The following is a 66,621-nucleotide window of genomic DNA, read 5'->3' on the forward strand; positions in this document are numbered from 1 at the left end:
CCATAGCCTACTGACTAAAGTCCTCGCCTAGCATGTGCCGGGATCCCATATGGGCACTGGTTCATATCCTGGCTGCTCTGCTTCCCATTCAGCTTCCCTGCTTGTGGTCTGGGAAACCAGTCGAAGATAGCCCAAGTGCTTGGATTCCTGCAACCCACGTGGAAGACTCCAATAAGTCTCCTGGCTCCAGCTTCTGCCTGCCACAGCCCTAGTCAATATAGCCATCTGGGGAATGAGCCAGTGGGTGAAAGATCTCTCTGCCTCTCCCTCCTCTTTGGTAACTCTACCTTTCAAATAAACAACTTAAACACACACACAGACACCTAATGCCAAGTCCGAGCTGCACCTAATGCCATCATACTCTTTATCTCCACAAGACCTGGAGCTTCAAAAGGAATGGAGGTGGGAAAACTGTTAGAGGTGCTTCCAGAGTTCTAGGTCAGAGATCCTAACCCTGAACACCTGCACCGCCTGCCTGCATCGGGCCATCCCCACCCCTACCCAGGCAGCAAGGGGATGGAGCTGAGTGCAGCACTGGCCGCTGCATGCCATATGAGGGATCTGTTGAGGAATGAGCTCATGGGGAGGGTTGCTTGTGCCATCCACGTGCCCTCCTGCTAAGCCCAGACATCCCAGATATCCCTGGGGCTTCCTGCGGCACCCAGCAGAATCCCCGCTGATTGGAAGGCGTCCTCTGCCCTGAGCCCATCCACCACATGCTCCGCCTCAGCCCCACCTGCCCAGGGACCATCAGGCCAAGCAGCCACGGTGCCCTGAGTCCCATGCCAGCTTGCTCCAGGCCCACTGCTTCTCCCCCCACCCCGGCACCTGTGCACTCCCGCACTCCCTCTGTTCACACCCAGGCCTCCTCCAGCTCCCCATTGCCTGCTGACTCCACATGGCACCTCAGGGTTCCCAGAGCCCCTCTTACCAGGAGAAACACTCATGCCAGGGCCCCATGGTGGGCATGGAGTGGGGGTGGGAGACACTGTCCGGAATTTACTGCCATCCAGAAACTTGTAGTTGGACTCAACTCAGTGAGAGGGTCTCACTGAGGCAATTCATTAGGATGAGGTTCTCCTGAACTGGGGTGGACCCCAAACCCAGCAATGGAGGTGGCCCATCTCCTAGGAGGGAGAGGCAGGGACCCATGGCGTCACACACGCAAGAGACAGACAGAACTGCAAGCCAAGGATGACAGGGAGGGGGCACAGACTGTTGTTGGTGGGGGGGGCCTCTCCTAGAGCCTGGCCCAGGGGAGTTCCCACTTACAGACACCAGAAGGGCACAGAAATGAATTCCTCTTATTTTAATGAGAAGCGCCCCGGCCCGATTCTGCCCTCATGTCCCTCAGGCTAACGGCACTCCAGGGTCCTGGGACAGCTGTGACACATGTGTTCTCGGTTCCCCATGCCCGGCACGCTGCCCACTCCCCACCCCTTGCTGTCGCACGCGGCCTCAGCCTCCTGGGTTGTAGTCCCCAGCCTTTCCAGGTTCTGCCCCTCTGGTCTTGTCCCTGCACACTCAGCCTAGAATTGTCACTGCCGGGGGTCTTGGTGGCCATGGGAGGGACTGAGGGTGGAGTCCCGGAAAAGGCTCAGTTCCCCATGGTTCGCAGCGGAGCAGACCCAGCACTGAGAGGGTGAAACCCAAGTGGGAACTTGGCTGGCACACTCACTGACTTTTCCAGAACTTGCTATGTGTTTTCAGTTTCTGAGTATCCAGCCAGGTACCCTTCACTTCAAACCCTGTACCTGAAATGCTGGCCATATATGGATGTTTGCAGAGCGTGTCTGTTCCAGTTCCAGCTCTCAACACGACCCGTTGGGCGTCCTCCACCTGGCACCTGCACAACCGCTTTCTGTGGCTTGCAGGCCAGCCCCGCATCTCCTGGCTCCACTTCCTCACTCTGAAAGGCTCTTTGTGGCCCTCGGGAAGTGTCACACAAACAATGCACAGTGAATCGCACCGCTCTCCCGGGCTGGGATCCAAGCAGGAGAAAGAGGAGACCTGGTGGCCAGCCTCTGTGCCTGCCCAGGGAGGGAAGGAGGACGCGTGGGCCGTGAGGGTGAGGGTCTTCCCTTCCAAGGGGCAGCCGCTGCCCAAGGCTGAGAGCCAGCGTTCTCTGGACTGGGGCCCTGCTGGGCATTTAGTAACACGACCAGGGTGGATGTCTCTGGCTCCATGCTCAGTGCCACTCGGCCTTCTGTGGCTCCTTGGTCCTTAATTAGCTGCCTCACCCCCTCCCAACTAGGCTCATCTTGTTCCTTGGTTTCTCCTGCTCAGAGACTGAGCCATCCAGACCACTCTGTCCCGAGTTCAGAGACAAACACGTGACCAGAGCAAAGGGTGATTCACCAGGAGCCTGTCCCCAGGACCCTGGAAAGTGCTCGGTGTTCCGTGTTATGGAATCTGGAAGTCCATGCCATTGTGCGGGACAGAAAAAAAGGGACTAATAAGGCATAAAGACATTGGCCACTTTCATGCCGCTGGAAACCTAGGTCCAGTTTGCTCTCAGAACAAACTGGCTTCATTCTCCCAGGCTATTACACGCTGCATCACAGGTAGTCATTGTGTTTTCCTTAAACTAGGTTTTGGGACACATGCAGCCAAAAGAGTCCTGTACAATAGTATATGGATGAATGAATAGCTAAGCCCCCAGTTCAAGTCAATGGAAGTTTTTAGCACCTGCACACATACCCAATTCCCAGAGCTTTGTGTGGAGATGGGGGAAGTGGGAGTCTGCTTCCAAAAAAGAGCTGAGTCCACCTCCCTCGACCACCCCAATTCTTCCAGCTCCCCCTTCGACCACCCCATGGAGCTCCAAGGTGCCTCCTGAGGTCTCTGTGAATTCTGACACAGTTGGCCTTTTACAAGTCACCTCAACCTGAGTTCCTCTTCCTGGAATCCCTGCAGTGGATTGCAAGCCTTCTTCCTTCCAGGCACAAGGACCCAGAAGCAGAAGGCAGCGCCCTCTGCCACCCCCACATGCCATCTCCTCCCTAGACATTTCTGGGAGAGCTTGGGAGCAGCTTTCTCCAGCTCAGCCCACAAAGAGGTTCTGTTCTACCTTCAGACAGCCTTGTTCTAGAAGCACCTTCAGGTACTGCAGTCCCCGGGGTGTCACTGACCATGCCCCCTTCAGGTTCTTGGCCTGACGCTGATTCTCTGCCTACTCCCGGCCCAGCTCCTGCGCAGGTGCCTACTCCTCCCATACAGGTGCCAACAGCTTGTGTCTCAGAGTACACCTCGCCCTGACAGCTTAGCATGACCTTTTCACAAATGATGGCCATCAGCTCCCAAGTTTATTGGAAAGACAGATTCACAGAGAGAGGAGAGACAGAGAGAAAGATCAATCACCCACTGGTTCACTCCCCAAACAGCCACAATGGCCAGAGCTGAGCTGATCTGCACTCATGCGAGGGCAGGGTCCCAAGGCTTTGGCCATCCTCGACTGCTTCCCCAGGCCACAGACAGGGAGCTGGATGGGACGCAGAGCATCCGGGACATGAACCAGCAGCCATATGGGATGCTGCACTTGGAAGTGGAGCTGTTGTGCCGCTTGAGCCATCGCACTGCTCCAAGTGTCTGATGCTTTAGTCATTCTAGCACAGGGTAAGATGTGTTTCACACTGCCACACAGGGAGAATCTTAAAGGTGCCAAATGGTTTTTGAGCCTGTATTATGAGGGGGCAAAACTGAGGCTCCAAGATGTTAGTTCACAGAATTTGTGATCTTGGGGAACTTTCTCGCTTCTTCAGCTGAGGGGCAAAGACAGACATGCCTGGTGGCTTCTGGGTGGAGGGCCAGGGGCTCAGCCCAGTTTCCTGTCGCATCCTCGGGGGCTTCAACCGTTGCCACTGGAAACTGGCTATGTGGCCGCTGAGCTGCCATCTGGACCTTGCGCATTCCCACTGAGCTACCTGATGTTTAGCCGGAAATGACCACCAGGGCTGCCAACTGGGCAAGTGCGCTTTGGAAGCACCTGTGTGCTGATCGGTTCTGAGGCCTTGTGTGAGGGCGAGGGGTTCATGCTGGGCTCCCCACCACCAGAAGCTCATCACTCCTGCCACCTTGCAGACCCCTAGCCGCTCCAGGAAGGAACCACACCCTATTTGGAGGAATCTCCACCCTCCCGTCCCCAGCTTGTCCACCCGGCTGACTCCTCAGCCTCACCATGGCAGCTGGTCTGTTGCTCCCACTGGGAAGCCGCCAACCCTGAGCCCTGGGTTGGGTCTAGTGGACGCATCACTCTCTCCTTTGTAACCCTCAACACAACAGAATCTGCTGTGTGTGAACCCTGTGCAGGGGTCACCCTGCTGCTTCCCTCAGCCACATCCATCGCTGTATCCTTAGCAGCAACACAGACTCAGCTGTATCCAAGACAGGGACTTGCATCAAGGTGTGAATAGATTGGTCCATCTAGCTGAACGGTGAAAATGCAGCAAGTTCTCATAGCGCCCCCTAGAACTCAAACCTGGAAGGGTAACATTTTCTTTCTTTCTTTTTTTTTTTTTTTTTAAGATTTATTTATTTTTTATTACAAAGTCAGATATACAGAAAGGAGGAGAGACAGAGAGGAAGATCTTTCGTCCGATGATTCACTCCCCCAAGTGAGCCGCAATGGCCGGTGCTGCGCCGATCCGAAGCCAAGAACCAGGAACCTCTTCCGGGTCTCCCATGTGGGTGCAGGGTCCCAAAGCTTCGGGCTGTCCTCGACTGCTTTCCCAGGCCACAAGCAGGGAGCTGGATGGGAAGTGGAGCTGCCGGGACCAGAACCAGCGCCCATATGGGATCCCAGGGAGTTCAAGGCAAGGACTTTAGCCGCTAGGCCACCCCGCCGGGCCCGTTGGGTAACATTTTCTTAAAAAGGCAGGTAGGAAATCTTTGAGGCCTTGAGAATCACGTGATCTTTTTTGTTGATAATCACCATGCTGTTTCTTACTGTGTGTAAAAGCATCCCTAAGCGGTATACACATACAGGGGTGGTTGGGTTCCAATACATTCTATTTAGGAAAATGGGCCCCAGGGACCAGTCAGTTTATCTCTGCCCTAGATGTGGACGAGAACCCTCTGGTGGAGGCACAGAGGTGAGGACAGCAGCACCAACTCGAGGGCCAAGTGTCCACTGGGAGGACAGCTGGCCGCTGCTCCGGCTCTGTCCTGGCCACCCCTCCGCTGACGTGGCTGGGGAACATTCTGCAGGGCCACTGACTCTGGGGTAGGGAGCACTTGAGCCCAGGGCCCCCCAGTTGGCGGCTCTGGCCAAGGCACAGGACCAACTCCTGGAGCCAGGGAATTCACGCCTACAATGGAGCTCATTGATGGAGAACAAGAGCTGTGTTGAAAGCTGGTGCGTTTCTTGTCACCATTCGCCAAGGGGATGTGGTGAGCCAGGCATCCTCCACATCCTGATGTTGCTGAGATCTGGACACCAAAGGGCCTTCCTGCCCTCCCAGGGAGCCCCCCGACCCCGAGCCCGGACCACAGAGCCCCCCTGTGGGAACTCGCACCAGCCCACATCCAGAAGAGCAAGCCATAAGCCGGGGCATGTTCCCACTCTATAAGAAATGTCCAGGTACCTCTGGCTGGGAGGGGGGCTGCTGGGGGTCCTTCCTCTGCACGGCCTCCCTGGGGTGAAGCTGTCCAGGGGAGAGATAGATGTGGATTTTTTTTAAATGATTCTCTGAAATGAATGTGCTTTGCAGCTGCGTGCTTAACTGGCGTGTTTGGTCCCGGGTTGGGAAAGGGACTTTGTCCCATGAAGGCAGCCTTTGTCCCTTCACAGGTACTCACTAGAAGACCTGTCCCTGCAGCCCCAAATACACCTGCCCCGAGGGAAGACGCAGGAGGAGCAGGCTCCAACCACCTGGGCACCCAGTTCCCGTTCATTCCTCGTCCAACCAGGCGTGTGCCAGACTTGCCGCAGTGATAACAGATGGATGGAGGATGCCCTCCCATCTCCTGGGGCAAGACCAAAGTCAAAGGCAAGGGACTCCCCAAGAGCTGTGGCAGGCCACATCCCAAGGGCCAAGGCCCAGCTGCATGGTGGAAGGCAGCCCTGGCCGTGGCAGGAACCTGGTGCTATGCTGAAATTGTAGGCAAGCACTGTAATTGCCAGAGCTTCCTGACCCCTGCTTAAACAGGGGAAGAAACTAATGCCAGGGTTGGGGGAGGAAATTCTGGACAAATCTGAGAAAGCACCTACCACCTGTGGGATGTTCAGAGCATGAGGGTCTCCAGCATTCCAAGGCCTTTGGTGCTCTGTTTGTCTTGGTCTTGAGTCCCCCCACCCTAAGTCTGAGACATGGCCACCTTGGGTCAAGCTCCCATGGCATCATGACCAGAGTGGATAAATCCCAGGGACAGACTCTCATTGGCTCCAACCTGGCTGCTATATGTGGAGTAAAATAGGGGGAAGCTCTCCCTCTCACTCTTTCTCCGTGTCATTCTGCCTTTCAAAAGAATCAGTCTACAGGTGCGCTGCCTTCTCATTCGGTTTCAGCAACCTCCTCCTATGTTAAAGGTCTCAAAGCTGTGCAGGCCACATTGCACCAGACCCCACACACCTGTTCCCAGCCTTAGTGGAGAGAGGGAGGCAAGCACAGAAGGCCGTAGGAGCAGAGCTGAGGGGGCCCTGGGCTGTTTGGAGAACCTAGGGGCAAGGGTGACACAGCACTGGAGGAAGGGGAGGAAGAGGATGTGCCAGCAGAGTGGATTCCATCCGTGCAGTCATGGCTGGAAGCAGTATGGTGCTGGCAGAGGCTGCTGGAGTGGGTAAGATCTGCTTTCTGTAGGCTCCAGGGAGTGGTGTGGTGGTGACAGGCATGCTGGCTGGTGCCGGCTCATGGTGGAGTCGCCAGCAGAAAACTGGGCAAGGGACTTGGAGCAAATGGCTGGTGGGCAGACTCATGTGTGCAGGGACCGCAGGGGGAGACTCGGCTTAAGAAGGAAGTCAACAGGGACATAGGGGCAGCCAGGTGCAGGAATGACGTGGGCACTCCAAAACTGTGTTGGGAAGCGAGGGGGCAGGCTTGGCACCATGGTGAGCAGGTAGGTGACTCAAGTGCCTGTGTGGGCAGCAGGATGTTGGGCTTTGGTGGGGATGGGAAGAGGTGGGAATGAGTAAGGGGCAGGTCAGTAATGGGTATTTCAGATTCATGACTTTGGGGAGGGGGCGTCATGTCTTTTGGGTAATCGGACCACACTCAACTGCCTTATCTGAGACCTTTAAAGAAAGATTTATTCATTTTTATTGGAAAGGCAGATTTACAGAAAGGACAGAAAGATTTTCCAGCCATTGGTTCACTCCCCAAATGGCCACAGTGGCCAGAGCTGAGCCAATCCAAAGCCAGGAGCTTCTTCTAGGTCATCTATGTGGGTGCAGGGTCCCATGGACTGGGCTATCATGCGCCATTTTCCCAGGTATCAGCAGGAAACTGGATGGAAAGTGGAGCAGCTGGGACACAAACCAATGTCCCTATGGCGTGACGGCACTTGCAGGTGGAGGATTAGCCATTTTAGCCATTTTTTTCCACAGGCATGGGCTTCTACTGCCGGGTGATCCTGCTTCTCCATGGCTACCTGCATCCAGTGCCTGCCCTTGAACCCAGGAGAGTCCAACCAGAGCCTTTCCAGGAAAGGAAATGAGGAACCTGAATGTGGAGACACTAGGCAGTCATCGACAGAGTTGGGCTTCACCTGACTTGTCCTGTGGACTCCGCAGTGGCCGTGTCTGAGCCACAGGCCACCAGAGCAAGAGAAGCAGAGAAGTGAAATGCCTGGACAGAGCAAGCTGGGCCTCTGAGGCACATGACAGATGACAGTCCACATAGTGGTCACGTCTAACAAGGCAGGAAGTAGGAAGGAGAAAATCCACCAAGGCAAAAAACTGGAGGGAGACATCATGTGACACCCATGCTCAGGAGCAGGATGGTGCATTCCGCAGCATTCTGTGAGTGAAGTCTGTAGGGAGGGTGCAGGCCACACATCCACACTGGCCAACTCCAGGAATGGAAGGAATCGTTTCAAGTCCTTGCCAGGACAGCTGTGTGCCCAGTTCCTCCCCAGCACCTTCGGCAGGCAGCCTGGCATCCTCCCTGCACATCCCAGGGAAAGGCCAGCCGAGGTTTCTCCTGGAAGTTGGAACCAGAGGAATTTGCATTCAAGGATTCCAGCTGGACTGGTACGGCAGGTCCCACCCTGAAAGCTGGGACTTGCAGAACATGCCCATATGCCCATGGCCCTGCCAACCCTGCTCCCGGGATGCTGGAATACTTTTCCCTAGCAGGATAGCCAGATAAAATCGGGGAGTTACAAGCATACCCCAAATGTTGTCAGACCCTAAATATTGTTCAGGAGAAGCCAAGAGGCCCAAGGGAACGGTGCTAGAGATATCGGGACTGGTCCTTCTCCAGTGGAATGTTCTGGAAGGGCCCTGACCCGAAAGCATCTGATGGCGTTTACATCTCACCCAGCCAGCCTGGATCACATGGCAGTAAAGGGAGCTGGACAGAGGTAATGCAGAGAAGCGCTTCCTAGAGAGGAGAGGCCAGTGCCCAGTGCCCATCTGGCCTCCTGCTGGCACCCAGCTTTCCCTTCAGACTGGATGCCCTGCTACATCCATCCCTAATACCCTGATGCCTGGGACATAGCCCTCTACCCGCCCATGGGACATGGGGGTGGTGAACTGTCATCCCTTGCAGCCTGCCCTGCCAGCCCCGAGTAGGGGGAGGGGGAGGCTTCCCCTGGGGCAGCCAAGAGGTTCTGCCAAGCAACCTGGCAACTGCAGCCTCCTCCTGCCTCCAGGAGCCAGGCCCTGTCCAAAGCCTGCATCCCAGCTGGCCTGAGACTCGGCTGCCCCCTCAGCAGGCTGTGGACAGAGCCAGCCAGCTCGGGTTCACAGGCAGACACGGAGCCCAAGCTATGCATACTCCTCGCTGATGCTGCTTCCTCTCGGCTTTACTGAGCCAGCCAGGCTCACCCTCCACGCACCTTGTCTTCTGGGCTCACTCGCAGCAGTTCTGAGAGGAGCAGCAACTTTGATGAATGAACCGCTCTTCCAACACGCGCGGAGCCGTCCTGGGCAGTCCCTCGGCCAGCTCTCCACTTGCACAGCCAAGGACTTCTCTTCCTTTTTCCTTTCTTTTTTGTCGTTAGCACAGGGTTCTTTCTCAAGTTCTAGTTGTTCCTATTGCTCAATCCACTCATGGATCCCAACGATGAGATCCTTTTGGCAGCACAAACATCTGAGGCAGAGGCTTGCACAAGCTAATCAATGCATCCGTCATGAATGTGGGATGTATTTGAGGTCAAAGTGGGCACTGCTACCAGTGCTGGGTACACAGGCCTGCTCAGGCCCACACCCTCAGGGTCCCCCGGCCTCACAGGTCTGCACCCACACCCTCAGGGTCCCCCGGCCTCACAGGTCTGCATCCACACCCTCAGGGTCCCCTGGCCTCACAGGTCTGTACCCACACCCTCAGGGTCCCCCCGCCTCACAGGTCTGCACCCACACCCTCAGGGTCCCCCGGCCTCACAGATCTGCACCCACACCCTCAGGGTCCCCTGGCCTCACAGGTCTGCACTCACAGGCTCGCAGGGTCCCCCGGCCTCACAGGTCTGCACCCACACCCTCAGGGTCCCCTGGCCTCACAGGTCTGCACCCACAGGCTCAGACACTGTTCTGAATATGCTTGGAGGGTGGGAGCAGAGGTGCCCATCTGAGTCCCACAGGCAGTAGCTGCACCTAGGGGAGGTGTTTTTTAAACTTGTCCTAAAACAGCAGGTCTCCATCTTTTTTCTAAGATTTATTTATTTGAAAGGCAGAGAGACAGAGAGAAATCTTCCATCCATTAGTTCACTCCTCAAACAGCTACAACAACAGCCAGGACGGTGCCAGGCCAAAGCCAGCAGGCCAGACCTCTGTGGAGCTCTCCCACATGGTGGAGGGATCCAGGCACAGGGGGCGTCATCCGCTACCGCCCCGCCCCAGTGCATGAGCAGGAAGCTGGATGGGAAGTGGAGCAGTCAGGACACGAACCAGAGCCCATATGGGATCCCAGCACTTGGGGGTGGAAGATTAGCTAATTGAGCCATTGTAACAGGCACTGGAGATTTGCTTTAAAATTGAACTTTGTAGGGTGGAAGGCGTGGTGTTATAGTGCAGTGGGTTGACACCGCTTGCAAAGCTGGCAACATCCCAAATGGACAATGATTCTGGTTCCGGGTGTTCTCCTTCCGATTTACTTCCACGCTGGTGCACCTGGGAAAACACCAGAACACAGCCCAGGGACACGGGTCCCTACAATACAGGCGGGAGACCTGAATGGAGATCCGGGTTCCTGGCTTCTGCTAGCCCAGGGCTGTTCACTGCTGCCATCTGGGAAGAGAACCAGCAAATGGAAAATCTCTGTCTAACTTTGCCTGTCAAATAAATACAGCTTCTTAAAAATAAATAACTTAAAATGGCACTTGAATGCAGATGAATGCAGGCATTCGACACAGCACCTAGGAGTCTGCGCGGACACGGGCAAGCCCCTCAGAATGCCTCGGTTGGAGTCCAGCCTTGGCCACTGGTCTGGCTTCCTAACAACGGGTGCCCCGAGAGGCAGCAGGTGATGCTGCAAACCCTTGGGTTCCTGCCACCCAGTAGGAGATCAGGGCAAGGTTCCGGGCTCCTGGCTTCAGCCTAACTCAGTGCTTGCTATTGCAGGCAATTGAGGAGTGACCCAGTGGATAAAAATCTCTCTCCTTCAAAAAAGAAAAAAAAAAGGAGGAGGAGGAAGAGAGAAAAGCAAGCAAGCGTCTTGACTCAAGGACTTTGAGCAGGAGTCCTTCCTGGAGGAGCCAGCCTCCCAGTGAGCAAGCAGGCAGGCAGAGGCCCCGGGAGGCGGAGGCTCAGGCTCCGGGTTCCCAAGACCTTGATGGGCCCCGTCTGACTCCAAAGTCACCCTGGATTTCTGGGGAGACAGGACTTCCCCTCCATCATCTTCCTTTCCATAAAGAGCCCCGACAGGTACGGAAGGTCAGCAAGGACAATGTTAGCAGTGGCCGGTGAAAGGGCAGGGCTCAGAGGGCACCCTCTGGCTGCTACGCCAGGCCCGAGGCTGCTACAGCAAGCCAGGCCCTGCCTTAGCCAAGCCGCCCGAGGAAAGACAGGGCAGCGAGTCAAGGAGCTACGGCAAGGAGAGGCCTGGGGGTGTCAGGAAGGTCGCCTCGAGATGGGGCAGGGCGTCTGCACTGAGACCCCAAGGTCAAGTGCAAGGAAGAGAATTCCAGGCAGAAGAAAATCCCTCATAAGGACTGGCACAAAAGGCCCCCTGCTGTTTGCAGGCACCCACAGAAGACCAGGGAGGGGCTTGAGGCACAGCTGGCAAGGGCAGAGAGGGGCAGGTGGGCAGGGCTTTAAATTAGTCTGGTGAGTCAGGATTCCAGGAAAGTCAGTGGCTCTGCTGCCAGAATATCAGGCAGCCCTGAGTCCCAGGGCGGCCCGCAGCTTCCTCCAACCACCAGGCTGTCTCCACGGAGCAGGAGATGGAGCAGCCCCAGCTGGCTGCTGTAGGTGAGAGGTTAGACCTCAGGTGGGCACAGGATGCGGGCAAGGCCCAGCACACTGTAACCTGCAGCCAGCCCCTGCTATCTGGCTGTAACCAGCTCCCTGGGGTGGGTCGGTGGGGGAAATCTTTGAATCCAAGATGTATATGCACGAAGTTTAGTAGGGGTGCCCCTGGGAGCCTTACCTGCACTTGGGCCCAGAAGAGGACGAAGAAGCTGGGCTGCCTGCTGAGGGCACTCCGCAGGGGCGCTCAGGGCAAAAACTATGCCTGCTGGTCAGCAGGTGCAAGTTGCCCTCCAACCCTGAAGGGGACACAGGATCATATAAGATGACTCCCTGAGGCTGACGGTGATCCCCAGGGCGGAGCCTGATGGAGCCAGCAGTACCCTTAGCAGCTGGGAAAACAGAAACCACAGCATCCACCATAGATTCCACCATGGATGCTGGGAGACCTTGAGCCCCCTGCACAACCTCTCTGAGTTCCTTTTGCCCAAGGTGGAGCTAGCAGGCTACTGGGAAGTATGTGGAGCACCTGGCTGCAGGAAGCACAGCCCACGTTCCTTGGTTGAAAGGATGGGTGAGTGCGTGCTGCAACGCCCAGGCGAGCCTGGGAAGCCCTTCGCAGGAAGGCAGATCACAGGCTAGGAGGAAGAAAACAGGACTGCCCAGCAGTGGCCGTGATGTGGCCTCAGCTGAGCTCTCTGGACCTTCACGTCTTTATCTAGCAGACAAGGATCCCAACACTCATGCTGCCTCCTCTCTGGCCACGTCCTCCCGGGGAGTTGGGAAACCATGGAGATCACAAGACAGGGAGGCAACCGCTTTGCAAGGGAAGATGTCCCCAGCCTCCGCAGGTGGGGTGGGTGTGGCTGCAGGTGGCCAGGCAGGAAGCCTGTGGGGCGGGAGCGCAGCCCTGCAGCCACGTCAGCACACACGCTTACACACGCTTCCTCACGCATGCATGCCCCTGCTTGTGTTCATGCTCACGCATGCAGCCCCAAGCAACGCGCACACGGCCGCCCACTACCCCGCCCCCCAGCAAAACACAGGCAAGGAGCCTAGTCATCTGCAGTGCACCTGAGCCCCAGCTGCCTTCCCAGCCAGTGACCCCATTGTGGAGAGCTGGGGAACAAGCTTACCAAGAAGCAGCTCAGGCTGAGGCCATGTGCGTGGGGCAGGCTGGCGAGGCCCTGGGCCAGCCTTTGGGCAAGGGCCCCGTGCTAAGCTGGGTCCTGGCCAGTGTAAACGGGCTGCTCTGGAAGCAGGGCTTGTCTGGAAAGCAGAGGAGCAAGAAACCAAACAGGCTCAGCCTCCCCCACAGCGCATGGCTGGAGGAGACACTGAGATGCCTTGGAGACCTGTGGTGCTGGGGGTGGCAGCACTGAGGGTGCACCCGTGCCCTCCCTCGGACCCTGCTCTCGCCTGCCTGCAAGTGTCCACTCTGGGCAGCATCGGGGTCAGAAACGGGGGTCAGTTGGAGACATTTGCACATAATGGTTTGTCTAGTGTCCTGTCTATCCCTCTGCCCCAAGCCCCTGCTAGGCGCCCCCTGTTCGCCCGGGGACGATAAGTCTCTTGAGGCTGTTAGCTCTGGAAGTTTGGGCCTGGGTTCTTGAGTCGGGTCCAGCCAACAAGAACACGGTGAGGGTCACATGACCTGGCTGGGGGTATCAGAAGCTTCCTTGTCATTCTGCTCATAGATGGGCTGGCATAGATGGGCTGGCATAGATGGGCTGGCATGCTGGGGCTGCCCAAGGCTGCACCCCTGTCCGCCGCCGTGGGAAGGGCTGACAGCAGGAAGAAGTGGGAAGAGAGGAAGGGAAACAGCTATGGAAACAAATCCCTTTGTAAGACAAACAATTCATTTCCATTTCATTTGTGAAACAGACACAGGGAAAGCTCCCGTCCACTGACTCACTCCTCTGCAGCAGCTGAGAAGACAAAACTGGGAGCTGGGGGCTGGGAGCTGGGAGCTGGGGGCTGAGGGGCTGAGGGGCTGGGAGCTGGGGGCTGGGGACTGAGGGGCTGAGGGGCTGAGGGGCTGGGAGCTGGGAGTTGGGGGCTAAGGGGCTGAGGGGCTGAGGGCTGGGGGCTGGGGACTGAGGGGTTGAGGGGCTGAGGGGATGAGGGGATGAGGGCTGAGGGGCTGGGGGCTAGGGGCTGGGGGCTGGGAGCTGGGGGTTGGGGGGCTGGGAGCTGGGGGCTGAGGGCTGGGGGGCTGAGGGCTGGGGGGCTGAGGGCTGGGGGGCTGAGGGGCTGAGGTCTGAGGGCTGAGGGGCTGGGGGCTGAGAAGCTGAGGAGCTGAGGGGCTGAGGGGCTGAGGGGCTGAGGGCTGGGGGCTGAGGGGCTGGAAGCTAGGGGTTGGGGGGCTGGGGGCTGGGGGCCCCTTCCAGGGTGGCAGGAGCTCATGGCTTAGATCGCCACCTGCTGCCTCTCAAGGCCTAAGGGAGCAGGAAGCTGGCACCAAACCCAGGCCCTCCAACATGGGCTCTGGGTGTCTCAACCAAAGTTCGAACCACCAGGCCCAATGCCAGCCCCAGTTCACAGTTTTGTGCACTTTCCTCAGTGAGCTAAGGGATGCCGAGGTAGCTGGAAGAGCATGATTCCTAGATATGTGTAAGATGAAGTTTCTGGAAAAGAGAGCTTTAGGATCAGCAAACTAGGTGAAAAAAAAATCAGCTCAGTCTAGTCCATCGTGAGCCCAAAGAGAACAACTTGGAGCCCAGCGGCTCCGAGCCTAGTGGCTAAATCCTCACCTTGTAAGCACCAGGATCCCAAATGGGCACTAGTTCATGTCCTGGCAGCTCCACTTCCCATCCAGCTCCCTGCTTGTGGCCTGGGAAAGCAGTCAGGGACGGCCCAAAGCCTTGGGATCCTGCACCTGCATGGGAGACTCGGAAGAGGCTCCTGGCTCCTGGCTTCGGATCGACACAGCTCCGGCCACTGCGGCCATTTGGAAAGTTGACTAGTGGATGGAAGATGTTTCTGTCTCTCTGTAAATCTGCCTTTGCAGTAAAAATCAATAAATCTTAAAAAAAAAAATAGGGGAGAGAGAGAACAAACTTGTGGAGGGGAATGAGTGCTCGCTCGCTCTCTCTCTCTCTCTCTCTCTCTCTCTCACTAAGCAGAACAAGACCCTCCTCTACCCCCTGCTCTGGTGTTCCTGGGTCTCAGGCCTGCGGGCTTGGCACGAGCGCTGCCATGGTCACCGCTGGGCCTCAGCGTGCCGGTGGCCTGCTGCCGTGCCCCCAGCCTCCAGAAGGCTCCTCCTCCAGGCGCCACGCTTCCTGCGGCCTGGCTCCGACCGACATAGCAACCCAGGGAGAGAAGAGGAACGGCAGCCCACTCAGCTCCGAGTCCCACTGTGGTCCCGGGAACGCCGATGGAGGACGAGCGTGTGCTTGGCATGCAGTGAAACGCTGTGTGACTGTGGGTGTGCACCCATGAGCAGAGGCATTGGCCAGGGCGAGCGGAGGAGGGCTGGAGGAAGGAAAGGATCCTAAAAGAGCGCTCTTGAGCAGTGAATTCAGCCACTCCTGATGCTGAACTTGTTATATGAGCCTATGAAGAACCATTTTAGTCTCCATTAGTTACTGTACGTTCCCCTAAATGAAGAGCCACAAAACAAAATCAGTAACAGGGAGAAAAATAGAAACTTAGGCCATGAAGTTAAACAACATGCTGCTACATATGACAGTCTCCATTACACAGTTACTGTACATCTCCTTAAATGAAGAGCCACACAACAAAATCAACAACAGGAAGAAAAAGTTAAATTACATGCTACTGAATGACCAGTATGTAGCTGAACAAAGGAAAAAGGAGAGTCTGGTACGACAGCCTAGTGGCTGAATCCTCGCCTTGCGTCCACCAGCATCCCACACGGGCGCCGGTTCATGACCCGGCTACTCCACTTTCCATCCAGCTCCCTGTTTAAAATATACATAAATGATGAAAAAAACTAAAATAAAAAATATTTAAAAAAAGAAAAGAAATGAAAAAGGAAATCAAGAACCTTCTTGAAGAAAATGATGCTATTGTATGATCTATGAGTCACTGAAGAATTTAATGAGAAAAAAGTATTTTGAGAAATGAAACTAAAACCAAAAACATCAAATACCGTGAGATACAGTTTCCGCTGCTCATTGTTGGTGACATGTGTCTCCTGCAGGCAACAAATGGATGGCACTTGTTTCTAATCCAGTCTACTAGTCGACGACGTTTGATTGAGGAGTTTAAGCCGTTTACATTCAGGATTGATATAAATGGGTGGTGATTTGGTCCTGTCATTTAGCAATGGGTTGTTCATTGATTAGTCTTCTGTTATTTCACCGGGATGTTCTTCACATTTGCCTTTGGTTTTGGTGGGCGCTATTCCTCTTCTCTGTCAAAACAACATCTTTAAGTATCATTTGTAGGGTAGGTTTGGAAGAGCTGTATTCATTTCCAGTGGCATGTTGTTTAACTTCATGGCATTGTAAATTTCTGTTTTTCATCCTGTTATTGATGTTGTCTCGTGGCTTTTCACTTGGGGGGATGCCAAGTGACTGTAGTGGAGACTGGCATGTCCGGGTGTGAGGACACAGTGTGAGGACACAGTGCAGTGTGCATCTCTACTTTCGGATCCCGTGAAACTGTTGGATGTGTCGACAGTGGGATGCTGCCACTGTCCATACCACAATGATGGACTTATGACTGTCTATGAAGAACAATACTGTTGTAATGATACAGGTGAATTCAGTGGGGGATGGGGCATTAAGGGAGGAGGTATGGCAAATCCAAGAGCCTATGGAACTGTATCATAAAATGGTAATAAAAAATGAAAAAAAAAAAAAAGAACTATTTTAAATACTCATTTGCTAAGCAAAAGATCTCTCCGCCCATGGCTCCCACCCCGCATAACTGCAATGGCTGGAGCTGGCCTGATCCAGCTGACAGTCTGGGTCTCGGTCCAAGTCTCCCACTTGGGTGGCAGGAACCAAACTCCCAAGCCCGACCTGCTGCCTCCTAGGGTGCACATTAGCAGGAAGCTAGAACTGGGAGTAGAGCTGGGCTAGAGACCAGGTCTTAGCCATCAGGCCAAATGCTTACCTCCGCGGGTCTTCAGCTGGTCTTCCCGCCATCTCCACCCCAAGAGGCTAGGCGGCTGAGCCCACTCAGTGTCCGCAGGCCGAGAAGCAGCCCTGTCCAGCTTCTGCTTCACCTTAGGGCCACCACCCTAACAGGAGCTGAGCCTAGCAGGCAGACGTCCACAGACCTTCAAACCCCCGTGGGAGCCCTGGAGGAAGCTCCTCCTGTGGTCTGGCACAACCCTTGTCATCACAGCCAGTTGGGAACGAACAAGCAGATGAAAGACCTCTGTATCTCCCTCACCTCTCTGTAACTCTGCCTTTCAAACAAACGAATCAAATCTTTTAAAATTTGGTTTGCATGTAAGAAAAGCCCAAGCTTCAGGCCCGACGGCTCCAGAGGGCCACACCACGGATTTAGGACACGGCGCCCACGTCCCACAGGCTGCATTCCCTGGTGTCTTCCCTCCCGGACTGCTGCCCTTTGAGGGTACCCCGGGTCAGATGTCGACGCCCCAAGTCAGCAATCCCAGGAGGAAGGGACTTTCTTCCTCCAAGAAATTCTACCCAAGGCTCTAGGCCTGAGCATTACTGGGCTGGTATGGGCAGGTGTCAGTATATGAGCCAATCACCGTAGGGATGCCCGCCCCGAGACAGGGTTTGCTGTTGGGCTGTGGGCCATGGCAAGGCCCCTGGTGAGGGCTGACGGTGATGGAGAGCCAGTTCTCCAAAAGCAAACATGGGTGATGTTGCCCCAAGGGAGCGTGTGAGCCCATCAGCTATCCCCAATCTTCTCCTCTCTCCTGAGGGGAAGCCATCCCAGAGAAGGCCCCCAAATCCCCTCCGAACTTGGTGCTCAGGGCTCAGCCCACTCCAGAGAAGTTTTCCTACCGGGGAGTCTCTGGGCTGTGGGCCATGTTGGGGCCTATCCTACTGGAACAAGAGAAGTAGGAAAAGGCTTCCTTTGGGGGTGAAGCCAGGAGCCCCGCTTTCTGGGCACAGGCAGACTGCCATCTTCCACACTGTGCTTGATGATGAACACGGAATCAAAGGACAGCCTAAGTCCATCGCCCTGCAAGCGAGTGGTCTGTGCCCACCTTCCCCATTACCTCAGCAAAGACAGAGCAAGCGCCAGAGTCGGCGGAGTCCCCGTGCGGAGCGCTGCCCAGCCACCACGCTTAGGTGGAAACTGGCTCTGATCCACAAACTGCCACTGAGGACAGTTCACTCCCACGGTATGCACTGGGCGCCCGCGAGGCACCAGGTTCTGATCCAGCCACGGCACAGTCAGCCCTGTGGGTGCTTGGAGCTTCTGGCCTGGTTTGCTGGCAGGGAGCTCACTCTCCTGGGTTTGCCCTGTGTGGTCCCCTGCGAGCAGGCAGCAAGGCTCCTCCCCTTCCTCCTCAGCTTCCTCCTTCCTCTCCTCCCCCTCCAGGCAGGAAGTGCATCTTGCCCTCCCAGTGGTCAGGCTGGAGACAGCCCCTGTCCTCAGGATACCTGACGTGCCTTCGAGTCCCACTCATCAGGAAACCTGAAAGGGGACATTTTCAGTGTTCAGCCAGATCGGTGACCATTTTTGGAAGTCTGTGATAATCCCAGGAAACCAGCCAGGCTTGCAGCTCCAATCAATCCGTTGGTCATCAGCCAATTCTGCCTTCACGAAGTACCTCCTGTGATGCTGGGGTGAAGCCAGCCCCCCCAGGCCAGCTCCTGGCTCTCTCCGGGGTAAGAAGGAGAAGAAGCAGCCCCGAAGCCCCCAGGCCCAGCGTTCCAGAAGGAGCAGGCAGGGTGGGTGAGCCAGGGAGCACAGGCAAGGAGACCACAACCCCTCTTGTTCCTCCCCCACCTTCCCTGTCTTCCCCCACTCCTGCTTCTCCCTCCCCACCTCCTCTTCTCTCCTCCCCCACCTTCCCCTTCTCCGCAAACTTCCCCTCCCCTTTCTCCTACCTTCCTCCCACTCCCCCAGCCCCACCTCCCCCTCGTCTTCCTTCTCCTCCACTTCAGCCCCAGGGCTGAGCCACCCTGCACATGCCACGCACAGTGACCCCACGCACCACACACCTTCTTGGCTGCCTACTGAATCCACTGGGATGCGAGAAGCAAGGAACTACAAGAGGGCCACCTGTGATGCTGGCATCAAAGTGCCCATTCAAGTCCCCGCCAATCCACTTCCATTGCTCCTTGCTAATGCGCTTGGGAAAAGCACAAAAGATCCCTCAAGTCCCTGCGTCCTGAACCCACAGGGGAGACGCTGCCAGCGCCTGGCCCAGCCCTGGCTGCTTAGGGGCACTTGGGGGGTGAACTAGCTGGTGACAGATCTTTCTCTTAGTCTGCCTTGAAAATAAATAAAAGTTAACTAAAATAAACAAATAAATATGTTTTCCCACAGTTTGAGGGCTTCTCAACATTTGAAATCTAAAACTTAAAAGTTTTATTTTATTTATTTGAAACATAGCATTAGCAGGGTTGGGAAGAGGTCTTCCATCAACTGGTTTACTCCCCAAATGGTGGCAACAGCTGGAACTGGGCCATTTCAAAGCCAGAATCTTCCTCCAGGTTTCTCATATGGGTACAGGGAGCCAAGCACTTGGGCCATCCTCTGCTGCTTTCCAAAATGCATTAGCAGAGAGACAGATTGGAAATGAAAAACATCCAGGACTCAAAGCAGCGTCTACATGGAATGCTGGCACCGCACGCAGTATGTGAGCATGCCTGACCACCACAGGCCTATCCTGGCCCTGTGTCCGGCTCTGTTCCTGCTTTCCTTCTAAGGCTAGCTGTCATCCCTGGGCCCAGGAGGCGCTGCAGAGCCCCTTCTGTGTCCCTCTTAGCTGCTGCCCCCCACTGTTATCCCCACAGACCCCCACTCACCAGGACCCTCACTTGTAATCTCTTCTTTGCCTCTCCAAACTCAAGCACATGGGTTCTGCCTCAGGCCTTCCACCTCCTCGCCAGGACCAGGACCTGCTCCCCGCGCAGCCCCTGGGCGTGTGCCGTTCCCTCTGGCCTCCCCACACCCTTCCAGCCAGTCCTGCTCATCCTCCGAGTGTCTACTCACAGGCACCTTCTGCAGACCAAGGTGGCCTGGGCCACAGCAGTCCCTCCCTGACCAATGTTCTCACCTATCCTGGAGGAAAGCCTGGGTCGGGGAGTGGTCAGTCTGTCAACAGCAAAGATTTTCATCGTTCATGCAAATACATCCATCCTGCCTTAGTGGCTGGAGGACACCCCTAGCTCAATGGGCGGAGCTCTGGGTGGGCCCAGGCACCGCCCGTCAGCATTCACTGCCAGGATCCCCGCTCCCACCCCCCACACTAGAGAGCCTCTCTGAGGAATGGGTCCTGGATGATACCCTCCCCCACCTGCAGAGAATAAGTGCAATGATTCCATGGCCAATGGGGGCAAAGGGCGAAGGGTGTCTGAGGTCAGTGCACGGCTAGCGGTGCCATCGCTGTGGCAGGGAGCAGGCCTGTCTGATGCTCCAAGGGTGCAGGGGACTATGAGCACCCTGGAAACCACAGGAGATGTGACAGCGGGTGAGGCCAGAATCCCAGGATCAGTCCAGGCAGCTGCCCTCGCCCTGCCCCAGTGCAAGAAGTGGGACAGGGGCCCCCGGAACTGGAAAGAGTGGGACCACAATGGGCGGGGAGTGAGCATGCCCACTGCACTCCAAACCCTGGGAGGCAGAGCAGTGGGTCTGGTTGCCCCGAACCCTGGGAGTGACAGGCAGGAGGGGAGGAGAGAGGGAGCTATTTAGAGGACTGCCCACTTCTGTATGGGAAATAGCCAAGCTTCAGTGCGGGCGGAACCTCTGGGTTGGCTCTGGAAACCTAGGTTTCACCCTGATTGACCAGAAGGCAGGCCCGTAGTTAAGGTCTTCCCACCTCTTCTTGGGGACCCCGCCCTGAACCGGTCCTTCCCTGGAAACCACCGCTGAGCCGCAGGTGCCCAGTGCCCCTCACACAGGTCTTAGGGCCCTGATGTGATCAGCAGAAGCCAGCAGGGCACCCACGGGCCCATTCAGGGGCGGGTAGCGTGCGTTTTTCTTTCTTTCTCTTTCTTTCTTTCTTTCTTTCCTTCTTTCTTTCTTTCAAAAATAGTTTATTTATTTTATTGGAAAGACAGATTTAGAGCGAGAAAGATCTTCCATCTGCTGGTTCATTCCCCAGGTGACCACAATGGCCAGAGCTGAGCCGTGCTGGGCTCTCGTCTTTCTCCTAAGAGAACTTTCTTCCTGTGTTATGGAGCAGTGTTTGGCAGGCAACACTAACATCCCAGATTGAAGCCCAGTTCCAGTCGGGCTACTCGGCTTCTAACCCACCAGCAGGTGCTCCTGGGAGGCAGCAAAGACGGTCCAAGAACTTGACTCTCTGGCACCCATGCAGGAGACCTGAAGGGAGCTCCTGGTTCCTGGCTTTGGCGAGGTTCAGCCCTGGTTATTTTAGCCAATTGGGGAGAGAATCAGCAGATAGAAGATCTCCCTCTCTTCCTTCCTCTCTGTTGCTCCACCTTTCAAATAAACACATGTTCAAAAACAAACACAACAGGGGCCTGGTGCAATAGCCAACTGGTTAATCCTTGCCTTGCATCCTTTGGGGTCCCATATGGGTGCCGGTTCTAATCCCGGCAGCTCCACTTCCCTTCCAGCTCCCTGCTTGTGGCCTGGGAAAGCAGTCGAGGACGGCCCAAAGCCTTGGGACCCTGCACCCGTGTGGGAGACCTGGAGGAAGTTCCTGGTTCCTGGCTTCAGATCGGTGCAGCACTGGCCTTAGTGGTCATCTGGGGAGAGAATGGTCGGACAGAAGATCTTCCTCTCTGTCTTTCCTCCTCTCTGTATATCAGACTTTGCAATAAAAATAAATAAATCCTTTTAAAAGAAAAAACAAAAAGAAAAATACCAAAATTAAGAAAATTCATCCTATTTGGCAGCAGCCTACTGCTGAGTGGCGCCGTGGGACTGCGTCTTGGGTCACTCCTGGGGGCTGTGGGGGGTCTGAAGTCTTGGAGCTGGGCACAGCCTCTGAGGGGCTGCCAGTCGGACGCCTAAGCGCTCCAGCAGGGTTCTTGCCTTCTCAACTAAGGCGGCAGAGGAGATGGCATGACGGACGCATGCTGCCCTCAACCACACCTGAGAACGCAGCTCATCCAGATGGCTGGGTCCCAGCGCAGAGCCGTCCAGGACAGGGTGTCAGCCACGCTGATTGCCACGGAAGCAGGCAGCCCGACACCCTGCGCCAGCGTCTCTGGCCCGCCATACTCGTGCCTGCACAGGTGTGTGGGTGCCCCAGTGCCAGCCTCCTGGGACCTCTGCCCGCCTTTCATCTTCATGCACATTGCCCTGTGTGTTTCCTTCTCCCTCCCCTTGGCTCTCCTGGAGAAGGTTTCTAGAAAGAGGGCGCTAAAGCCTCTCCCAGACTCTTCGCCTAGTCTTCCTGGCACAGCAGGGATTCCTCATCAGGGAGGCCGTGGGACCCATCCCAGGCTTCCCACCAAGAGGCGTCCTGGGCAGCCTGACTGTGGAAGACATCTGGTCTGGACCTGGCGCATAACAAGTGCTCAGTAAACAAGAGCTGTTATTGTAATTCTTTTCTGTAACTATTTGCATGACATAAAGCAGCTTGTCAGTTCATCAATGGCGTGGCCAAGTGACCTTCAAGGCCCCTCCTAGGGTGGAACACGTCAGTAAATTCCTCAGGGGCCCTTCCCTGGGGCTTGACCCCTCCCCCACCCTGCCCTACTTCCACCACCATGGAAGCCTGGAAATTTTCCGCTCCATTCTGAGCGAGACCCTGCCCTTTCACTCACGTGTCCAGGGCACCAGGAGGACCCAGGCTTCAGGTCCAGGGCGGAGTCCACCCTTGGCCTTGGATGAGCACGGTCAAGCCTGGCTTCCTTGGGCTTTTCTCTGACCGACACACAGTGGCTACTCCGGGCCCTCTCTCACCATGAACCGAGACCAGACCAGAGGCCACATCTCAGCCCACACTCCATCCAGCTCTCACCAAGCTCATCAGCGCCTTCCCTGCTGACCCAGCCCTCTAGCACTGGCCAGCCTCTGTCCTCTCACCTCTGCACCTGTGGGCGGTGACTGTCAAAATGAAGATCCAATCATGTCGCTCCTTGCTAGTAACTCCTGCAAGTCCCCGCCTCACAGCGCCTTGGGAGACAGCGGGGAGCTTGTCTAGCCACGAGCTTGTCTGTCGCAGCCCAGGACCCGGGCTGACTGTAGGGACACTACGGGTCCCATCGTATCTCCCTTAACCATCCTTGCTCCCCACCCGCATCCCTGAAGCTCTCACCTATTTCATGTTTGTTTTGTTTTGTTTTCTTATTGGAACGGCAAAGAAGAGGACCAGAGAGCTTCCAACTGCTGTTTCATTCCCCAAATGGTCACAACAGCCAAGGTTGGGCTGGGTCAAAGTCTGGGGCCAGGGACTCTGTCTCCTACAGAGGCAGCAGGGGCCCAGGACCTGGGGCTGGATCAGAGGCTGAGCACCTGGACTCCTTGCTGTATTCTAACATGGGGTACCGTGCCACAGCATCAGCCCAAGGTTCTGAAGTCAACAGGAAGGTAGTTGGACAGGAACTAGCCCTGGGCCAGCCTGCGAGAGATGATGGAAGTGGGGCCTGGCAGCTAAGCTTGTCTAAGTCGAAGCCACGCCCGGGAAACCCAGGCCCTAAGCCTGAGGTGGGTCCCTGCAGGACCAGGACAAAGGGACACCGCATGACACAGCTGGCCTTGAGTGTGGAGAGAGGGGCGAGACAAGGGTCGAAGACAAAGCTTGGGAAGACCTCCAGCCCAGGAGATAACAGCTGAGGCCACCCCAGGAGTAGCAGCAACAACTGGAGCCCCAAGGCTGTATCGGGCACCCAGATGTCCATCCCCCCCAGCCATCCTGATGTCCCTGGGGAAGCAGAGGAGGACAACCCAAACGTCCAGCCCAGACTGCTGCTCCTGAGCAGAGTTCCAAGCCTCTAGCGTTGACCTGACACAGCCTGAGCCTTTGTGACTTTCTGTGGCCAATTGAGGAGTGAACCAGCAGACGGAACATCTCCACCTCTCTCTCTCTCTAACTCTGCTTTCAAATAAATGACTAATTAAAAAAAAAAAAAAACCCTGTTAGCCCATATAGAAACAAATGAGTCAGAATGAGATCATTGGCTACCACACAGAAGTGAATTCCAGCTGCAGTAGTCATGTCGCGGTCACACTGCCGCAGCCCCTTTTCCATTTCCCACGGTGCTCCTCCACTCTGGCATCCCAGGGATCGGGGTGGAAGACTCAAGTTCACAGTGACAGCCAAGGTCAGGTCATTCAGGACTGTGGCTTGCCACTCTACGGGCCCCGTCAATAAACACAACTGTCCTGTTCACAGAATGTGTCGCTTCTCCCGTCTCTGGGGTCCTTGTCTTCTCCCCTCCCTCTTCCCTTCTTATCATGATTTTACTTTCTGTGAAACTTGGCTAGGTGCGAGCCATCTGTGAAAGTGGAAAACACAAACATGAGGGCAGGCATCCGGCCCAGCAGGCGAGATGCCCTTAGAACATTGCCCCCATCAGAGGACTTGAGGGAGTCCAGGTACCAGCCAGTGTGTGCCAGAACATTAGGTGCTGACCCAGTGGGTCCCTGCCACCCATGTCAGGGACCCTGAGCGAGTTCTGGGCTCCTGGGTTCAGGCTGGCACAGACACAGCTTCCCCAGGCATCAGTGAACAAAAATCTCTTTGTGTTATCTGTCTCTGCTTTTCCCACACGAGGTTTTTTTTAGATTTATTTTTATTGGAAAGGCAGATTTACAGAGAAAGATCTTCCATCTACTGGTTCACTCCCCAAGTAGCCATAACAGTCGGAGCTGAGCCGATTCGAAGCCAGGAGCTTCAGAGTTTCTTCTGGGTCTCCCACGTGGGTGCAGGGTCCGAGGGCTTTGGGCCGTCCTCCACTGCTTTCCCAGGCCACAGCAGGGAAGGGAAGTGGAACAGCCAGGATATGAACTGGCACCCATATGGGATCCCGGCACATGTAATGCGAGGACGTTAACCGCTAGACTACTGTGCTGGGCTATTTATTTATTTTCTAAATAGCAAGTGGGATGGGGCAGCTGGGTGAGTTCCAGGATTTGCTCCATGTCATAGCACAGCTTAGTGACAGGAGCAAGACTCATGCCCAAGCTGGGGGCAGGGGGATCTGACTGCTCAGCCTGGCTGGGGGTGGGACCAGGAAGAACATGGAAGAGGCAGATGCCAGGATTCAAAGGGTAGATGAAGATGAGCAGGCAAAGTTCAGACCCCAAGAAAGGTGTGCTGTAACCCAGCCACTGCCCTTCTCCCTCCCTGAGCCCACACTCCGAAGGCCAAGCACAAGACCCCTGACTGTTCCCAAAGCCGGGAAGTCACACGTCCGCGGGACATGTGTCCACCAACACTCAGCCACTGTCGGTAAAGGCAGGAACTGGAAACTGCCCAGCTTTCTACCAACTGGGGATTCGGTGAACAAACTGTGGCAGAGCCCTAAACACTGGCAATGGTGTGGACGGGAAGGGAATGAGACGGGGTCCCCACGCCCACCCCAGGCCCACACTGGATGCTTCTATTTGTGTAGACCGTATAGAACCCAGAGTGGGGCCAGCACCGTGAGCACGTCAAGCATCACTTTCGATGCCCGCATCTCCGACTGCACGCAGTTTGAGTCCCAGCTACCCCATTTCCCATCTGTCTAGCTCCCTGCCCATGCACCTAAGAAGGCAGCAGAGAGCAGCCCAGTCACATGAGAGCCTGTCACCCACATGGCCGTCCTAGATGGAGTTCTGGGACCCCAGGGCAGCGATTTGGGGAGTGAACAGTGGGCGAACAATCTAAATCTCTGAAAACGCATCTACACGGGCAGACAGCGGTGGCCACGGCAGAGGGTGGGGAGGGACCATCAAACCCAAGGAACTGCTGTGGGACTGATGGACTTGTTCAGCGCTTTGATTGTGACAGCAGTTTCATAAAACTTGAAGTCGTGCAGTTTAGCGTAGTTTGGTACAGATAAGTTACGCTTCGACAAGCTGAGTTTTTAAGAAAGGGAAAAGTAAAGCATGGTGAGGATATTTTCTTTCCAAAATGCAGGTGCAGCGTGAGCGGCTGGGCACTGGCCCAGCTTCCGGCGGAGGATGGGTGAGCAGGCTGTGCTTGCGAGGAAATTGTACACATCAAGCTGTGAGCACCTCGCACCCCACAATGGGGCACGTGCATTTCTGCAGCCCCAGAGTTGGTTCCTTCAGGGACACTTGGCCTAACACAGTTTAGCACACTGCACATACATGAAATAGTAAATGTGGGGGCCGGTGTAATGACTCAATGGGCTAATCCTCCGCCTCCAAGCACTGACATCCCATATGGGCCCTGGTTCGTGCCTTGGCTGCTCCACTTCCCATCCAGCTTCCTGCTTCTGGCCTGGGAAAGCAGAGGATGGTCCAAATCTTTGGGACCAAGCACCCACATGGGAGACCTGGCCCCTTATTTTGCATCAGCTCGGCTCCAGGCATTGTGGCTACTTGAGGAGTGAACCAGAGGATAGAGGCTCTCTTAATCTCTCGGCCTTTCAATTATTTTATTTGAAGATTTATTTATTCTTGACCCAGCGCAGTAGACTAGTGGTTAAAGTCTTCACCTTGCACAGGCACCGGTTCATGTCCCAGTTGCTCCACGTCCCATCCAGCTCCCTGCTGTGGCCTGGGAAAGCAGTTGAGGACAGTCCAAAGCCTTGGGACCCTGCATCCACCATGGGAGACCTGGGAGAAGCTCCTAGCTTCAGATCAGCTCAGCTCTGGCCATTGAAGCCACCTGGGGAGTGAACCAGCGGACAGAAGATGTTCCTCTCTGTCTCTCCCTCTATATACATACATGCCTTTCCAAGAAGAATAAATACATCTTTTTTTTTTAATCTGCCTTTATTGGAAAGGCAGATATACAGAGAGGAGGCGAGAGAAAGAGAAGATCTTCCGTCCGATGATTCACTGCCCAAGTGGCAAAATGGCAGGAGTTTAACCAATCTGATGCCAGGAGTCAGGAACTTCTGGGTCTCCCACATGGGTGCAGGGCCAGGCTCTGGGTTGTCTTCTACTGCTTTCCCAGGCCACAAGCAGGAAGTGCATGGGAAGCGGGGCTGCCGGGATGCAAACCTATGCCCATATGGGATCCCAGGACTCGCAAGATGAAGATTTAGCTATTGAGCCATCGCACCAGACCCAAATAAAACAAATCTTTAAAAAGAAAAAAAGCACAGTGCAAAATACATACAATACCCCATTGTTCGCATCTTTCAAAGCCCGAGGAACAACAAAAGTCACCTAGGTACTTTTTAGATTGGCCTCAACAGGAGACAGTAACTGGAAGTGGGGGCTGAGAGGGGCTGTGGGTGGAAAGACTCCCCACAGTTCCTTACTGAATCCAGGGCCAGGAGAATACAGCACCATTCCAACACCCAGACTCCGGGCACCCAGCAAACTTGGCCATCACGGCGCTGCTCGCGGCAACCAGCTTTTTATCCTGTCCGTCCCCCTAGCTATCCCGTGGCCCTGGCTGCCGGCACCACCTCACAAAACACCTAGGGCAAAACTCGTGCCCTGGAGGTGACGGAAATCACCCTGACTGCGGCAGGCAGGCGGCAGCCGCCCAGCCACAGTGCCCAGCCACAGTGCCCAGAGCTCCATGCTGGACAAAAAGTATTAACAACCCACACAGCTCCTTTAGTTCCATGTCACTGCTCGCTAAGACCCGTCCCTAGGACTCCTGTCATGAGGTTAAACTGCCTTGAGGTTAGATCCAAGGAGGGTGGCGCCTCAGTTACCCCAAACCCTTTGCTTTCCTAGGCACCAGCCTGCCAGGGGACAGGGAAGTGGAGCTGGCTGTGGCCCGGGTCTGCACGTGCAATCATCGCGTACTAAGGACCCTGAGCTGCAAAGTACGAACGTGTGGGATGAGCCCGCACCCTCATCCCAACTCGCCCAAATGGCAGCACCTCCAGTTGGCTGCCTGGACTGCGCTTGCTGAAAACGAGTTCCCCCAACGTCCTCTCTTCCAGGCTCCTGCAGGAGCACCCACACGACTCACACTGGTGCGCCCAGGATCTTTCTCTCACACACAAACACCAGCAGGCTGAGGGATCATTAGCCCTGGGGTTCCCGTCCTCCCACAAAGTCCTCTCAGCTCTCAGGGCATAACCAGGCACAACTCATCCCAGACCCTTGGCACGTGCTGCTCCCAACCCCGCCAGGCTTGCCCTCTCATCGGCAGCACTGACCCCATCTGGAAGACTTCCCCCTTCTGCTTACTCCTACCACAGCTGAGGACGGACAGCATGGCAGAGGGCACCTGGGGCTGCAAGAGCTAGAACCACTCAGTCTGGTAAAGATGAGTGCCTTGAAGGCTGCGGGACACCTGTCCCCAGGTACCAGCCCTGGTCGTTTCAGAAGACTCTCACTGCTCCATGATGCTATGGGGGCTGGGAAGGCCAGCTCTGCACTTCATTTCCAGCCAGGAGCAGATGGCTTGAGTCCGAGATGTTGTCCACCCGCAGTTGGATGAGGCAGCCCTTGGAGCTGAGGGCTGAGTGCCTGACATGTTGGCGGGTGTCCCCTCCGAGGAGCCAGCTCACTCTGGGGGATCAAGCCTGCGATGCAGCAGTAGGTCCCGCCCACCAGCTCCAGGGCGGCAGATGGGAGAGCCCACATCGCGGCACGGTTGCACAGTTGGAGCACACAGACAGCTCCTTCATTCTTTGCCGAGAAAGGTACTACGTTGAACAAGAAGCCCACAGAGGAACCAGTGGGAGGAGAAGCCACGGAGCCAACATCCTACCGTAGCGATGACAAAGTGCCACGACCTGGGGGACTCCCAGCAGGGTCCTCCCTACAGCCTGCAGAGGAAGCCCTGGCCCCATCAGCCAGCCACCTCTTGGCTGCTTCTGCGATACACGGTGCTGTCCCCCCCAGTGCCTGCAGACACATCTCCCTCACCGACCGACACAAGCCACGTCAGATCTGTTGTCCTAGACCCCAATTTAATCTTCTCCCAACGTGGTGAGCATTAACAACCCCGTTTCCCAAAAGGTCACTGCAGAAGGAATTAGGACTTGAATGTATCTTTCCAGGCACACAATCGATCCTATAATTCTCTCAAAACTCCAAGGCTTGCTCGCTCACACTCTCTCAAGCCTCTTCGGGGTGCCAGACGCCCCCCTCAGCCCACCCAACTCCCACTTCCCGGTCACTGAGTGACTCCTTAGAGTGAAGAGGGCCCAAAAGTGACAACACCGCGTGTGTCCTTAAACAGAACAACAAGGGAAGAACGCACAGCCATCTGACCTTGGAGGTCCCTCGCCTGTCCTGGGAATTAAACCTTTCAGTTCCTTCTCCTCCCTATCCCCACCCAAATGCTATCTCAAAGCAGTGTCCAAAACAAGCACGCATTCCATGAAACCAAGGGATCTCATGGACTGGCAACTTTTAAAAACTGTAAAGTTTGCTTTTGTCAAAGTTCATGTCCCAGTGGGCCCGGCGGCGTGGCCTGGCGGCTAAAGTCCTCGCCTTGAAAGCCCCGGGATCCCATATGGGCGCCGGTTCTAATCCTGGCAGCTCCACTTCCCATCCAGCTCCCTGCTTGTGGCCTGGGAAAGCAGTCGAGGACGGCCCAATGCATTGGGACACTGCATCCGCGTGGGAGACCTGGAAGAGGTTCCTGGTTCCCGGCCTCGGATCGGCGCGCTTCAGTCCGTTGCGGCTCACTTGGGGGAGTGAATCATCGGAAGAAAGATCTTCCTCTCTGTCTCTCCTCCTCTGTGTCTATCTGGCTGTAATAAAATGAATAAATCTTTAAAAAAAAAAAACAAAGTTCATGTCCCAGGTTCCCTGCAGACCAAGGCTCTGAAGGTATGACATGCCACTAGCCTGGAGTGGCACACCCCATGGTGGCGGCCCGAAAGATCTCAAGAGACCAGAATGAAAACCCAAGGCATCCCGGGATCCCAGCAAGGCCAGTCAGGCCACTCAAGGAGCGGGCACACCCACTAGCTGGGGCATGAGACTGTGAAGCTGACCTTCGCCTGTCTCAAGGGCAGGACCCTCTGGCCATGGCATCAGCTGGCCAACTGGAAATCCCTGAGGGCCTCTCCGAGGAGGCTCACCTCCGGTGGCCCATGGTGGTTCCTGCAGGCCACCAAGGCACCTGTGAAGGAAAACAGATCCATCTGCCACCTCCTGGCACCCCTCTACCTAGCCACCGCAGGAAAGCACTGGAGAAGACCCAGGGTGCCCCCACAGCCCTTCCCAAGACCCTGCAGTGAGCAGTGAGTGGGAGCATCGCATCACCACCACCGCCTCCTCATTCCTCATCTAGCCACAACCCAATGACATTGTAGCTTTTGCTCATATCCAAACACAGACTCCAGGTGCCGCCGCTGGACCTGAGAGAGCACAGAGGCCAGTGTTGTGGAGTCATTCCAAGCAGAACCAGGCAAGCCAACTCCAGTAGCCCACACCTGAGCACACGTGGAAGGCTGTGCACACCTGGCGGGGACACACCTTTCCCTGACGTTCTGGACAGCTGCAGGTCTGCCATCTGCGCGGGTACGAAGGGACCACCATGTACCAGGTGTCCAGGCAAGCCAGTACCGCCAATCTTACCGTTAAGTAACCAGAATTGCAGACAACACATGTCTTTCAGCACTGGGTGGGTTTTCCTTGGGACACACGGCCTGAGGAGCTAGCCCAATCTGCCCATCAGCTGGTGTACACTGAGCAGAGCGCAGGGAAAACTGCAGAGGGGGATTCCTCCTAGGCGAGCCCCACAGCCGGCAGGGAGGGCCGGGCCTCGCAGGCACAGACCAGCACCAGTGCAGCCGGCTCCTGCCTCCCACGGAAGCCAGTGGCCGTCCTGGCAGTGGGAATGAAGGCAGAAGAAAAGTGGGTAAGAGCCAGGCCCGACAGCCCTGTGCTCCCAACTCACTTCAATGCTCCTCGTTGACTTTGGGGAGTTTCCAGGACACCGCTCCTAAAAGCCAGCTTGCTGATAAGCCAGCCCTTTGCCCTGATGGCCTCCCTCTCAACACCCAGTGTCTCAAGTCTCGATTGAGAAACAACTGTCAACCTAAGGCCTCTTTCCACAGCATTAAAGCAAAGCGATCGTGGTCCTGACCTATCAGCCAGCTTAATGGGAACGTTCGGGGGCCAGGCTGCCAAGAGCCAAGTATTAGGTTGGCAGAGTTTAAATTACTTAATAGCATCCAAGGCCAACACAAAGCCAGGACTGGCTGAGCACTTGGGAGAGTCATGAATCAAGGATTACGAGGCCGGAGTTGTGGCAACGGCCTTATCCAATGTGGAAAATCCGTTTGCTGCTGCCTCCCTTTGAAGCCGAGCCACACATGCCCAACTATAAACAGATCACTTCCTGGAGGATCCGCCAGCCCACTCGGCTTGAAACCCAGCCCTGGCAGTGTGTACCCAGGATCCCCACAAACACCCAGCGGTACACGGCTCCCGCCAGACTCCTCCACTGCCCAGGCAGGAGGCACGACACACAGCACCCTCAGCCCCGAGTTCTGGCTGGCCCCGCAGGCAGCAGGACCAACAGGCCTTGGCAACATACCCTCTGTGGTGAACATGGGATGCAAAGGCAAGCCCTCCTGACGAAACTTCCTGCCCAAGAAAACACCCACAGGCCTTCCCATGCGCTCTCCCCACCATGTAGACACACACCACAGTGAGTAAGGCAGGGGAGTCTGGCACTGGCTCCACTGGCCAAAGGACAGTATTAAGGCAGGTAGGGAGGACACTGACCAGGGAGAGTTGTGCATTCTTGCTAAGGAAACAAACAGGAGCCCCTTCAGATCCCCTACAACTGCCCTACCCATTACACTCACAAAGCCCCGGAGAAGCCAGGACTGCCCTGTTTTTCGCCACTCAATTCTGGAGACTTTGAAAAGAACTGAAATTATCATCAGGCTTTCACAGATTCTACTGAGAAGACGTTTATTATACAAGTGTCATACACGCAACAGTTACTTCGGGAACATTCACAGGCACGGAGTTCCATGCCAAGTCTCCATTGCACCCACGCACACTGCACCGCACACTCACCTCGGGGTTCGGCCCAATGGGAAGCACACAGAGCTACTGTTTCTGCAGAGCGCTTCCGTGAAACCGAATGCTCCAAAGCTGAGAACACAGCCCACTGGGAAAACCCCTACACACGTGAATGAATCTACAGCTGTGTGACAGACGACCCCGCCACCAGTCCAAGTCAGTATTAAAATCAAATCCCATTTCCAGAAAGTCCTAAGAAGTGCACCAACCAGTATTTACAGACCCCATTAAATTATGCATAAATAAAACCTGTACATGCCACACACTGCTTCTCAGACACCGCCTCCACGGACAACGGAGGACCACGGGGGCAAGCAGCAGCTGCGGGCCCGCCTTTTCAAGTTTACTCAAGAAAGCCAAGATCAGGTCTGAAATAAATACGCAAATAAAGCTTGTGTACCTTAAGAAATGTCATTTCCAAGAGTCTCCCGACTATTAAACGGTTAACTTTTTTTAAAGAGGAAAAAAAATCGTCAGCAGGCTGTTTCTACAAGTTGCAGAAAACCAGAAGGCCCCTCTGAAAGCAGGGCTGAACTGCGTCCGACGCACCCCGCCACCGGCCAGGAGGTGACCTCCGAAGACGTTTTTGCTTCTAGAAGTACTCAGTGGACTTTGCAAGACAGCTCCTACCTTCACACTGACACAAATGTGTGCATCTGACTCACCACCTGACAACAACAGCTAAGTGCACGGGTTTTTTGTTTTGTTTTGTTTGTTAGCCCGGGGAATGTATTTAAACGGTTCTAAAACTTGTAGCACCACTTTCAGAGAAAGGAAGAATGGGGTTAAAAAAACGACAAAAATAAGACCAGCGCTCGTTGAGTTCCCATTTTAGTACATGTGCTGCTGAAGCGAGCATGAACGCTCAATGAGAAAGGAACGGCCAGTGTCGCCTTCTGGTCCCAGGTCCAAAGTCAGGAGCCCCTTCAGCAGGAGGAAACCAAGGAAGTATGTCAAGGCCGCCGCCAGACTTCCACGAGGCCCTGCCCACAGCGGGGTGAGAGGAGGCGAGCCAGGGGCTCTCCCGCAGGCCCAGGGCTCCCACCGCACCCTGCAGGCAGGGAGGAGCAGGCCACCGGCCTCTCAGGTCCGGATCTGCAGCCCCGTCCTATTTCCTGTGCTTCTCCATCTTCTCCAGGGCTTTGTTACTGTCAGCTGGACTCTGGTCGCCGGGGTTCAGGTAGGACTTGTCTATGGCGATCAGGGCCTCCTTGATATAGTTCTGGACGGCGGCCACGGCGGCGCAGATGGCCTGGCTGCCAAAGCCGTGCGTGATGAGGCTGAAGTGTGACAAGCAGTTCTGGATGCTGCTCTCCAGCACCGGGGTGGGCCTGTTGTTGCCGTTGGGCGTGCGGTCCTGGTTGAGAAGGTCCGTGAACTCCTTACACACCTGCCTGGGGGGGGACAGGCCATGGAGGCTGCTGAGCTCCTCGCAGAGCAAACCTCCCAGAACGCAGCGCCTGGGAGGTCACCAGAGCTCACTGAATCAGGGAAGGGAGGACTGAAACTTACACTACCTGCCCATGGCTGCATGATTGCCAGCACTTCAGGTGCATCCAAGCGCTTTGCAAGCACTCCAATTCAACCCGCATCCAAAGTCCAAAAGATAACAGGACTGACCCCGGTGTAGCAGCCCAGGTCCCCACCCAAGAGCTCAGCTGCAAAGGCCTTTGCTGCACCTTGCTCTCCAGAAACAAATTAATCGCTTATTCCCTGCACAGTTCCTGCCCTAGCCCGGGCCACCTCACCGGGCTCCCTTTTGCCCCATTTTCCGACGACTGCAGCTGGCTGCCACTAGCAGCCTGACTGCGGGGTTTCCGTGAGAAGTCCTGCAGCTGCTAAACAGCAGAGTGAGGACACACAATGTGCCCACCTGCATTGGGAAAACCAAGGCCTGGGCATGGGGGTGATAAATGAACTCCCTCCTTCCTCTTGCTCCAAAACCTAGTTTTCAAGCCCCAGGAGCTGCTCTGGGTCCCCGTGCCCCACTGCCAGGTGGCTAGGTCGTGCCATCCTGGGCTGGATTCTTACTGCGCCGCCAACAGCATGTTCTTCCTGGCAGCCATCTCATTGCGTCCACCCAGGTGAGGTCTGGTTAAATACTCTGCCACTGGCTTGCTAGGAAATTCAGCCTCGCAGACGTACGCGAAGTCCCGAGCCAAGTGCACGGCCTCACCTAGAACCAAGCAAGGGAGCAGGTTTGGGTGGCACCAGCCACTGCCCAGCCACTCTGCGCTCTAAAGGAAACCACACACACACACAACGAAGGCTTCAGCCATAGTCAGACCTCCACCCCAGGTCAGTGCATACAATAGAAGCGGGAAAGATATAGAATCGTTCTTTCAGAAGTACCCCAGTACTTTATGTGGAAGACACACATCTCGAGTTGCTGGTCAACTACCTGGACGCTCCCAACAGCCGGGGGCTCCACCTGGTCTCCCACGCGGCCGACAGGGACCCAGCTACCTGAGCCACCCTCTGCTGCCTCTCTCTGGGGTGTGCTTCAGCAGAAGCCGGAAGGGAAAGCCAACCAGAGCCGCGACTTGAGCCCAGGTCCTCCCATGTGGAATGAGGTGTCCCAGGCAGTGTCAACTGCCTGCCTCAAACTCCAAATGTTTGACTATATAGGAAACACATCCACTAACCCCAACCCAGGACAGAGCCCTGCTTATCAAGACGAGCGGCCCCCGACTTGGGGAAGGGAGCATTGTATGGGTCACTTTCTCCCTATAAAGCTCCAAAGGTGCTGTATTTTCTCTTGGGACATCCCTGATGTCCCAGCCCACACGGGCAGGAGGTCCAGTGGGGCTCTCTCTAGGCCTCGCCCTCCAAGGCCTCGGGTGAAGGGGGGGAGAAGAAGTGCGCCAAGCCTGTGGGTACCACAGCCGTGCCGTGGGACCAGGGAGAGGAAAGCGTTTAAAGACCACCTAATAACCCCTCCCCTAACAGCCTGTTGGGCCTGGCACCCCACTGAGGGCACTTGGGGCTAGGTGGCCATGCCAACATCGCTCTGTCCACCTCCATGTTTCTGTGTGCAGGGAGGGGGGCTTCTTTTTTTCTGTTTTATGTCGTCAAAATTAATAGAGAGCATGAGTGAGGCAGCCGGGATAAACTCAGAAGCAATCCTGCCCACAGCTAAGTCGCCCGCTGTGTAACGAACCCAACCCCCTGGTTGGGGCACCTGATCCCTCCAGGGACCAGACACCAGCTTTCCAGGCACTTCAACCCTGGCTCAGTGACACAACTGTGCTCCTTCAAGGTACAGAAACTTTTCAACAGCTGCCTCTTCCTGGGAGAATCAAGAGCGGGCCACCGCAAGCCACCCACCTTCCACCAGGGACGTGAGTAGAGTCACGTGGGCGGCCTTCCGGCGGCCAGCAGGGAGGTTCAGCCCGATCTTGTCCAGCTTCTCCCGCAGCGACCGGCCTCCATTTTTAGACTTGGCTCTGAGGAAAAAACGGTTGAAGATGGTGAGGCACACAGAGGCACAGTGTTCAAAGCCTCGGTTCCTAGAGGCTCCGTGCGAGCCAACGCTGTCTGCACCAATGCTGTCGGGGATCAGCAAGGTGCCACGGGGGTCTCCGTGACTAATGCCCATTAAAAAAAGACTGCTCCTAGTGCCGTCTCCTTAAGAAAGAAGGCCCCGGGGAACAAGGCAGACTGACTCGCCCTAAACCTCTCTGGGGGCACACATCCCTCCCCCTCCCTCTGCCATTTCCCACCCTGAATCAAACTTAACCAAATGAGACAACTCGCTCGTGCGGCTTTAGCACTTCCTTCCACTTTTGGCACTCGCTAAAAGAGAAGAAATGTACTAAAAACTCAAAGGCGATTAGAATTCAGCGTTAGGTATAAAAGTTACATAAATGTTAAAAATACCACCCGGCCTCTCCTACCAGCACCTGCATCCACACACCCACCCCAGAGCCTCCAGAACATGGACCCCCAAGTACCTTCGGAGCACACCTCCCAGCAAGGAGGCATTGAGGCATTCTGGCGGCGACAGTCGCCTCTGCACTTCAGCCACGGTCACCTTGTACTTGGATGTGGAGCTGAGCAGGGACAGCCTCCCCGGGACCGAGCAGAACACCTCACTGGGGTTCATCACAGCCCCCAACAGCTCCTTCTGGCAGGGCAGGCTCAGGGGGTTCTTGGTCATTGAAATGGGGCCTACAAGGGAAGAGACCGGAGCTGGGACTTTTTCAAAGACAGAATGAAGTTGGGGCAGATAGCACGGCGGGGTGCTGGACCAGCAGCGCAGATCAGCTGGGGGGGGGGGGGGGTTGTGCGTTTTTATAAAGCCACAGTCTCCCTCCGAAGATAAATCGAATCTAAAATTCACAAGTTAACACCTTAGGAAGTTAATTAGCCAAGAACCCAAGCACAGAGGGTTTTTCAGTTCCTGGCCGCTGTTGAAATCTTGTTTAATTAGAACATTTCGTTTTCAGAAGAACGCCTCCGAACTAAATGAAGGGGTTTTTTTTCTTTCCCACTCAACAAACAACCAAAAAGGGGGGAAAAACTCACAGGACACAAGACAGGCTCAGACAATTTGCCAAGACCCCTGAATGCCACCAGTGCAGCAAGCGTTAAAGCACAAACTCCCCATTCCAAGTTGACTGGGAAGCTCATTTCATTTCCCAAGATTTTCGCCAAATCTGTTTCTTCCAGCCACAGGCAGGCTCGCAACCCCCTGGATCCAAACACTCCACCCTGGAGCGGCAGCTCCTTCATTCCCGGTAAGCCCGTCAGGGAAGGACTGTCAGCAACTCACTCCCAGCAACCCCCTTTCCCAGCCCTGCCCCTCCCTCGGAGGCTCAGGAGCCTCGCTGGCCAAGGGCAGCTTTGAAGTCAGAAATAAGCTCTCAGGACCCCTCACTCGACCAGGCTGTGTGCCTGCGGTTTCTCGGAATTAAATCCTGAGGCCAACTCGCCCTGGAAGAGCCCGTCTTCCCTGTTGTAAAGCACCCACTGGACCCCACGGAGCCACCGTGGCCAAGGAAACCACCAAGGATTCCAGGGGGCGTTTAGGTGGGAAAGCCATCCCGCCTTCTCCCTCCGGAAGCTAATCTGTCTCTCATAACGTGACCTTTAAACAAAACGAACCCGATTCCCCGCTGGCCCGCCACCGTGCCCTCCCCCACGCCGCGGGGGCATCCCCACGCGTTCTACCTTTGCGGATCACAGTCTGGTCGTGCAACAGCAGGTGCTGGTCTTCCACATTCTGGGGAGAAACCACACAAGCGTCCCTTAGGTTCGGGGGAGCGCGGTGAGGCGCAGCTGCGGGAGCCCGGGCCGCGCCGCTCACCTGCACCTCCTCCATCGGGTGCGCCATGTCGTGCAGGCCCAGGTTCTCGGCCAGGCCCGCGGCGTCCAGGGCGTGCGCGTGCGGCAGCAGCAGGTCGGAGCGGCGGAAGGCATCTCTGCGCGCGCTGACGGCACCCGCGTCCAGCCCCGAGAGGTGCTGCAGCAGGCCGGCCGGGCGCCCGTGGTGCGCGGCCAGGCCGGCGCCCTCCTGGCCCTGGCGACCGGGCCAGGCCTGCTGCTGGCTGCCGGTGGGCGCCGGCTGGTGCAGGGGGTTGATGGCGGCGGCGTAGGCTTCTCCCAGATGCGAGTAGGGGTCAGCCGACTGCGAGTAAGCCAGCTGCTGGTAAGGAGGCGGGAAGTAGGGCGGCGGCTGGTATTCGGTGACCCCGGAGTGGGAGAGCGGCGGCGCGGGGCTGTAGAGATGCTGCCCGGCGGAGGAGAGGTGGGGGATGCGCGGGGTCCCATTGCTGCTCGCGTCGTGGCGATCCTGGGAGAAGAGAGAGCGTTAGTGCCCCGTTCGTGCGAAGCCCCCGCTGCGGCGAACGGGCGCGCGTGCAGCCCAGCCCGGCGGGGAATCCCCGCGGGAGCCGCCCCGGGCCGAAGGGCACCCAAGGGCACGGCGCCCCGGGGATTTCGTTGGGGAGGCTGGCGCCAGACCTGAGGCAACGAATCCTCCGAGTCCGGCGGCGGAGGTCGGAGTGCCGCGACGCCCGGGGCGCTCCGAGGCGCCAGGTCCGAGCCCCAGGTCTTGGGCCGGGAAAGCCCGGCACCCGGGGAGGAAGACGGCCCGCGGCGCGCCCGGCTGAAAGCGCGCTCGCTTTCCAGCCCGCACATGTCGGAGTCCCGCGGTCAAAGAGAGAGCAGGAAGGCGAGCGCTGCGAATGAAGCGGGCGGCGGCGAGTGCACCGCTCCCCCGCCCCGGGACCCTCCCTTCCACGCCCTCGGGACAGGACCTGCCGGCGGGCGCGGCTCCCGGGCGCACTGAGCCCGCCTCCCGGCGCCGCCCGAGGGGCTCGGGACAGATCCCGCCGGGGCTGCCCGGGCCCTGCCGAGTGGCCAGCCGCGGGCACGGCCCCACGCCGCGGGAGGACCCCGAAGGCGGCGCGAGCCTTGCCTGTACGCGTCCCGGCGCCCCGCGGCCGTCCCACTCAGCTCCCGACGCGCGCGTGTCCATGGGCGCGGGGGTCGCGGGCGGCCCGGAGACGCATGGTCCCGTCGCCCCCTAGCGGAAGTGACCCCTGCCTGCAGCCCGGGGCGGCCCCCTCGAGGTCCCCGAGGCGCCGCGCGCCCCTCTCCAGAGCAGCAGCGCCCGGGCGCTCGTCTCCCGCCGCCAGCGTCTTCCTCTTCCCGCTCGCCGCCTCCCGCCCTCCAAGGCGGCGAGACTCCGGCCCAACCTGTCCGACAGGCTGGGGCACTCGCGAGCGCCCGCGGCCCCCCTCCCAGCCCCCACCGCTCGTGGACGCCAAACTTCGCTCGTTTTCCTCGCCTCCCCGCGGAGGTAGCGGGGCAGGTGACAGCCTCGGCACGGCCTCGGCGGAGGTGTCGCCGGCAAGCAGCCTCGGCTGACCCCTCGGGACGCGGACTCCACGTCCAGGGCTGGCCCGCCGGGCGCTCTCCCCTAGAAAGCGGGAGGCAGGGCTGCTGGCTGCGGAGAACACCTCCTGGTTCGCCTCGTGGGTGGCATCTGCCGCTCTCTTTCCAGGGCCCACTCTCCCTAGGGCTGGATTTTTAGGAACAAGGGCCGAACACACGAGGAGGGCGCCCCGGAGGCGAGGCCCGTGCGTCCTTCCCGAGGGGCTGAGGGCTGCTGCGCGCCCGTTCCCGACTCGGTCCGGGGTCCCGGGCCTCCCGGACAGTCCTCGGCCGGGGCGGGGCTGCGCCCGCGAGCCACCGCTCACCTCGCAGTCCTCTTCGTACTTGACATTATCGGTTATTTTCCACAACATGGCGTCCGGCGTCCCCCAGAGCACTCGCCAGTTAAATCCAGGCTCCCCCCACCCCCCGAACGGTAAATCCAAAATTGGGGTCACGGTGGCCGGGGCGTCTGCCGCCGCCCCGCTGCGCGCGCAGGCTTGGCCGTCCGGGTCAGTGGACACGCATCGGCGGCTCTACCACGGTGGATGCTGTTTCCCCGCGGGTGTAGAAGCCGCCGCCGTGGACCGGGGAAGCCTTGCCCGCAGTGTCCCGGCGGTAGCTGTGGGGGGGGGGGGGGAACCCTAGAGCCTTAATGGGAAGGAAATTATCATAACTCCTCCCCGGGGGCCGGCGCGGAGGCCCGGGCGCCGGGCGGGGCGGCCCCCAGCCAGTCCCAGCCTAGCTCCGCCCCGCATCAGGGCCTGGAGGCGCGCCGAGCCCCACGCCGCGAGGGGCGCGCGGAGGGGTGCGTGGGCGGTGCCTGGCCGACCTCCGGGGCCCCTGCCGCGCACACACCTGATCCCTGCGTGGCCGGAAACCGCGATTCCGACATTCGAGGGCCTCCGAGCTGAGGGAATTGGAGACCTGGAGCGCGGTGGTCTCGGAGCTGCCAGGGTTCCCTCACCCCGAACGACGCCTCCCAGCCCAGCCGCCCCTTCATCACTGCAGGTCTCCACTCGGATCCTGCAGCTAGAGCCGCAGTCCGCCTGAGATGCGCCCTCCAGTCCCCGCCTTTGGGCATGACCGTCAGAACTCCTGGGGTAGGAAGGAAAGCCCCTGTGGGCAGTGCGCCCAAGCTCGCCGGGAGCCCCGAAGGCAGGGACGACGGCGAGTCCGAGGCCGACTGCGGCCCGGAGCATCTGCGGCGCGTGCTGGCCCGGTCCCGCTGGTCCCTCCCGCGGGCCAGGCCCTCAGGGGCCTCGGCGCACCTTAGGAGAAGAGAGAGGTGCCGGGCTGAGAAACCCGAATGCCCGGGAGAGATGCGCCAGAGGGAATGGCGGGGAGGGAGGTGGAGAGGCTGCCTCTGGAGAGGTGAGCCCCGCGTCCCACAGGTGGGAAACTCAGCTCCCGCACCAACTCCCCCCACCGCAAGTGCCCTTGCCAGACAGCCTTAACGGCGCACTTCACTAAAGCGTCAAGTCTTTAAAAATGTAAAGAAACGAAATCCGTGGGTGAGTTAGAATGACCGCCCTTTTCAGTACAGGAGGGAGAGTCGCTCTTTCTCCAGACAGTCCCTGTCGGTTTCCCGGGGGCGCGAACCTTACATTCTCGGGGGAATGTTGGAAGAGGCTGAACTGATTTTATTCCCGCCACAGTAGCGCGTCCGCCCCTCACGGCCCACTGTCTTCCTACCCCCTCCTTCAGCTCTGTGCTTTTTAACACTACCTTGGACCCAAGCGGGCCTAAAAACCAAAAATCTAGGGCTGGCAAACTCCTAGCTAGTCGTCCCCCTCGCCCTAAGGAGCAGCCGCCAGCTCCAAGGTGCTTTCCTCGACGGAGGTGACCCAGCATCTGGAGCTTGGAACCAGGGGCTGGGGTGGGGGGAGCCTCAGAAACCAAGGGCGTCCACGAGACTTTGCTCGGGCCATGCCCTTTTAAAAGGGGGGGGGGGTGGGGAGAATGAAAAGCCCGCGCCCCTAGCGCCGCGCCTCCAAAGCCTAGGGGCGCGGGGAGCGCCGTCTGTCAATCACTTGGCGGCACCAGCGGCGCTCCGGCTACTTGCCGGCCGAGGCAGGGAAGCACCTGTGCCCTGGCTAGGACCGCAGCGGAGCCCCAGGCTCAGGAGAGTGAATGGCCGGACGGGGTCTGCGGCACCTCCTTCCGGTTCCCCACCAAGGCGCGGTCCGCCCTGGGCCTTCCAGCCCCTGCTTTCCACCCCGGGACCCTGCCCGGGATGCAGCCTGAGAGAGCTGTGCACCGCAACTTCAGCCTCTCGGGCTGAGACCCACCGAGGGCTGGCCCGTCACTGCAGGTCCAGGGCCGTCCTTCCCGCAGCAGCGCCAACCGAACCGCCAAGGAGGGACAGAGATCCAGCCTGCCCCGGAGTGCCTACGGCGCGGGCGAAGGCACCCGATGGACAGGGAGGATCCGCGCGGCGCCTCTCGGGGAGCCGGGGGAGGGGCGGTTGGGGCCGAGGCTTCGGAATGGCTGGGCAAAGGCTGTGCGCACCCGGGTCAGCGGCCGCGACTCGAGGGAAGGGCTAGAATCGGAGCGCGAAGGATGCAGAAAGCAACTCGAGCTCCATCTTCGCAGTACCAGAGCTCCTGTCCCAACACGCACCCCGTGGTCTCCAGGGCAGGCGTGTGCCGCCGTCAAGGGGCTGGAAAATGCAATCCTGGCTTAGCAAGGAACCCAGGGCTCCGGCATCGTGCCCGCAGCCCGAGGAACGGGCCGGCACCGCAGAGAAGGGTACTTCTGCACGCCCAGGAGGCCTCGTAGCCCGGGCGAGCCTCGCTCCACGCCAGGAGGAAGCAGGAAGACGAGCGTGGACGGCGGGCTGGGGCTCCCCTCTGCCGCCCCCTAGGGAGCCGGCACTCACACGCGCTCTGGAAACCCCGGATACACGCACGCCCCTAACCCGCTCGGGAGCCTGGGGTGGCCTAAGGCAACACACACTTAAGGCCACCGGGGACCGAAAGGTCAGCAGCGCCCCAGTGCGCCGCCTTTAAGCAGGCGCTGGCGAAGGCCTCTGCAGACGCGGCTGCCGGCCCCACCCCGGGCCAAAGCAGGCGCTGGGAGAACTGGATAGGGTCCCGCCTGGGAGTGCGCGCCGAGCAGCAGGTGGAACCCCCACCCCACGCCAGGCCTTCTCCCCCTCACCCCACCCCACCACTTTGACCTTTGCCTCCGACGCGCGGTTGGTCAGTCCTGCCGCGTCGCCAGAGCGGCAGCTTGCACAGACCTCAGCAATAGGCCCGACCTCCCCTCCCGCCCGCCGAGGACCACTGGACGGAGCAGCCTGGGTCCTCGCACCCTGGCAGGTGCTGGACAGCCTCTTGGTTTCAGAGAGCCCCCGGAACTGACTATGCCCACTAAGGCGCAGGCGCCGATCGCACCCACTGCCACTGCAAAATACAAATACTCCTGGTAGTAGTACTACTAATAATAGCAACAACACTAATAATGGAAGGTTTCCCGGTGCCTAGCAAAGTGAGATCTGCGCACACAAGGATGCTCTGATCTCCATCCGACTTCTGGCTCGCTACGCCGGGCAGTGCGCAAGATTCCGGCCTGCAGTTCTAGTTTCCTGCAAATAGGCAAAGGGCACTTCAGGTCCCCCAGCTTCAGGAGCGCCGGGGTGTACATCCGTCCCCCACGTAGAATCCCCAGTTCGAAAATCCGAGAGTTGGCGGCGGGACAGCCATTCTCCGTCGCGCAAGGATCCCAGGGCCACAACGTCGGCTCCTCTTCGAGGCCGCCTTCCCAGGGTCTCTTGGGCACCAGCGAACAAGCCTTCCTGGCTCTCGCCTGTTCCAGGAGACTGTCTCCCTCCAGAGGCCCCGCCTGCCGAGCCACTGAAAGACTGACGCCTGCAGAGAGACCTCGCCACTGACATCCCCAGGCCGCTCCGAGCGCCACCTGACCCGTCAGAGCACAGGTGAGAGGCCTAAGGCGGGGACCCTGTGTCTCCGGAGGCCTTCTCGGCTGGGTGTCCCAGGTCGCCAACACCTCCGGGCCAGCTGAGCCCGGCGGCTCTAACTCCCTTATCTTCCGAGGAGGCCCACTGAAAACAGGCGCAGGGTACGCGAGTACCTGGCTTTCCGCGCCAGAGACTTTGGGTGCAATGAGGCAGCCCGGGCAGCTGCCGGGGGGCCACCTGCCCCCGCGCTTCGGTGCCCCCTGGCGCCCAGCCGTCTCCCTTTGGGGCCAGTCCTGCGGCTCGCCTCTGCGCCCTGCCTGCGGCTGGAATCGCATCAGCCCTCCGCCCAAACACCTCTCCTCTCACCGTTAGGAACTGGAAATTCATGTTGCCAGCTCGGCAGGTCCGCGAGATGAGGCTGTCGGAGAAGGAGCGAGGCGAACTGGAGTGGCCAGAGCGCCGAGTCCTGTGCTGAAAACAGCCGCTCGGAGCGTTTGTTTAATTAGCACGAGGGGGAAGGGTCGGGCCGCGCTATCGCGATTGGAAGACCTACCTGGAAGGGCTTCCTCACTCCTCCCCCTCGCCCTCCGCCCCCTGCAGCCAGCCGACCGTGGCCGGGGAGGGTCCTGAGCGGCTCGCGGCCACCCTTCAGGGCGTGTCCCTCCAGCGTTTGGACTGTTTGCATCGGAAACGACTTCCAGTGCAGTTTACCTCTTACAGGCAAAGGGGCCTTTGGGATTTGTGTCTTTTCCCAAGCCAGAGCCGTGGCCATTTGGTCCTGTGACTTCTTGCCTGTCACGGCTAGCTCGGACCTGGCTACAGGCTTCCAGGTCCGGCTTAGAAGAGAAGCAGGGGCAGCAAACTGGGCGGCGGGCAGGAAAGATCAGTGGTGGTTCAGACCCTTCCTCAGGTGCCAGAAATATCTGTCCGCACCTTGGTTAGCATGCTGCTTGCCTTAAGAAGCAGACAAAACTACATGTGTGTGCACACTGTCTGAACTTTCAAAAAGCTAAGCAAGCGCGCGCGCACACACACACACACAGCCCAAGTACAGGCTTCCTCGGGACACTGGAACCAGCCACAAAGCTGGTTGCTGTCAGCACCTAAGTTAGCAGGCAGGTCACCGGCCTGCAGTGAGCCCCCAGGCCAAGCAGGAGGGCAGGTGAGGCCGGCGCTGCGAGCCTCGCTCAGAACCTGCCCGGGCAGCCAGCCCCTTTCCTGGGGGAGGGGAGTTGAACCGGTAACCAGAATTCCACCAAGTGTCTAGCAGAAGAGAGGCGCTGGGAGGCGGCCGGGCGTCCCCCGCCTGCTGCGGCCTCTCCAGCCCCTGTAGAACCGGAGCCGGCAGAAGGAAGTGGAGGCTCTGACCTCGCACACCAAGGCGCAGTCAGCTCAGCCACTCCTTCTTGGCAAAGACTTGAAGCACCAGTCCCCGCCAGCCGGCCGGTGGCTCCTGGGGTGAGTGGGAGGAATGCGAAACACTGGGGGAGACTCACCCCTAACGTGTGACCGGGATTGTTTATATTTAGTTATTTTCATTTCTGTGTTCTTTCGCCCCGCAGCCTGCTGCACCCTCCCACTTCCAGCTTGGCCACACCCAGCAGCTTGGGAGGGGTGGGACTGGGGGCGGAGACAACCACTGGGCTTCCTTAAGGTAACTTTTTTGGTTTGGGTGCTTTAATTATCGCCCTCCCCTCCTCGCCACCCTTGGAGAAGGGTTTGCAACGAATGCCTTGTTTTAATTTTTTCCCTCCAAGCGAGCGCATGAATCATTATGAATATCGTGATTTTGTTGCCAAATTTGATCCGGGAAGGAAGATTTTTGTTTTTTTGAAACATCTGCGTCTTGCTTCTGTGGGTACATCTTAACTTCTGCACCTCAAAAAGAGACTTCCCAGCCAGTGCCCAGCATGTTCCAAACAACGGTTTCAAAGCTAACAGAGACAAGTTTCTGACAAGGACCCCTTGGGGGAGACCCCAGCAGCTCCCAGCAACCTGGTGAGTGGGAGTTTGTTTTCTCCTAAGCCCACTTTTTAAAACTCCCATAAGATGGCTGCAAGACACACACACACACTGCTTCTCCCTCCTGCAGCCTGGGAGCACTGACTCCCCAAAGGCAGGTGCCAGGCTGTGAGGGCTGCAAGTCAGAACTGATTTTCGCCAGGCTGCAGACCCAAAAACAACAACAACACGCAAAAGGCCAAAATGTCACCATGGCAACCTCGGGATCGGGAGGGGAGCCCTAGCAGCAAGAGCCAAACCAAATGAGAACCAGAACCCGAAGGGAGAACTGCACAGGCTCCTTAGGTACAAGTCGCAGTACAAATCCCATGGCACCTTCCAAATCCTTATTTATAACACCAGGCCCGGAAAAGCAAAAAGTCTTAGGACAGGCTGAAACTAATGTGTGTTTGTCACTGAGTCAGTTTTTTTCAATGGTTTATTTATTTGGAAGGCAGAGTTTCAGAGATCTTCCATCTGCTGGTTCACTCCCCAAGAGGCCTCAACAGTCCAGGCGGGGACAGCTGAAGTCAGAAGCCAGGACTTCCAGGTGAGTCCAGCGGTCCAATGACTTGGGCCATCTTCCAGTGCTCTGCCAGGTGTCTTGGCAGAAGCAGAGCAGCCAGGACTCCAGCCCCTAATGAAACGCCAATGTCACGGGTGGCGGCTTTACCCACTATGCCACAGTGGGAGCCCCTGAATCAGATCTTTAGCCTCTAAAACCAAGAGCTTAAAACATTCTACAGTCGTCATTCCCTTTTCAAAAGATGCGTAGGCAGGCAGGAAAGCCTCCGAACACCCCACCCTGTCCTGGAAGGCAGTCGGACACTTGGGCACTTGCATGTTGTTGAAGCATGACCTGTTAGGCTCACACCCACTTTTATTATTTGCCCACTGGGATTATTGTCCAGTGCGACCCCAGACTCATTCTAAAGCAATGCTTCTCCAAGTAAGACCCCAGAACCGAGCACCAGCCCGCCAGGAAGCTCTCAGTATTCCGTTTGCTCCCCAGCCTACTCCAAACCACTCGTGAAAGGCCCCTAATTTGCTCAAAGAATAGCTTTTCATTTAGGTGTGCCGTGCGTCGTAGAAACCCTCCCATTCTTTTCTTGAGAGCTGATGTTTAAAATTGGACTTGGCCGCTCGCTCCTGGCTGTCTCTCCCTCCCGTCTTGCCTCTCTGACTCAGGGATTAGATTTATAAATCCCGTTTTAAATTTTACTCAGGAAAAGTAATCAACAGAAGCTCAGATTCACAACCCCACCCCATCCAAAACAATCAGTCATCGTTGCTTCTTCTGACTGCCCTGTGCCACTCGTGCCCGCACACCTGTGTGCCCCCTGGCTGCTGCCAGCCCAAAAAAGGCCCACTCTTTCATGGCCAATGAGAACACTTCTAGCAGGACTGGAATTAAGGTGAAGGAGTGAGACTGGAGGCACAAATAATCAAGACCATTTAATGCCATATTTTAAAATATAAATTAGGAAATCGAAATGAGAAAAGCCACTGTTTGGGATGCTGGCATCCGATATGGGCACGGGTTTGAGTCCCAGGCACTCCCTGCTATTGGCCTGGGAAAAGCAGCATGAGATGACCCAAGCCTTTAAGATCCTGCACCCGCGTAGAAGAGGGTGAGCCTCTGGCTCCTTGCTGCTGACTGGCCCAGCCCTTGCTGTCGCCGTCATCTGGGGAATTAACCAGAAAGATCGTTCTCTCGCTCTGTCTCATCTTTTCTCTGTATAACTCTGGCTTTAAAATAAGTAAATCTATTTTTTAAAAAAGTAAAAATAAATACAAAAAAATCCAGGAAGAACAAAATATCCAACTTTTAAGGACAAATAAGCTGTTTTTGATTGTTGTACATGTTATAAAGATTTATTTATTTATTCGTAAGAAAGAGAGACACACAGAGAGAAGGAGAGACAGAGAAGAGAGAGGGAAGGAGCGAGGATTGTCCATCCACCAGCTCGCTCCTCAAATGCCCACAAAAGCCAGGGCTGCCAGGCCGGCCAGGTACTCCATCCAGGTCTCCTGGCATGCAGGTGGGAGGGATTCCAGCCTCTGGGCCACCCTCGCTCCCTCCCAAGCGTGTTAGCAGGAAGCTGGATAGAAACAAGAAGTAGCTGCACCAGACTCTCAGATGTTCCTGTGTGGGTTGGGCACCATACCGCCTGCCCGCTGCTGTGGCTGTGTCTGATCAGCGCAGGTCCCCGTGTCCCTCCCAGCCTCTGTGTCCCAGAAGCATGAGGAGGCTGGCCGCGGGTCTTTCTGCGCATGCTGTTTTCTGGTCTTAGATCTTTTCTCGACTGTTTCTGTCTGGGACGCTCCTTTGGTGAGTGTGACTGGTGCATCAGCCTCCAGGACGGCAGGCAAGGCTCTGCGATCCACAGAGAGGCAACAGGCAGGTGGCCAAAGGGGAAGCCAGCGCCTCACCCTGCCGAGCATGACAACCAGGGGCCCACGTGCCCTAAATATCATATTTCCTTTAGGGTTGCCCAGGAGCTGAAAGGCTGCCTTTCCCAGAACACACCTCATTCCTGCTGTCACCCTCATGGGAAGCTCGGTAGAGGAATCTTGCCCAAACCCTACACAGCCACACCTTAAGCAAAGCAATTTCACTTTCAGTGCCTCGGTGTTTATATCTGCAATACAGTGATAACAATAGTGTCTGTCTCATCGGGTTGTGGATTAAATGAGAAAATGTAGCTGGAGTGTTTAAACTATGCCTCGCAAGTAGGGGAGTTACGCATTACGGCTCATTCTGGAACAAATATCACAAACAAATGAGTTATAAAGATGTATTGCACTATTGCAAACACGAGTGTTATAGAGTTCGCTTTCTATGTAACAGGTATTAGATATAATTGCTCTACAGGGGTGGAGTTGTGGGGTACCCATTCAGCTGCTGCCTGCGCCTGCAGTGCCACCATCCCATATGAGCACCAAATCCTAGCTCTTCTGCTTCTCATCGAGCTCCATGCTAAAGACCTGGTGGGAAACCAGCAGGATACGGACCCCTGCAGCCAGGTGAGAGACTTGGACCAAGCTCGTGGCTCCTGGCTTCGGCATGACGCAGCCCTGGCTGTTATAACCATCTGGGGAATGAACCAGCAGATGGAAGATCCACCTCTCTTGCTCTCTGTAGCTCTAACTTTCAAATAAATAAACTTTTAAAAGATTTATTTATTTTACTGGAAAGGCAGATATACAAAGACAAGGAGATACAGAGACATCTTCCATCCTTTGATTCATTCTCCAAGCGACCGCAATGGCTGGAGCTGAGCCGATCAGAAGCCAGGAGCCCAGAGCCTCTTCCAGGTTTCCTACGCAGGTCCAGGGTAGGGCCCTAGGCTGTCCTCGACTGCTTTCCCAGGCCACAGGCAGGGAGCTGGATGGGAAACAGGGCCGCCAAGATTAGAACCAGCGCCCAAATAGGATCCTGGCATGTGCAAAGTGAGGATTTTAGGTGCTGGGCTGCCACATTAGGCCATAAATAACTTTTTTTTAAAGAAGTTGTTATACTCTATCTGTATGTAAGCATTATACTATAATTGTTACACAACGACAGATGCAGATATTACATAGCTTTGGTTACTATTGCACTCATTTAATTTTCTTCAAAATTATTTCTTTTGCCTTTTCAAGTGGGAAAGAGAGAGAGAAAGTCTCCCATCTGTTGGCCTGGTCAGCCAACCAGGAGCCCAAAACTCAGGCCAGCTCTCCCAAATGAGCGCATGGACCCCAACACGTGGCCATCACTGCTGCCTTCCAAACAGCCATGGCTGAGTCAGCCAACCAGGAGCCCAAAACTCAGGCCAGCTCTCCCAAATGAGCGCATGGACCCCAACACGTGGCCATCACTGCTGCCTCCCAAACAGCCATGGCTGAGTCAGCCAACCAGGAGCCCAAAACTCAGGCCAGCTCTCCCAGATGAGCGCATGGACCCCAACACGTGGCCATCACTGCTGCCTCCCAAACAGCCATGGCTGAGTCAGCCAACCAGGAGCCCAAAACTCAGGCCAGCTCTCCCAGATGAGCGCATGGACCCCAACACGTGGCCATCACTGCTGCCTTCCAAACAGCCATGGCTGAGTCAGCCAACCAGGAGCCCAAAACTCAGGCCAGCTCTCCCAGATGAGCACATGGACCCCAACACGTGGCCATCACTGCTGCCTCCAATCCAGGGTACTCTGGTACAGCACGCAGGCATGTTTGTTCAAAGATTCATCTTTATTGGAAAGGCAGAATTAGAGAAAAGGGGGAGACAGAGAAGTCTTGTATCTGCTGGTTCACTGGTTCCTTCTTCAAATGGCCGCAATGGCCGGAGTTGGGCCAATGTAAAGCCAGATCTGTGCGCTTCTTCCAGGTCTCCCACGAAAGTGCAGGGGACCGAGGGTTCAGACCTGCCTTTCCCAGACCATAATCAGGGAGCTGGATGGGAAGTGAGATGCCAGTGCTGCAGTTGGAGGTCTGCCTTACCTACACCACCACATGGGCCCAGGATGAAGACATCTTAACCTCTGCCCCTTCTCTCTGCTTGCTTTCCTCCTGTTCGGTTTCCTATTTCCTTCTGTTTTTCTCCTTTGGATCGTGCTGGGCTTAAGTGTGATGCTTAGGAGCTACCCTGTGACGGTTTGGGGAAGTGTGTTTTGCTGGTTTGCCTTGCTTGTCCTTGACCCTTTGTGCACACACACTGCTGCTTGCTGTGTCTCTGACCATGCACCCCCCTTGCTATGTTCCTCCAATTGCTCACGCAGGAAAGAGGCGGACATGTGCCAAGGACTTCACCCAGCACCATTGCTGCCAAGGAGGCTGCCCAGCCCTCAAGAAAACGCTACATTGGCTTGGCCATTTTCACTGGTATGACTTTTTATTTTTGACTTGCTTGCTTTCTTCATTGAGTTTTCTTTTTAAAAATTTACTTGTTTATTTATTTGAAAAGCAGAGTGACCAAGAGAGAGGGAGTGACTGAGATGTTTTCCATCGGCTGGTTCACTCCCCCGATGGCCCCAAGAGCCAGCATCTGGAGCTTCCTTCAGGTCTCCCGTTGGAGTGGAAGAGTGCAAGTCTACAATGTGTCTTTTGCTGCTTTCCCAGCACATCAGCAGAGACCTGAGTCAGAAGTGGAGCAGCCAGGACTTGAACCAGCATCTTTGTAGGATGTCAGTGGCTTTACCTACTGTGCCACAATCCCAGTGTCTCTGATTTTTGCCAGCTCCTTTCCAGAATTAGTACGACGTGCAGAAGTTTGACGCCTGAAGAAAGGCACTGGTGCTCTGAGGTGTGCAGACCGAGCTCCCAGATGGAGAGGTGGGAGCCCATTGCCCTCACAGCACAAACAGGTGCACTGAAGCATGGCGCTACCCCTGTAGCAGCCAGCCTCCACCTGCGAGCTCTCCTGAGCCTCCCCAGGTCACTGCTTCCTCCGACTCCATCATGCCCACCACACAGCGCTGTGCTTCTTGGGACTTTCAGCCTCGCCTCTGCACCTGACTTATGCCCGACTCCAGTCTCCCAAAGAAGCTTTCGAATCAGTGTGTCACATTATTCCCCAGACACACAGGCCCAATATCTTCCAACAGTGTGGCTGTGGCCAGGTCACACCAAGCCCCTCTCCAACCCAGAAAGGCCAGAACCAGAGGCCGACTCAGAGATAAAGCCCTAGCTCTCTGCCCAGGTGCTCCTTCCTCCGAGGAGACATTTGGCAAGACCTGAGGACATTTCTGGCTGTAGAGCTAAAGAGGATATTGTCTATCCAGCAGGCAGACAATGATCCCAAGCTGGGAAAACAAACACTGATAGATCTGACACCCAGTGATGTCGGTACAGCTGGATTTCCACACCAGAAAGAATCAAATTAGACCCTTCATCCAAACAGAACAGAAATCATCCGAACATAACTGGCTTCATGGCTCAGGGTTAAACACTGCTTCTCATATTCAAGCACCCATTCCAAGTCCTGGCTGCTCTGTTTCCCATCCAGCTCCCTGCTAATGTGCCTGGGAAAGTGGAAGATTATGGCTGAATACTTGGGTGCCTGGCACCCATATGGTAGCCCGCATTAGAGTTCCAGGCTCCCTGCTTTGGTTGAATTGGCCCTGACCATTGGAACCATCTGGGGAAGGAAGTAATGAATGGGTTTCTGTGTGTGTGTGTGTGTGTGTGTGTGTGTGTGTGATCTGTCTTTCTAATAAATAAATCTTTTTTTAAAAAAAATCATAAAGTGATGAATGCCAGCTCATTTGGGCCTGCAGAGGGTGTGAAATGCCATGTAAGAAGATGGAGAGCAGAACAGGTTGGACAACACTCCTGGCCAAGATTTGACAGAAAGTGCCTGGGTAAGTGGATGCAGTGGGGTGGACTCTGCCAGCCAATGGACCTTGGAAGGATTTGCTCAACCTTGGAGCACTGAAGCCAACAGTGTCTCGGAACTATGAAAACTGCTCAAGCAGTTCTCCACATGAGGGTTTTTAAGATGACATCAAGCGAACATCACCATCCCCAGGTACTGATGGAGTTTGGCAGCTGGAAGCAGTACCATCCCTGCCCTCCCCCCACCAGATACAGGAGAAAAGGAAAATTGGAAACATTTGTCCCACCCACCTTCTCCATACCTGATCCTCCACATCTTATTCAGGGTTCTCATGGGCCTACATTCTTGTCAACTATATAAACAATATCAGAAATAAAATTTAATTTAAAAAATCAGACAGATAAAAGACTTACTGTAAGATCTGAAACTTTAACACCTTGAGAGGAAAACAAAGGTCATGTCCCCTGGCAAGGCTCTGGGTGATCATCTTTTGTCTGTGATACCAAGAGACAAATTACAAAGGCAAGATAGGGAAATGGGGCCACATCAAAAGAAAAAGCTCAGTGCAGGAAAGGAAACCTACAACAAAGGGAAGAAACAACCTAAAGACTGGGAGGAAATATTTGTAAATTATACATATGGACAGGGGTTAGCATCTAAAATATATAAGGGACTCCAGCAAACACCCCCACTGAAAAATAGCCCAAGGATCTGAACTTCTCAGAAGCAACACACATGGCCCTGGGTGTGTGACAAAAGGGTCCGAACCCCTAGACCTGATGTTTATTGAAATCTGCTACCTAGGAGGCTAGAGTGTGAACACTGAGACCTGGTATGAGACGTGCACACGGTATCAGAAATGCTTCTTCTATGAATGAAACTCACCTTTTCCCCCAGAGTGTCTGTATCTTAAGGGCAAAAGATTTGTCTGCCCCATTTGTTTTTCCTTTCACCTTACAAAGAACTTGCCACAGGGGCCCGGCGGCGTGGCCTAGTGGCTAAAGAACTTGCCACAGTTGGCGTACAATCTCTCCAATGCACCAAGAGCTCCGTGAGTCAGGCCTCGTTTCCTTGCCTAGAACAGGAAGTAAACAAGGTTTGGAGAGACCACGTAACTCCCCCGGGGCCACATAGCCGGTTCACACCAGAGCTCTGGATCCCAGGTCCTAGAAGGCCTCGGCTGAGCTGTGCACAGCTCCCTGTAGCAGCAGGATGAGGCAATCTGGGTCACTGTGGGGAAAGATGGAGGGAAACCAGCAGAGTAGGGGAGAGAGGACCCGGTTGCAACGCCACAGGACCAGGCCAGGCTGCTTGGCCATCCCTGGGACCCGTGGGCAGCCTGGACGCTCCACGGCTGCTGGGTCCCTGGGTGACTGCTCCCTTAGCATGAGGTCCATTCTTATTACTGTTCTCGTTATGTTTTATTTTCTTATTTAGGAGAATAAAGTTACCTTTTAGAAAATATGTTTTTAGATGAATGTGTAGTAAGTTTTGTACTGGTACTATCAAATACGTCCTTTTCTACATCTCAGTAATGTCTAATACCAGAAGTATTGATAACCTACATAATCAAAAGCTTTTTGAGAATGTTCATAATTTTCTTAAATATTAAGAACAGCTACCTCAGGCCCTGCATGGTAGCCTAGTGGCTAGAGTCCTCACCTTGAACGCCTGGGATCCCATATGGGTGCCAGTTCTGGTCCTGGCAGCCTCACTTCCCACCCAGCTTCCTGCTTGTGGCCTGAGAAAGCAGTCAAGGACGGCCCAAAGCCTTGGGACCCTGCACCCATGTGGGAGACCCAAAAGAGGCTCCTAGCTCCTGACTTTGGATCAGCGTAGCACTGGCTGTTGCGGTCACCTGGGGAGTGAATCAACAAATGGAAGATCTTCCTCTGCCTCTCCTCTCTGTGTATCTGACTTTGCAATAAAGATAAATAAATCTTTAAAAACAAAAAAGACAGCTACCTCTCCTTTCAACTTCATAGTCAAAGAATCTACCCAGACCCATGCCAGCAGCTTTTCCTATATGATTGTTTGTGTTAGGATTTATTTTATTTCAAAAGTAGAGTTAGAAAGAAAGGGAGAGGTAGAGGTCTTTCATCCACTGGTTCTCTCCCCCAGTGGCCTCATCAGCGTGAGTGGAGCCAGCCCAAAGCCAGGAGCCAGGGGCTTCATCTGGGTCTCCCATGTAGGTGCTGCGGCCCAAGGAGGTAGACTATTCTCCACTATTTTCCCTGGCCAGGACATGAACCTGCGTCCATATGGGATGCCAGCATTATAGGCAGCACCTATAATGGCCAGGCCACAGCAACGGCCCTTCTTCCAATATTTTTACCATTTCAGATGTTATCACAAAGATGATGATGATGGTTCATTCTTATTTAATTTTTGCATATGAATGAAGCAAGGGACTAACTGAATCTTTTTGGTGTGGCTATCTGGCTATGCTGACACCATCAGGTGTTAGACCTAGGAGGTAGAACAGGTTAAAATCCATTACTCCAAACACTTAGCCCCAAAATCATCACAGCAACACTTCCACCTATACCCACTCTCAATCATTAGCTGCGTGAGGCCAGTTCATTTCCTCCCATGTCCCATGCTTGGCTGGAGCTGGTCTGCCCTGCAGTTCAGGCTTTTTATTCTTTTCTCTTGGTAAGACTGAGTCACGTCTTCAGGGTGTAGTTCAATGAAGCCTTGCCAAAGAGTGAAGACGTTCTATAGCCGATGTCCAGAACATTCCATCACTCCAGGACTCCCTTAGATGGAGGGAAACTTGGACAATCTGTTGCTTGGTCCCTTTGGAAACAGCTGCTCCTTGGCACCCAGTTACATGGAGAGGCGAAGGAACTTGCCTCAGTTGGCGTGGACCAAGGAGTGGGCTCAGGAGCGATATTTCTGGATGCATTTTAGAATGTAAGTTTTGCTCCCCTAATATCCAAAGGATATCCAAAGCAGGAAGGGGTGGGGAGCTGGTGGACGCAGCCACCGCGACGCAGCAGTGGGCAGCTACGGCGTCCCGGGTGAGACACAGAGCAAGCAGAGACTATGCTAGGGGCATCCACTTCGTGTTTGGGAGCTGCAGGCTCAAGCCCTGGCTCCGCTTCTAACTCCAGCCTCCCACGAATGCACATCCGGGCTCCAGTACTTCAGTATCCACCACCCCACGAGAGACTTGGGTTGAATCCCAAGCTCCAGACCCCCAGTGCCAAGGGCCCACCCCTTGAGTACCTCCCCCGACAAATGAGAATGAAAGGAATGCAGGAGGACCAAGGCTGGGCTCAGCATCTCTGAGGAGAGGGAGGAGAGTGGACATGGGGTGCAGCTCCCCGCCCCAGTGCAGGCTGATGGTGGTGGCCGTGTTCACCCCCGGCAGCATCTGGGTTCTGCAGCATTCCCCGTGCTTCTCTGTGAGTTCCTATGAACTCTGCCCACCCCACCCCACACCCCGGAAGCTTTCTCTGCAGATCGGGTCATGTGGGGTCAGAGAGCAGCAAGGATGTCGCTCTCCCTTCCAGGGACTGCTGGGCAGCTTGGATGCCAGATCCCACCAGGAAGGTTTTGTTCATTTTGATTTTTCCAGACCACAGAGGAGAGCGGCTGTCCCTCACCGGGGACAACTTGTGGTGCTGGACCTGGGGCACCAGGCCCTCTGTACACTGGGCTCACCTCATCCTGCCAACCACGCAGAGCATTCAGAGCCAGGGCCCCAGAGCCCAGCTCACAGGCAGCTTAGGCCAGGGCATGGTCATAGCCACTCGGCCTCCTGCCTCCTAAGGCTCCTTAGCTAGGAATGCGAGATCCCACCATGACCCATGACAAGCAAGTGTGAAGCACTCATTGCCTGGGCACGGAGCAGGACCGTGCCTGGCTGGGCCCACTGTCCCCTCTGAGCTCTCCAGCGGCTCCAAGAGTTTTCCTTTTACCATGAGAAAGCTGTCTTGGAGGGCTGAGGGCGCTCAGTCAGGGCCAGAGCCAGCAGGACATGGGGCGTGACCTGGAACCTGACAGCCAGACACACAGCACCTTCTGCATGCCAAGTTGTGCAGGTGCACAGGGCCTCTGGGTTCATCCCCCAAGGGTTCCCTGCCTCAGTTTCCACATATCTGAGGCAGAAGTGGGGTAGAGATTCAGCATTGAAGTTCAACCTTGGCCCCATGCCCTGCTGGCTCAGGGCTTGGATCCCGCCTTCCAGTGGGAGATGGATGCATGGAGTGCTGGGCTCCTGGTGTCGACCTGGCCCGGTCCTGACAGCTGCACGCGTTACAGGGAGTACACTGCTGAATGGGATCTCTCTCTGCGTCTGTCTTCTGCCTTTCATATAAATAAAAGGAATCTGTAAAAACGAAAATGAGCAGTATTTTCAGTCTTTGGAATTTGGGGAAGAGAGAAACAGGAAGTGACATTAGCAGACACCTCGGTGAGCATGGACTGAGACAGGGCCCTTGACCTTGAGAGGATCGAAGGGCTGGGTCGCACATGCTGCCTGCTCAGATTGGCCACCCAGGACCCTTCCAAGCCCCTCCACCCTGTGACTCCCAGTCTCTGCTGGAATGGGGGTAAACAAGAGGACAGCACCTGTGTCTTAGGCTCATGGAGCCCAAACTGACAGACACGACATGACGAGCACCAGCCGCCAGACCCCGTGCGAGAGCCGCTGGCGAGGTCGAGGGGCTGATGCTGAACATCTGAGGGTCTGAAAGGACAGAGGGCAGATGCCGAGAGGCAGCAGGTGGAGGGGTGGGAGTGCAAGGCCCCAAGCCCCTTCCTTGCCAGTCCCAGTCCCAGTGCGGGTGGGGCCGGGAGCTGCTTCCCCAGCCCACACTGCACTGTTCAAAGCTTGTGGACCCTGGTGTTTGGTAAACATGGTGTTTCTCTTGAGGATCTGGGAGTAGATGGGTGAGGATGAAAGCTCCTTGTCCCTGCAACAGATCAGCTCTGAGTAACTGCAGGGAACAGAGGCAGCAGAGTGTCCGATCTCAGTGCTCACCATGAGTGTGTGTGCATGTGCATGCCGTGCGTGGTTGGGGGATGATCCACAGAGAGAAAGCGCAGTCAGGCATCTCCATGCAGGGCAAACCTGAGGAGTCGGAAAGGAGGGACGTGAGATCTCACAGCTGTGTCAGGGTGATCCCCCCGCCCAGTGCACACTGGGGGACCCCAGAAACTCAGGTGGAGAGAATGATTTCCAGGGCCAGGCAGGTGGTTCAAGTGTGAGAATCCCACCCCAGGTGCTGACCACATGCTGAACAATTACTGAACAATTACTCTCCTTGGTTGACACCTTTTAATAGAGCCCAAGCCAAAGATTCCCGCAGGCTGTTTAGGAGCTGCCGGCTGGGAGGATTCAGGAAGTTCATGCTAAGGAGTTACAGGAGTTCAGTCTTGGATCATCTACGGGACTTGCGGGGTCAAACCGACTCAGTGTGAGAAGTGGAGGCTGCACTGAGCCCCTCGGATGCTCCGGCCAGTTTAATTGGATTTCTATTTAGCAGGGCAGAGGAGCCCATGTTCTCCAAGAGTGCCTGTCAGCTGGTGCTTGAATGAGTACAAAATAATGTGTAAACACTCACTGCTTGGCTTCCCCTACGAAGCTAGTGTCTTTTGAGCTGCCGTCCTTATGGGCACATTCCTGGAGAAGAGTAGTGTGGCTTGGTGGGCTATGCACTAAGGCAGTCCACACACATCTCCCATCAGGAGATGTACCAGGTTCAAGTCCTTGCTACTCTGCCGTTCCTAGCCAGCTTCCTGCTGATGGTTGCTGGGAAGAAGATCGTGGCCCAAGCACATGGGTCCCTGGCACCCACACAGCAGGCTTGGAGGGCTCCAGCCTGGCCCAGCCCCGGCTCTCTGGGGGCATTTCGAGGAAGGGGCAGCAATGGAACTGTACCCTTTCTCCCCTCTGTTAGCTGTGCCTTTCTAACACAATAATTCAATATTAGGGGAAAACCATTTTTTGGTCCACAATTTTTTTAAAAGATCTTGGTGTCTGCTGTTTTGCCGATATGAATGAACTATTCTAGACATTCTTTTGCACTCTACAAACACCTCCCACTTTTCTTGTTTTCCGCACCTGCACAGTCTGATGGCAGAGACGCACAGTGTGGGCAACGGTGCCCGTTGTTTTCCCGCTTGTGAGTCTTGCTCAGTGAATGCCCTTTGCCTGTTCTTCCCCCACTTTTCCCCTGGTTGTCAGGCCTTGCTGTGGAGGCGCGGGTGTTGACAGCTAAGGGAGACCTGGGTTTGGGCACTAGGCTGCCACCTCTTCATCTGGGGAGATGTCCAGCTGGTTGTCTCTGCAACATGTATTGCAAATCCCCCATAAGAGTGCCATCTTTCTCCCCTCCTACATTGCCGTATACTCTGTCTCTGGTCTACACAGGACTCGTTCTGCGGTGCTGTGGAAGAGGTCGGAGGGAGGACGCTCCCTGGCCTGCCTCTCTCTCTGGCTTCACCTTCCATGGAGCGTCAGGATCCATAGAGCTGCTCCACGCCATTTCCCGGTAGTTAGAGTCAGATTTCTCTGCCTGTGAAGATTGATTTTGAGAGATCCAAGATCTTTAGACCAAGGAGGCTGAGATTAGGTCTAGAAGGGGCAGAAACAAGCCAGTTCTTTGATATGGTGCCCTCCGGGTGAAAAATAAAATTCCAGAGGGGTGACCTGGAGAATAGCAACAAGGACATAGAGTCCTGAAATGACTCAACGGGAGCCTGGGGCTTCTTCCGGCTCCGGCTGCTTATGCTCAGGGCAGGGGTGGGGCTGCACGGGCTCCTAGCCCGCAGGCCAAGGCAGCACCCTGGGTAGGTGCCAGTTATCTTCGCTTAAGGAGTCATATCAGCCTCTGCTCCTAGGAGCCTCCCTAGGGTGCAGCATCAGACTCGCACAGAAAAAAAACAAAAAACAAAACAAAACAACACCCTTGACCTCACATTGACCCAAAGTGGCGTTCACTCAACAGTCAGGGGCTGGTGCATCGTACATTGGAGAGGGTGCGTAGGTCCAGGGTGCACTGGAGAGCTTGTGTAGGTGCACAGTGTGTTGGAGAGCTGTGCAGTGAGCAGGTGTGTGGAGTGCTATGTGGCTCTGCTCCGAGCAGTGGGCCACAGGCAAGAAGGCTGGAGGCAGGGCAGCCCTGGAGCCCTACTTGGCTGTTGTGCTGACAATTGTTTTATTTATCCATAAGGTCATTTTTCACCTGTCTCGGGCTAGAATGGTACCTGAGCTGTGCCCAGCAGCCCAAATGATCCTGCTTGGCGGCCCAGTGTTGCTGAAAGGATTCATGGGAGAAGCTGCCCACCTCTAACAAGACCCAGGGAGGGCGTGGCTTTGTCCAGGTTGGAAGCGTGGTGGGGTGGTGGCTTCAGGCCACTTCATGCCAGGTAGCATAGACAGCCAGCCTCAAACTTGGATAGCTCAGCATCAGAGGTCTGGGACTAACTGACCAGCTCACATGGTGGCCTCATCCACATGCGATTGTGGGCTACCATATGTATGTGCGACCCTGTTGCAATTTTTCAAAACTTTTCAGATCTCACTCTGGTATGACTAAAAACTGCAAAGTTGAGAAGGATTGGTTTGAGGAAATTAAGAAGCATCTGCTGACTTCTGGTGGGCCAGGTAACAGTCACAACAGACACTCGAAAAAAATCTGAATGTGTTTTATTCTCTGATTTTTCAAAAGAATATTTATGTGTTTAAATGAAAGGTCATTACAGGTAATCTTCCATCCACTGGTTCACTCCCAAACAGCCACAACAGTCTAGGCCAGGCCGAGTTAAAGCCAGAAGCCCAGAGCTCTCTCCCACGTGGATGTAGTGGCCCAAGCAGCGGGGGCCGTCTAGGCTGCTTCCCAGGCGCACAGGGGGTTGCAGTGCCAACTTACCCCGCAGCACCTCAACCCTGGCCCCTGGCTGTGTGTTAAAACCCCCAGGGGAGCAGGAGGCTGAGATGTAAGGGTGCAAGGGTGCAAACGGAGCTGGTTGCAGCTGTGGAGTGGACAGGATTCTGTGGGTGAGCGTTTCGGAACATTCTCTTGTCAATAGCAAGGAAGCACTGGTGATCCTGACTTAAAGAACTCAGATGGCTGTCTCGGCAAAGTTGAAACACGGTGGTATTGCTGCTAGTGTTATTCTAATTTATTTAAAAGCAACTGGCCCTCCTGGTGTGAAAGCAGCGCCGCGTCTAGCTAGGTCAGAGCCGGCTTTGCGTGTTTTTTTCTGCCTTTCTTTGCTTCTTAAGGTGGAGAGAGGAGTTAACTCCGGCTCTCCTGCAGCCACACCCCACGCATAGCCATCCGACTTTACAGCAGAAGCTCTTGCTATTAGCGTGTTCTCTTCACAACAAATATTACCTACAAAGGATGTGTAATTACAGCTGGAAGGAAGCCCGGTTTATGGCCGCTACCGTGAGGGGGCGAGGGGTGAGTGGGTGGGAGCAAGACGCGGATCTTTCCCACGTTCTAAGTTTCTGTTGGCTGTTGGTTCTAACACACGGCATTGAAAACAACGCCCAGCGATGCGTCCATGTATTTGTATCCATGCACAGGTGTGCGCTGTATAGTGCTGTTCCCAATCTTTCTGGAAGAATCCACAATTAAGATGAACAAATGCCCACGATGTCCCCTCCGCGTCTACTCCAGTCTGTGTGCGTCTCTGCGCTCAGGTCTTCCCGGTGCCGCTGCCTGCTGCTTCACACGTGTCCACCTGCCACCAGCCTGGACACTTTCATGCCCACTCCTCTGCGTTACCGTCTACACTTGCAACTCCTTTTTTCCCCCTTTGGTATCCTGTATTCCCCAAGTTGTATTCACTTGTATTTGACAAACAAAATGTGTATGTATTCACAGGGTGCTGTGCACTGATTTGTTGTATGTGTGCATGTTGGCATGATTCAGTCATGCTCCATTCCCATGTGCTGGTGATGAGGACATCTGAGATGACCCTCTCAGGACTTACCAGCATGTCACACAGCAGGGTTAACCCCCCGGAACACTCACTTAGCCCCTGTGCCACTGGCCACCATCGCCCACGTCCCCTGGCTGTGGCTCATGTATTAACATAAGCAGAAGAGACCACCGCATGCAAGTCAAGCTATACACGCAGTTATCTTCCCTCTGGGGTACCAAAAAAAAAAAAATCTGGAAGGGTTTATTATTCTAGAATCTGAAAAAAAAATCCCAGGAAAATATAAAATTGTTATCTTACCGAGTAAGTTCATGGGACGCGCCCCTCTCCAAGTGGGATGGTTGAACTCAAGTCCGGTGCAGGCCAGGCTGCTGGACTGTCAAGTGCTGGCCATGTGGAGGCTGAGCATGTCCGTGGGCATGCATGATCTGTGGCCTCTTCCAGGCACCAGGACACAAGTTTTCCTGTCGATGCACAAGCCTCCACTGAGCACCTGCTGTATACATGCACACGTATGCAGCCTGTTTCTGTGACAGGCTTCAGGCATGTGAACCAAGCTGCAGAACAGACCTGCCACCTGCCACTGCAGAGTTGCAGGTCTGTTGGTGGAGGCAGCAGTGCTGAGGTCCACTGCTACAGAGTGAGACCCTGCGGGAGGAGGCAAGACATTTCAGACCGGAACCACCCAGTATGGCTCCAATGTACAGGGTTTCATCTCTGCTTGAACAGCAGGGTTCTCCCTGTCTGAATGAACAGCAGCCCAGCTCCTACAGTTGCTAGCTCTGAAGGTGGCCTGTTTTCTAGCAAATGAAAACAACCAGGATATGGGGACATCACTGGAACCGGCTCGCTGCCAGCCCTGGGCACTGAGTCCTCTGAAACGCTGGGGTAGGTTCCTGATCCTCCCTCCCTGCGTCGCAGTCTCAGCCCTGGCAGCCGGGACTGGGGGGCATGGGAAATGGACTCTGTATGCCTTGAACATTACTCACCACACACCGCTGTCTCAGAAGACTGCCTTTTCCGACAGTGAAATGATGGGGCAGGTATGAGGATAATCAGAAAGTGTAATAACCAGAATGGGGCATTTGGTGTGCACCTGCGGACAAATGAGGGGCTGCCACACGGTCAAGGCTTTCATTTCATGATCATGAGAAAAGAGCCGAAGATTCGGTCGGTGACATAAAAAGGAAGCATTATGGAGGAAAATCGAACTATTTATTAGAGAGAGAGCTCAGAACTAAAAGTACTAAGTGAATGTCAGTGTGAACTTCCTGGGGATTTTAAAACGTTGGCGATGGATGGGCATAACTCACACACCAAGAATGAGACGGAGGCGGGCAACATGGACTACAGCAAAACCTTCCGTGAAGTCACTAAGCCACAGAGGGGAGGGAAGGCTCTGCTTCCACCGCCAGGCGACACCGGGCAGAGGGCACCCAGAGACCTCCCCCATCTGCGCCTGCTGCGTCCCTCCCAAGAACGTGTGAGTTCCATCTGTGCACAAAACTGCCCTTGAAGAGAGTGCACTGGTCCCCTCCCCACCCCGGCCCACAGGGCTGTGTGCTGGGGCCCGGCACGTGGGCGCAGGTGGCTCGGTTATGCGAAAACGCAGAACTGCGGCTGCGGCTGCCCAGGGCGGCACCCACAGGACATGGCAAGGGCTCGGTCTACCTTCATTCAAGCCAGAACTGGCCACTGAGCCATACTCAGTGGACGCGCACCTTGACAGGCGTGGTCACTGAAACAGAAAAGAATCCAAAGCTTATGCAGGCGGTAGGTCACAAGTCAGAATGCGGTGGTTTCCTGGGGAGCAATTGAAAATGCTGATTCTCTCGTGGTATAACTGGCAGCTACTGGCCTGGACGGAGCCAAAGCCAGGGTGGGGCCTTGCGAGAGGCCCTCCCTCGCCTGCTGGGATTTAGCCCTTTACCCTAATCTACAGCATTTCAGCTTTAGAATGGAGGTTGTCTCAGAGCGGCACGCCGGCTTCAGCTGAGACAGCCTCAGAAATGCAAATCGCCCCTGCCCCAGGGCCCCAGTGGGAGATGTGCCAAAGTGCCCAGCGTTTCCCTGGGGGTCCCGACGCCCAGTCTAGCGCAGTCCGGCCTCCGGAGGAAGCTGGGCGGGCTTCCTTCCTCAGCCAGGCATCAACGCTGGGCGGCAGACACTGGGAACAACTTCTCCACCAAACAATTCCTAAAGGGCCGCCAGGGGCCTGATCTTCCATGAAGTCCCAGCTACTGCACACCTGCAGCTGGAGTGTTAGAGAGGGACTGGAGACCAATCCCGCAGGCCTGGGCTTCTGCAGGGACCTGACTGACCAACAGTGGACCCAAGTGGGGAGTGGGAGATTCAGGCTGGTGGTTCCTCTGGCTTCAATGCCTATACTGATGTTTTTGGACCTACATGTAATAAAGTGTGTGTGTGTGTTTATTGGAAATTCAAATTTATAGAGAGAAGGAGGTAGAGAAAGATCTTCCTTCCATTCACTGGTTCACTCCCGAAGTAGTCGCAACAGCCAGAGCTGAGCCAAACTGAAGCCAGGAGCCTCTTTCTCCCATGTGGGTGCAGAGTCCCAAGGTTTTGGGTCATCCTCCACTGCTTTCCCAGGCCACAAGCAGGGAACTGGATGGGAGGTAGAGCATCCGGGACACGAACCGGTGCCCATATGGGATCCTGGCACGTGCAAGGAGAGGGTTTAGCCACTAGGTTACTGCACCAGGCCCATAACTAAGTATTTTTAAAGGAGACTTTAATTCAAATAAAAATATCAATATTATCCTTTATGGTTTTGTTACTTGGTCCCTCTTTCTGTATCTCAAACAAACAAACAAAGATTTGTTTTAAAGGCAGAGTTACAATGACAGAGAAAAATGGCAGGGGAGTGATTTTCCATCTGCTGGTTCACTCCCCAGAGTGAATGACTTGGACTGGACCAGGCTGAAACCAGGAGCCAGGAGCTTCATCTGGGTCTCCCACATCGGGTGCAGGAGCCCAAGCACCAGCAGGGAGCTGGACTGGCAGTGAAGCAGCCAGGACTCCAACCCCTGCTCATATGGGATGCTGTCCCCCACCCCATTGCAGGACAATGCCGGGCCTTGTCACTGGGATTTAGCCCTGTTCTGATAACATGCTGAGCATCCTCTACCCTTCCTAAAGGCGTCTCAGTGCTGCCTTTTGGTACCTAGCTCTTTAAGCCTTTGGAAATCTGTACTGTGTGCCAGGCAAGCTACCTGCCCAGAGCGCTCAGTGCAGGGCCCACCGCTTCCTTTCCACGTGGTCAGCCTGCCCCACCGGCACTGTCCAGTTGTGTGAGGAATTAGAGGGCCAGTAGAATCCCCCGCAATCAATGCCATGGTCCTGGGGTCTGTCTGGGAGCTTGCTGTCTCCTGGTTGGCCCTACCTCTCTCTGACGGCCCCGGGGACCTCTGCTTTCATTGCTGCAGCTTTCTAGAAAGTACGAAATCTAAAGGAGGTCATCTTTTATTTCAAAATGGCCTTGCCTGTTTCTGTTGGCTTTTCCGTATTAATAAGATGCCTGTTTCCAAAATGCAGATCGGGAGTCTAGAAACTGCAGGGAGCCTTTGAAAGTTCGCTCAGGCCCGGCGGCATGGCCTAGCGGCTAAAGTCTTCACCTTGAACAACCTGAGATCCCATATGGGCACCAGTTCTAATCCCGGCAGCTCCACTTCCCATCCAGCTCCCTGCTTGTGGCCTGGGAAAGCAGACGAGGACAGCACAATGCTTTGGGACACTGCACCCGCGTGGGAGACCAGGAAGAGGGTCCTGGTTCCCGGCTTCGGATTGGCACAGCACCAACCGTTGCGTTCACTTGGGGAGTGAATCATTGGACGGAAGGTCTTCCTCTCTGTCTCTCCTCCTCTCCGTATATCTGACTTTGTAATAAAAATAAAAATAAATCTTTAAAAAAAATTAAATCACTCTTGCCAAGTTTTGCAACCAATTTGTTAGAGTTTTTTTTTAAAAAAATAGATTTCCATTGAATATAGAGATAAATGTGAAGAATATTGAACCTTATGTCAATCTGCCTTCAGGATTTTTAGTATAGATTTTGCCATAAACTTCTACACTTTGTTTAAAATCAGACTTATTTGTTGGGCTCATTTTTGGTGCTATTTTGTATTGTATCTTCATGCTCCAGTTGTATTTATTTAGTCAAAAGGCAGAGTGATGGAGAGGGAGAGAAACAGAGATTTTTCTTAATGTTCATTGTCTATTTCATACCTATCCACCCCCCCTTTTTAAGATTTATTTTTATTGCAAAGTCAGATATGTAGAGAGAGGAGGAGAGACAGAGAGAAAGATCTTCTGTCCAATGGTTCACTCCCCAAATGGCCACAAAGACTAGAACTGAGCCAATCCAAAGCCAGGAGCCAGGAGCTTCTTCCAGGTCTCCCACATGGGTGCAGGGTCCCAAGGCTTTGGGCCATTTGCTTTCCCAGGCCACAAGCAGGGAGCTGGATGGGAAGCAGGGCTGCCGGGATTAGAACCAGTGCCCATATGGGATCCCAGCGCGTTCAAGGTGAAGACTTCAACCTGGCCACAGAGAGATCTGTGATGTATCTGCTGGTGTGTTCCCCCAAATGTCCACAGCAGCCAAGGATGGGCCAGGCCAGAGCCAGGAACTCAGTTCAGACCTGCCGTGTGGGTGGCAAGAGCCACAGGGGAGATCAGCTGCTGCCTCCTGGACTTAGCATTAGCAGCAGCTGGATTCAGAGGCAAAACCGGAAGTGGAACCGAGCCACTGTGCTGATTCTGCTGGTGTGGACTTGGGAGGCAGCAGTACTGTTCAAGTGCTTGGATCCCTGCCACCCGTGTGGGAGACCCAGAACATGGCGTGGGAGACCCAGTTCATGGCTTCAGCCCAAGCCTGGCTATGGTGGCACTAAAGGAGCAAACCAGTGGCTGGAGGACCTGTCTCTCTGACTGAAGCATTTTTCAAGAATGCTCTGTTCTGCCAAGCTCAGTGGTTCTCGTTGGAGGATGGCGCTGAGGGCTTACACTAGAATGGATGTGGAATTTTGTCACATGACTGACACATCCACTGATAAAATCAAGGCGCCCATAAGCATTTGCTGAATGAATTCATTTTCATTTTCAAAACAATGTGCTGACTCAGGCTTTTGTCTCCTAACCTATATAGTGGGCTGATAGGCTGTTTCCCAGGGGCGGGCTGGCTGGGGGTGTCACTTTTAGGCTGGAAGGTGGATCGCTCAGCCGGCTCCAGGAGCGTGGCTCTTCCTGCTGATCCCCCTCAAAGTCAACCAAAACTTGGGCACAGGTAGAGCACCCAGCACGGGCACAGGAGACACGTGGCACAGGTGCTCGGCTCCTGGGAGACCAGCCAGGGGGCTCTGCAGTCTCCAGCACTGGCACTCGGGCTCTGAAACTGGCACAGCCTTCGTACATGCCTGCCCAGGCAGTCCCAGAGGGCCGCAGCATCCCTACGATTTCAATACGGGTGCCAGGTAAGACGCAGAGTGCCAGGGAAATTTAAAGTTCAGATAAACAACTTTTTTTTTTTAAGAGTTATTTATTTTTGTGGGAAAGGCAAAGTCAGAGAGGGAGACGGTAAAGAAAGAGGAAGATCCTCATTCCATTGACTCACTCCCCAAAGGCTACAATGGCCAGAGCTGAGCTGACCCTAAGCCAGGAGCCAGGGACAGCCTCGGGGTTTCTCACAGGTGTGCAGGGTCCCAAGGCTTTGGGCCAGAAGCAGGGAGCTGCATGGGAAGTGGGGCAGCTGGGACATGAACTGGCACTCATATGGGATCCTGGTGCGTGCAAGGCGAAGATTTAGCCACTAGGCTATTGTGCCAGGCCTATAAGTGTATGTGTGTGTATATATATATATCAGTAGAAACGCATATCCGAGGCTCCCACAAGTGAAAGCCTGCTACCATTAGCAATGTGTATGTTTTTTGTTTGAAAGACAGAGACAGACACACACTCTCACACACTCTCACATCTCCCACCTGCTAGTCCACCCCTGGTGTCTACCATGGCCCAGGCTGAACCAGGATGAAGTGGGGAGCCTGGAGCTCCTTCTGGATTTCCTTTGGGGGTGACAGGACTCCAAATGCCTGAGCCCCCCCGCTGCCTTCGCGGGTGCGCATCAGCAGGAAGGGTTGGAAGGAGAGCTGGCGATCTGGACTCACACCCCGACTAGGATGCATTACAGACAGTGCCGCACGCCTGCCCGTGGTCTCTGTCACCCACGGGATGTGGGTGCCCAACATCAGAACTGTGATGCCACGAGCACAGGTCGTTTTTCTAGGTACATGGACCAGAGCCAAGGTGACTGATTTATCAGAGAATAAAAGGGGGTAATTGGCCTGGCGCGGTAGCCTAATGGCTAAAATTCTCGCCTTGAACATGTTGGGATCCCATATGGGTGCCAGTTCTGGTCCCGGCAGCCCCGCTTCCCATCCAACTCCCTGCTTGTGGCCTGGGAAAGCAAACGGCCCAAAGCCTTGGGACCCTGCACCCATGTGGGAGACCTGGAAGAAGCTCCTGGCTCCTGGCTTTGGATTGGCTCAGTTCTAGTCTTTGCGGCTATTTGGGGAGTGAACCATTGGACAGACGATCTTTCTCTCTGTCTCTCCTCCTCTCTCTATATATATGACTTTGCAATAAAAATAAATAAATCTTAAAAAGGGGGGTGGTGTTTTTCCTATCCATGCAACGTGTCCAAGAGGACCCCAAGGAGGCCCCACTGTGAATCATCAGAGTGCAGCAGCTCCAGTGGGGCAGAGTGGGGGACACTTGATTTCCTGAGGAAACCTTGGGTCTGGAGCTATTTTGGTTGTCTCAGCTGGGAGAGACAGAGAC

General features: G+C 55.6%; 1 protein-coding gene across 2 annotated transcripts; it reads right to left on the reverse strand.

Annotated features, from left to right (window-relative positions):
- Positions 1-32,395: 32,395 nt before the first annotated feature.
- TFAP2C (transcription factor AP-2 gamma) lies at positions 32,396-39,247 on the reverse strand. Of its 2 annotated transcripts, none has more exons than XM_058679817.1 (7): positions 37,715-37,906; positions 37,059-37,544; positions 36,923-36,974; positions 35,704-35,920; positions 35,078-35,196; positions 33,782-33,926; positions 32,396-33,144 (listed from the first exon to the last, which is right to left on the reverse strand). In XM_058679817.1, the coding sequence occupies exons 1-7, from the start codon at positions 37,889-37,891 to the stop codon at positions 32,859-32,861; spliced, it is 1,482 nt and encodes a 493-aa protein (XP_058535800.1). In that variant the 5' UTR covers positions 37,892-37,906; the 3' UTR covers positions 32,396-32,858. The 2 variants fall into 2 exon arrangements, with proteins under 2 accessions (XP_058535800.1, XP_058535801.1); XM_058679818.1 differs by lacking the exon at positions 37,715-37,906 and adding an exon at positions 38,956-39,247 and having other exon boundaries at positions 32,408-33,144.
- Positions 39,248-66,621: the final 27,374 nt, after the last annotated feature.

This window comes from Ochotona princeps, chromosome 22 (genome assembly GCF_030435755.1).
Source record: "Ochotona princeps isolate mOchPri1 chromosome 22, mOchPri1.hap1, whole genome shotgun sequence".
Lineage (NCBI taxonomy): Eukaryota > Metazoa > Chordata > Mammalia > Lagomorpha > Ochotonidae > Ochotona > Ochotona princeps.

Excerpts from the sequence above, each read along its gene's own strand:
- TFAP2C (XM_058679817.1), bottom strand. The coding sequence starts at position 37,891 with ATGTGCGGGCTGGAAAGCGAGCGCGCTTTCAGCCGGGCGCGCCGCGGG. Across the intron at positions 36,975-37,058 it reads ACCCGATGGAGGAGGTGCAG|AATGTGGAAGACCAGCACCT; the intron begins GTGAGCGGCGCG and ends GTTTCTCCCCAG. Across the intron at positions 35,921-36,922 it reads CCAGACTGTGATCCGCAAAG|GCCCCATTTCAATGACCAAG; the intron begins GTAGAACGCGTG and ends CTTCCCTTGTAG.